Source organism: Juglans microcarpa x Juglans regia, chromosome 2D (genome assembly GCF_004785595.1).
Source record: "Juglans microcarpa x Juglans regia isolate MS1-56 chromosome 2D, Jm3101_v1.0, whole genome shotgun sequence".
Classification (NCBI taxonomy): domain Eukaryota; kingdom Viridiplantae; phylum Streptophyta; class Magnoliopsida; order Fagales; family Juglandaceae; genus Juglans; species Juglans microcarpa x Juglans regia.
This window is the reverse complement of record NC_054596.1, coordinates 21340361-21412449: the sequence shown is the minus strand read 5'-3', so window position 1 is coordinate 21412449 and position 72089 is coordinate 21340361. Positions and strand designations below refer to the sequence as shown.

Below are 72089 nucleotides of genomic sequence, written 5' to 3'. Positions count from 1 at the left end.
ATTTACGTTTTCGTTCGAACAAATATTCGAACGTTTAATGTAATTAACGTTCGGACGCATTAACATTCGAACGTACATTTTATACGTTCGAACACGATATCCAACGAACGTCAACTTCTCTCATTCGAACGCCAATCGGTCGGGTATAACGTCCGAACGTTTGATTTTACGTCCGAACGTTATTTTCTGTGACAGTTCATAACCGTCACCAAAAAATGAACGTTCGAATGTTGTACCGAACGGAACACTTCTAACCGTCACTAAAAATATTTTTTGTGACGGTTGTACAGTAAACCGTCACCAAATGTTTTCTGTGACGCACTTTAGGTGACGGTCATGGTGACGGTTTCAGACCGTCACCAAAAATTTTTAGTGACGGTTTGCCATTTTTTTGTGACAGTTTTCTCTGTCACAAAATACACATTCTGTTGTAGTGTCTTTTGCCCTGACAACTTCGCTTCTTGTTCCCAGCTGCCTTTTCTTTTTTTAAACGTAACAGAACAAGTATCAGACATCCACCGACACCATCTCTAGTAATCATGTTAGATAAACTCAAATTGGATTCACAACCTAATCAACTTTGTTGGCACGCATGCCGTAAGGCGATCAACACTGTACGTAATTGAGTCAAGCTGAATCGAATAATGAATGTTCGAGGTTGGCTTCATTAATATTTGTAGTGATTTCAGTTCAAGTACTCGAGCTTGATTTGTGTTCAAAGTCCTCTGTTGGAACTTGGCTTCATTGATATTAACTACACGTAACTCATAAATTACACATCAAAATTTAAATATTCAAAACATTTAAGTTTCGATAATAAATACCACCTTGATAAATTTAGATACGAAAACTATAAGAAGAAAATAGTCTAGAGAAGAAGTTCTTCGTTTCTAGAGATTTAGAGATTTAGAGATTTTTTTTTGTTTTTCAATACAAACATGCTTACACATATTGTTATGGGTTATTAGCCTGCACACACTTCAGATCAAATGAAAAATGAAGAGGCATCAGGAATCTTTTGTAATGAACTTCTTAGTATCGATTGCATATAATATCATTCATGAAGCATCATTATTTTTATGTTTTATTGAGCCACAGCGTCATTTATTTTACTTTTCATTTTACTTTATTGACCAATCTCAACCCCTTACATGCTAAAAAATATTTTCTTGTTTTGTTTTTATTATCACAATAAACTCATTGATTTTTTTACATTAAAATTGGGAAAAAACAATTGTTCCATTTTTTACTACTATTTAAATAGAGGGAAAAAAACTTCATCTAAGTGATTTCTCATTACCTGTTTATTCGAATTTCCTATATTTAACTCTTCTATCATTTAAATGAGTAATGCTATATAACTAGTGTATAAGCGCCGTGCAGTCGCTTTGGAAAAGAATGAAGTGTACTATTAAAAAATAATTTTTTTCATGTGAGTCTTATATTTATTCACTTTTTTCAAAGTGATTGAGCGATGTTTACGCACTCACAACTGTAAATATCATTTCTATTAAGAAATTATCTTTAATATCATAATAAACTCATTCATTTTTTACATTAAAAGTGGAAAAAAAATTTTGAAGATGAAAAATTTTCTTCTATTTATGATTACTAATTAAAAAGAGTGGAAAAAAAAATATTTTTGTCGAAGTGATTTCGCATTAATTATTTTTTTGACTTTCCAATTTTTAACTCCTCCATCACTTTAGAAAGTTTTGATGCGACATCTTGTACTTCGACATATTTTGATGTAGCACTGGGGCCTTTGTTTTAACAGTAACTTCCTATATTTTGTGTTTATTAAAATAGGCCCTCCATCCATTTTTCGATCCATCATACTGGTTGAAAAATATCAATCTATGTAACGTCCAAAAGGAGAAGGGAGATACTTGCAAGATGGGCGGAGGGTCTGTTAATTCAACAATACTCTCCTATACAATTTCTCAAAGTAACTTCCCTGTAATCACAGCCACAGGGGTGGCTGATGTTTCAACCAAAAGGGAAACCAAGTTTCAACCATAAAAACCAATGCTAGAATTATCTAATTGAGAGGTAATTTTCCCAAACTTATGATTCAAGTAGCAAATATATGAGAGACAATAATTGGAGAAGGAACAAGAGTTATCATGCATGCATTCATTAAGACATTGGTAAAAATTAATCAATAGAAACATAAACTTGATTATGTGTATATTTTTGGTATGGGCTTAGACATGAAATAACTTGGGGGTTAATGTCATAATAAGACTTGAGAGATATATCCAAGTTGTTCCATGTGACTTCCTTTATTCAGATTTCTATTTTTCTTTTCTAAGTAGGCAAAATTTTATTGAAGGCGCAAAGGGCACAACCCAAGTACATAGGAAGTATAAAGAAGGAAAAACACGTTTCTTCCTTTGTTCCATGTGACTGGGTTGCTGTGAGATTGTGCTTCAGTAGTGTCTTGAGTTGTTCTCTGGTGCGTAGATGGGTATCCACAAAAACATTTGAGGTAGTGCCTAGAATGTAAGTAGCCAACTGAGGGGGAGGGTAGCCGTAGAGGGCTTCGAATGTTGTGACTTTAGTTGCTGTGTGGTAAGATGTATTATACCAGTATTGGGCCATAGAGAGCCATTGAGCCCACGTCTTAGGCTTAGCCCTTGCATAACATTGTAGGTACCCTTCTAGGGTTTTGTTCAGGGCTTTAGTTTGGCCATCTGTCTCAGGGTGATAGGTTGAATTGTAATTTAGTGTAGAACCATGCATCTGGAAGAGAGATTTCTAAAATGTGCTGAGAAATATAGGATCTCTGTCTGAGATTACAGTCTTGGGCATGCCATGATGTTTGAAAATTTTCTAAAAAAAATTTCTTAGCCACCACTACTGCAGTATAAGGGTAAGAGAGAGCAATGAAATGACCATACTTGGTTAAGCGATCTACCACCACTAGAATAACAGAAGCCCTTTGGGATTTAGGAAATCCCTCCACAAAGTCCAGTGATATAGCTTCCCACGCTTGCTCAGGTACAAGAATTGGTTGGAGAAGGCCAGGATAGGGAATAGTCTCATGTTTGTTGGCCTGACAAGTATCACACTCACAGACTGCCCGTTTAATATAATTCTTCATCCTTGTCCAAAAGAAATCCCTTTTGGCACGGTGATATGTCTTAAGAAAACCTAAATGACCTGCATGTGGGTCATCATGTATGAATTTCAGCACCTTAACCTTAAAAGTTGAGTTGGGGTCCACAACTATTCTCCCCTTCTTTAATATTAAACCTTGCTGAACAGAATACCCTTTAGGAAGTTCTTGGCCTGAATTCGACTTGACCAATAACTCCTCCAACTCTTGAGAAAATGCAAAAGTACCCTTAAATTCTTCAATCCACAGTGGAGTAGGGAAAGTGATAACTGCTAGGGAGCCCTCCATGCTGTTTTCATTTTCATGCCTTCTAGACAAGGCATCGGCAACCTTGTTTTCCTTCTCTTGTTTGTACTCAATGGTGAAGTCATACCCCAAGAGTTCAGTAATCCATTTTTGTTGAGACACGGTCCCCACCTTTTGCTCCAATAAGTACTTGAGGGCTTGTTGGTCCATCTTAACCTTAAAGGCTTGGCCCAATAAGTAGGGGCACCACTTGTGTACTGCTGTGACTAGAGCTAGGAGCTTTTTTTCATAAGTGGATAAGTTTAAAGCCCTGCCCTTTAATGCTTTGCTGAGAAAAGCTATCGGCTGCCCCTGCTGCATCAGTACAGCCCCAATGCCACCTCCACTTGCATCACACTCCAAAGTGAAGGTTTAAGAAAAATCTGGAAGTCTTAAAACAGGTGGCAAAGTAATAGCCTGTTTAAGATCTCCAAAAGCCTTGGCAACCCCTTCTGACCATGAGATTGAATTCTTTTTTAATAAGGCGGTGAGAGGGGCAGTAATCAGTCCATAGCCCTGAATAAATTTCCGACAGTACCCCATCAATCCCAAAAAACCTCTAAGGCCTTAATTTTTTTAGGGGTTGGCCACTCAAGCATAGTGGCTAATTTCTTAGGGTTTGCCTTGACACCCTTACCCGAAACAATGTGGCCCAAATATTCAACTTTAGGTGCTGCAAAGAGATACTTGGATCTCTTAGCAAATAGGCAATGTTCCTGAAGGGTCCTTAAGACCTGTTTTGAGTTAACATATTTTATTAAATTTTGAAAAAAAAAATAGAATAAAAATAACATAAAGTTAAAAAATAGTTTAAATATAATTTTTTGTATTTTATTTGGGAGTTTAGAAATTATTTTGGAAATAATTTCCATCTCATCTCATATTATCACATTCCATCTCATTTCCTTTCTAAACATCATTTAAATATAAATAATTTCAAACTAATCATTACAATATTTTCAAAATAATTATTAAAATTTTCTCAAACTTTCAAAAAAAAAAAAAACTCAACTTTTTCAAATTTTAAAATAAAAATTATATTAAAAAATTATATTCTAACAATATTTTCATTTATAATATTTTTTTTCAATTTTTTTCTCTTCTTTCCCAAAACCTAATAAATACTTAATTTAAATTATATCATTACTATTCACAAACCATTTTATTATTTTTCACAAAATTTTCATTTCATCTTATTTCCCAAGCATTCCCTTAACGTAGGAAGAGTAGATGCTATGAAACTGTTAAGGACATGTCTCACACCACCAATCGCATAGATGACACTTGCAGCAATGATGGGATGGCGCTGGTTGCCCTGCGTAAACTCTAATGCTTAAGTCAGTAACAATATGAGAATATGTATATAAAAATAAAGATAAAGATAATGTTATCTTTACCGAGTTATTTATAGAAAGGTGTGGCGTGATGGCGATTTACTCTAATCACCAATCTTGTGTACTTATCCTTTGTGATCCCTTTTTTAAATGGAGAGGATATCTCATGTTTTGTAGGATTTATCTCACGCAAGATATTCGTACCCAGTCTTGGGCCTCATCCCTAGTTCTTTAGGGTTGTCTCACTCGTAATTATGGTTACGAGTCTTTTACCTGTAGGGCTCTTAGCCTTAAGCCATTCACAAGTCTTCCTAGACTTGTAGATGGGCTTGGCCTTATATGGGCTCTTAGCCCAAGGGTCTAACTGTCCCCTCCAGTTACCTCACTAATTTCTTTTATGCTGACACATGGGAAATTAAACAACCATGCTTTGGTCTTTCTTTCTTTTGTTGGTTACTCACCTCGCTAGTCTGTTTGTATCAATTCACTCATTTTCTTCTTTTGACAATAACCTGTGGTAAATGGCATGCACCTGCTTCCATCCTTTCTTTTTTAGTAAAGACGTGACTTATGTCAGCCATAATTGTTCCCACTCATTTAATGGGTTTTCAAAAAGAACTGTAACTACCGGCGCATCAAAACCTTTTGGATTCCCAAGGATTCTCATGATTACCTTTCTTGGGTGTGCTTTACGTGCTGTTTCACCTCCCGTCACCCATTTCCTTACTCTCCTTTGCTCTCTCATCTTCTTTTGTATTCTCCTTTGCTCTTTTCTTCGGACCCCTTCGCACTGCTCTCTGTTTTCCCTACATCTCCTTTCTTCAAGACATTTGTAATGGCTAGTCGCAGTCCTGCCAAGAAGATGACCAAACAAAAGCCCAAATCTTCTCTCGCTCGACAACCCACTTCCTTTGATGGGTATACTTGGCGCTTGGTTCTGGGTGTGGAAGACCTCGTCGAACTGAAGGAATCCTTCTGCATTCTTGAGTCGGTGGATATGAATGTCCCAGAAAGGGGGTGTGTCGACGAAGAGGTTTTGCTTCCTTACTAACGGGCTTCGCCTTCCTTTCATCTGCCCACTGCGCGGTGTTCTCTTCTTTTTGAAGCTTGCTCTTGCCTAGCTTCATAGTAAAGCATGGAGCGTGTTGATATGCGTTTGCGTCGTCTTCTGCCATGTTCTGGAGCCTTTTGGGGATAGGTACCCTGATCTTAAGGTAAAGGAGTTCTTGTCTTTCTACGGGGTCATGTCCCTGCCAGGGAATGTTTACAGTTTCTGTATGTGCAGACAACACCTGGTGGCCTTTGAAGTGCGTTACTCCAACACCAAACAGTGTGAACCGGTAAGTTTTTCTTGATCTTTGGTGATGGTTGGGAGTATCCCGATGATGAAATGCTCGTTAGGGATTACGCTGTTGCTGCCAACTGAGGGCGCATCCCAGATGACAAACTTTTGTTGTTGGAGTTGACTAACAATCAACAAAATTGTGTGAACCTTATTCGCGAATGGACAAAGGACCACGACCACGACCGCGATGGTTTGTGGTTGGACGACCTTCTTTCTGACTCCAGCATTGACAGATTCTTGTTGGTGCCCAGTCGCGACCATGTCATGGGGAAAAAGCTCAAACCAGTTCCCCTTCCAACGAAACAGAGCATTCCCTAGACTGGGGGACCAAAAATGAAATGTCCTCGCACTGTGGGTGCGACGCCTAGCAGCATCGCTGCCCCCTGAAAAAATGATGTAGGGGCAGGCGTGGGTGTTGCTATTCCTGGTCAGGCCACATCGATGGTGTCCCTGTCAAAGCCTCCTTGTTAGTGAGCCCAAGTCTTGATGACTTGGGTGCTTTGATGAAACAGGCTCTTAAGGATCTATTGTTAGCCTACGATCTTGAGCTTCCTTTGGGGAATGATTCTGTGGCCGGGGCCTTTTGAATTTCCCTAAGTTCCTATAGCGTATTCCGCATCTGGTGGCTGGAGTGATTTGAACGACATATACTTCACCTTGGGTGTGTTTAGGGGGGGGGGCGCTCGATATTCCCGTCCCTACGGTTTGTGGCACTACAACCGGCATTGAAGGTGGTGGCAAGGATTCATGTGTGGGGTTAGGCTCCTCTCCGCATTCTCTACCCTATACTAATTCAGGCGGCGAGACTTCGCCCACGGGTCAAGATAGGAGATAGGGTGTCCATCCTTTCGTTGACGTCATCGTCATTGGGCGGGGATGGGGACATTACTCCTCAAGAACGCAGGTGGGTCCCTAAAGATCAGGTGGGCATGGCGGCAGGGGCCCAGGGCGGAGTAGACCTTTGCCAAGATGAGTTTGCTAGTGAGTTGTTTGGCTCCCAAGCTGAAGGTAGGTGGGTCCACCTTCACCCACCCTTGAGGTCACGACATCCTTGATCCTCACGTTGGGGTGTGCAACACATACTGAAGCTGGTTCGATGGGTGACGCCTCCTGGGAGGATGATGCCGGTTCTCGTACCTTTTTGCCTCTGAAGGAGGTGGTTACAGAGATGACAAGGTGCCTAAGAAGAATGCTGGCTCCAGTAAGGCTTCTTTTCCTTTTTGTCTGTTTTCGTTTGCAGGCGCTTTCTTTGGCGTGTATTGGATCCTAACTTTAATATGCTTGTGTAGAATGTTGAAGCCCTAGCGTCTTAGATCATGGAGGAAAGGATCAATTTGGAGGAGAAGGTCTGCGTGAGATGAAAGTTCTCCTTCTTTGCAAAGCAAGAGAACAACCTCATTAAGGATGAGGTAAATTACATACGATGTTTTCTGGAGCAGGCTAATGATCATGTCCAGTCCTTGGAGGCTGATCTTGATTCTCCGTCCAACCTTCAGTCTCAAGTCTTTCGTGCTAAGAGCCTCCACGCCTGTGATAGTTTTGGCCTGCATGCGGTTGAGATGGAGAGGGCCACCACTCGGGCAGAGATTTTGCACCTTAAGGGGGCGTTGGACTCCTTTGAGTGCTCTTGGGCTGATGCTAAGAGAAAGCTTAAGGAGGCGGTTGCCACTTTGGCCTCCTCTGAAAAGTAGCATGAGAAGGTGGCACAAGAGTTGGGTAACTAGGGTGTACGATTAGGTGCATCTTCTAGCGAACTGTTGGGCGTCCCTAAGGGCGTTGACCCAATAGTACCCTGTCTTTAGGGCTTTCCATTCTAACGCTTTTCAACCTGAATGGTTGCTGCAGATAACTTCGTGTATCTGTATGAGTATATATTGTGCTTCTTCTGGTGTGATGTTCCTGAGCAAGGGTGTTGCAAAGCCCTTTTTGTACAAGACACCATTGATTTTGACAAACCGTGCCGTTTCTTCTTAATATTCTTTGCCACCTCCTTCCACTCAGGGAGCTTTCCTGTATCCATATATTCTTCTATTTCACTAGCCCATTCTGGCATTCCGGGCCCTATCTGTGCAACCGAGATTCCGACAGCTGGCACTTCCATTAATCTCCTTTGTACTTTCCATGGCAACTCCGCTTCGTCCTTAGTTGAAGTCGCCTTTGCGAACTTGTCTGCCATAGAGTTATCCACGGAATTTGCATTATAGAGAAGTGTTCGAATTGGTCACTTAGTCATAGTACATGCTCGAGATATTTTTTTAAGCTTTTCTCCATTAGTGATGTAGGTCCCTGTGACTTGGTTAACCACTATTTGGGAGTCCACCTTAACTTCTACTTGCTTGGCGCCTAGCGCCTTGGCAGTGGATAATCCTTCTATCAAGGTTTTGTACTGCCTCATTACTGGTGATTTTGAATGCGAGCGTTGCCATGAAATGAAGGTCCTGTCTTGCTTCCGTGATGATATGTACCCTTATGTCGCCCCTTGCTCGGCATGCTGAGCCATCGACATAGATTGTCCAGGGTTTCCCCAGCAGTGGGGCTGTGGTTTCAACGGAGAACCCACTGAACTCCTCCACAAAGTATGTGAGTGCTTGGCCCTTGACAGCGTTTCTGGGTGAGTTGTTGATTTGGAACTCATTGAGCTCAATGGACCATGAGACTAAAAGCCCAAAGGAGTCCCATTTTTGTAACACTCTTTCGAGAGGATTTTCTGTTAAGACTTTTATTGGGTGGGCCTGAAAGTATGGTCGCTAGTGAGAATGCTAGCATTTCCATCTGCGGGTATCTGACTTTGGTGCCTCGTAGGGCCTCGCTTGTATAGTGTATTGGCGCCTGTGTCTCTTATTCTTGTTTTACTAAGACAACTGACACGACTTGCGGGGATACTGCCAGGTATATGTACAAAACTCCCCTTGATTAGGCTGCTTCAATAGGAGCGGGCTGACTAAATATTTCTTTAACTCTTGAAAAACTTTGTCACACTTGTCGTTCCAAGGGTGTACCTTTTTCAGTATACGAAAAAAGGGAAGACATTTATCCGTGGACTGGGACACAAACCTGTTTAGTGCCACTACTCTTCCTGCTAGGCGTTGAGTATCATTGATGGTTTGAGGCGGCGCCATTCTCAAGATTGGCTCTATCTTCTCATTATTGGCCTCTATTCCTCTTTATGAGACTATGAAACCAGGAATTTGCCCGAATTTATCCCAAACGCACATTTGGCTGGGTTCAACTTCATTTTGAACTTTCTCAATATCGTGAAGGACTCCCTAAGATCCATTCGGTGCTGTGCGGCATCCATACTTTTCACCAATAAATCGTCTACATATACCTCCATAGTCTTTCTGATTTGGTGCTTGAACATCCGGTTGACCAGCTTTTGATATGTTGCTCCAACATTCTTCTATCCAAAAGGCATTATCCAGTAGCAGTAGAGTCCTCTGTTGATTATGAATGTCGTCTTCTCCTCATCTACCTTGTTCATACTAATCTGATTGTACCTAGAGTAGGGATCCATAAAGCTCAAAAATTGGTGTCTGACTGTGGCATCCACGATGACGTCAATTCGAGGCAGTGGAATGCTATCCTTGGGGCGACCTTTGTTAAGGTCGGTGAAGTCTACTCACATCCTCCATTTGCCATTGGCCTTTTTTTTACTAGTACTATGTTGGAGAGCTATTCTAGATAGTGTGCCTCTCGTATGAAGCCCGCCGCCAGGAGCCTCGCGATTTCCTCTTCTGCCATACTTTCTTGACTTCTGTATCAATGCAAAAGTTGTGCTCTGTGATTGAATTATCTATCCTGAGCATTTTTTCGTGGCTCTAGGCAAATACTCTCTATGCTCGATCAACAGTTGTTCCAAGGCTTCTTGATACTCTGGCGGGAGCTTAGAGCCAACTCTTGTGGTGGTGGTTGGATGTTCTGGATGTAACTTCACTACATGCAAGGGCTCGTTGGCTTCGGGTTGTAACAAACTAGCTTCATTCCTGGTTTCCATGTCTTGCCCTTTCTCTAGCTGAGGTGCAGGCGGCAGCTGTTCTTTTAAATTGTCTACTAACCATATTGACAGTGCTCTTGTCTTCAGTTTCTAAACATAACACTATCGGACCAATATTTGCTCCCCTCGGACTTCGCTTACTCCCGCTTTTGTTGGGAATTTCATTTTAAGGTGGTATGTGGAGGTGACCACCTTTACGTTATTGAGGGTTGGGTGCCCCAATATGGCATTGTAAGATGATGGGGCCTTGACCACTAAAAAGTCAGCCATGCTGGTGACTGTGTGGGTGCCTTGTCCTGCTTTTACAAGAAGAGTAATGGCACCGACAGGTTGAACAACTTCTCTTGAGAAACCTTTCAGTGGGGAGGGAGATGGTCGCAACTTGTCCGTTGGGATCCCTATTCGAACAAATGCATCCCAAAAGAGAATGTCAGCAGAGCTTCCATTGTCGACCAAGACTCATCTGGTCGTGTAGTTCACTATTAGCAGTGTAACAACTAAGGCGTCGTCATAGGGGTACATAACCCCTTCGCAATCCTCATCCCCAAATGAGATGGTTGAGGTTGTTTATGCTCTAGGGTACTTACGCGGCCGATCTGCCATGTATACCTTGTGATATCTTACTCTTCGTGCGTGGGCTTTTCTACCAGATGCAGTGGCGTTGCCAACAAATTCGCCTGCTATAGTGCGGATTTCTCCCAAGGGGTCCTATGCATGGTCTCTCATGGGTCGTGGAAAATTATTTCTTCTTTGCTCCTCATGTTTCTGGCAGTTAAGGTTTCTGCCTCGTCTTTCTCGGTTTTCCTCCCTCTGTGGCTTCATGTAATCAGCCTGTATTCTTTCCAACTCCCCACTTCCAGTCATCTCTTCAACCCACCTCTTTAGGGTGATGCAATCTTTGGTCCAATGGGTGTAGCTTTTGGTGGTAGGTGCAATGGCGTTGTCCTTTGTCAAGTGTGAATTCTTCTCTTCTTGGGTTTCTTCCATTTTCCTTTACATTGTGGTTGTTATACACAAGTTGGCGCCTGTGATCTTTGTGGTTGGTATATCAATGTCGTCAATCATCAAGGACCCACCCGTTTGGTTTCTTGTCTATGTCTTTAGAATTGTTCTGGTTTTGTGGTTCTAGTAAAGCTTGTAGAGTATCTTTTGCATTGACAAAATCATCTGTTGGATCCATGAACTCCATTAGGGTGGATGGAGTTTGCCTAGCCAATTCAGCCATGAAGGGGCTTCGAGGCCATATTCCTCCCAGTAGTGTGGCTATGGTGATTTTTTCATCCTGATCATTAGTGGTGAGTCTCTCCTTATTGAAGCGTGTTAGGTAGTTATTTAGATTCTCCCTTTCCTTCTGTTTTATGGTTAATAGATAGGCCGCTCGCTTGCGATGTCTTCTGCTAGCCATAAATTGTGTAAGAAATTGCTTAGCCTCAAAGCTGCCAATTGATCCGGGGCAAAGAGTCCCGAACCACCCCTGTGCTATTCCTTTCAGAGTTAATGGGAAGGTGTGAGAAGCCACCTCTCCTGGGAAGTCATGGAGAATCATGTGTGCTTTAAAATTCTCGAGGTGATCAATGGGATCTTTAGACCCATCATATAGGTCGATCTGCGACACTTTGAATTTAGCTGGTAGGGGGACCTCCATGACCCCCTTGCTGTAAGGGAGGTCCGTGTGTGTGAGGAGTTGCTCCACAGAAGAGGAGCCACCGATCCTCTTTGCCATCTCCTCGTATTTCTCTACTAAACTGCATAGTTCGTCATGCAACTTCTTCTTCTCCACTTCTTCGCTATTAACCCCCCCCCCCCCCCCCGGGGCACTGTGTGCATCTCCTTCAGGTTGTCCATTCTGGGCAGGGGTATTATCCCTCTGCAGCTTTAATTTCTCATTCTCCTTCTGCAGTTGTTCAATAACCACCATTACTTGTTTAAGTCTTTTCTCTGCTTCTGCTAACCTTCCTTCTGCCTTCTTCATGCTCAGCCACGGATCTCGGTCGACTTGTGATCTTGTGATGGTTGGCATGTGAAAATCATGCTGAAGTCAATAAAAATTCCATAGACGGTGCCATTGTTAAGGACGTGTTTCACACCACCAATTGCACGGATGACACTTGCAACAATGATGGGATAGCGTTGGTCGCCCTGTGTAAACTTTGATGCTTAAGTCAGTAACAATATGAGAATAAGTATATAAAAATAAAGATAAAGATGATGTTACCTCTACCGAGTTATTTATAGAAGGATGTTGGTGTGATGGCGATTAACTCTAATCACCAGTCCTGTGTACTCATCCCTTGTGATCCCTTATTTAAATAGAGAGGATATCTCTTATTTTGTAGGAGTTATCTCATGCAAGATATCCGTACCTAGTCCTGGGCCTCATCCCCAGTTCTTCGGAGTTATCTCACCCGTAATTATGGTTACACGTCCTTTACCTGTAGGGCTCTTAACCTTAAGCCATTCACAAGTCTTCCTGTACTTGCGGATGGGCTTGGACTCAAAGATGGGCTTGGCATTAGATGGGCTCTTAGCCCAGGAGTCTAAATGTCCCCACTAGAAACTAAAGTGAAATTTAAGGGGACGAATGAAACTTGTTCTTGAATTTTCATATGGATAATGTGTTATTCATGTAATATCAAATAATGAAAGGATAACGAATAATATTGTTATTCTAAGATTCTAATCATACCACAACAAAATAATTTATTTTTGAAATTTTATGAGATTGGGCTCATCGAGTTAGGTGATGCTTGGATAATCAAATGAGATGAGATGATAAATATATGAATAATAATCAAATAGTTTATGAATAATAGTGAAATAGTTTGAATTAAGATTTATATTGAATTTTGGGAAAGAAGAGAGAAAAATTGAATAAAAATATTATAAAATTAAAATATTGTTAAAATATAATTTTTTTAATATAATTTTTGTTTTAAGATGCGAAACCCACCTCCCCCAAATGTATCAAAAAGGAAAAAAAAAAAGAAAGACTGTTGAGATAAAATGGAATAAACTAAGTTGAGATGAGACTAATTGCCTATCGAAACAAGGTTTTAATTTGGTTTTCTCGATAAACCTGTGCCGTCAATTATTTCTCCCAAGCAAAATATATCCCACGATATCATTATTTGTCCAAATTTTAGTTAGTCATTTTGGTAGATGAGATGAGATGAGATGATTTAGGATTAAAGTTAAAAGTTGAATAAAATATTGTTAGAATATATTTTTTATATTAATTTTGTTTTGAAACTTGAAAAAGTTGAATTTTTGATTTTATTTTGTGTGAAAATTTGAGAAAGTTGAAATGATTAGATGAGGTGAGATAAATTAAGAGGAGTTATAAATACAAACGAGACCTACCATACATCGAGAGAGCTAGTGGGCCAAAAACTTATATTTGGAAAACTATTTTCTTTATCGTCTAGGTCATGTCATATGCCCATGAAAATAATGTCGTCGTTAGACAAACTTGAATAATGATACATTGAGTCATTGAGAAGTTACGCATTTATGCTTAAAATTAGTAAAACCTATGACAAGATCGTCCTTAAGACGAACTGGCATTTGGAAGGAAAATTATTTACTAAGTGATTATTTATTTATTATGGCTGTCTATTTCTAAAGATACGTTAATAAGTTTATTTTTATAAAATCTTTTTGTAGAAAAAAAAAATCTCCTTTAATATATATGTTAACAAGGTGGTCATATGTACACTTATTTCTTGATAGATGGGTTCCAGTTAATGGGGAGGCCTTCAAATCCACCATGCAGACCCTGTGAAAGGCAAATGGAAGAATACAATTTAAGTAGATGGGTTCCAGCCTATATGTCATCGAGTTTCAATATGCAGCAGACCTTCAGAAAGTGATGAAAGGTAGGCCTTGGAAATTTGATCGTAACTTATTATGCTTGACTCCTTTTGATGATCATGTAGCTCCTAAAAACATCAACTTCTCTACTGAACCAATGTGGATCCAACTCCACAATATCCCTTTGGGAGGGATGACACGCGATATTGGTAGACTTACTGGTAGCGCTATAGGATTGGTAGAGGATGTGGATACTGACGAGGATGGGATTGGCTCTTACCTCAGAGTTAAAGTTGTAGTTGATATCACCAAACCACTCATGCGTGGTATACTGATCAATGTATTAGGGAGTACATGTTGGATTCCTTTTCAGTATGAAAGACTCTCTAACTTCTGTTTTACTTGTGGCACCATTAAACATGGCACCATTCTCAACAACTTGCAATCATGGTCAGCTTCCCATGTCAAGAGGGAAGGAAACCAAACTGCCCAACTTCTCTATCCCTTGAGGAAAATTTATATGTATTGGTTGATTATCCACCTTCTATTCATTCCACTATTATTAGTGAAATGGTGTAAGTCTATCATGAGCAATAAACCAGATGGTTTTTTTTTTTAAAAAAAAAAAAACGATTAACGTTGAATATCCTTTAGCTTATGCATACATTTAGAATGCTTTAACTGGATCATTTGTTAAAAGATGTCAATTTATTGCTTGATCTTTCCTTGTAGAAATAAAGAGTAGTGCTAGGTTGCCGCCTAGCAATGATCGCTAGGGGGTGTCGCCTAGCACAAATTTGTGTTTCTATTTTTTATTATTTTTCTTTTCATATTTTTTAACATTTTTAAATATATTTTTTGAAAAATATACTAATACACTAAAAATCAATTTCTTAATTATTAAGTAAAAAAAAATTTTAAATTAAATACATGAGCGGTTAAAGTGGGGGGACAAACTTAGGCGGCATACTAGCATTTTTCAGAAATAAAACAACATGTTAGATCATTAGCATCGGCTTGCCCATCCCATTAGTTAAAATTTGCATAATATCACAATACTTGGTCTTTTGCCTACTCCACTTAAAACCTAATGCCCACATTTGATTATCAATCTAGACTCTGTATAAAAATAAAATATTATTAATTTTAAATTTTAAATTATTTTTGTCTAATTTATTATTATCATACTTTGTAGTTCTACTGGTCATATGTTAATTTTTAGTCAAATAAAATATATGTTGTGTTATATTTCATAATTTATAACGTGCACTTTTTTGAATAATTTTATATTTAATAACATAACAATTATTTCGTTCATTCTAATTAAATTATAGTTTTTACTTCTATTTTCAATGGTCGGTAATATCCAAAATTCGTTGATTACACTCATCTAAAATTTCATATATGTATGTATGTATGTATGTATGTATGTATGTGTATGTATATAAGTACATATGTAAGTGTATATATATATATATATATATATATGTATGTATGTATGTCTTAACTTACCAACCGAATATCTACATTTTCCATTCAGCTATCTTCTTTGGTCAATATTTCTTCTATCCAACAATCATATTTACAATTCCATTTTCACTTCTTCTTATGCCAAACTTTCTTTTATCCTGCTACTCATATTTTTTGTGTTGTAACTAATAGTCTCATTGAAATTTTATAAATAGATTAGGTACCATAACTACTTCCCACTCATATGAAACCAAGTCTCTTGTGATTTCCAATCTATTTTTTTTTTTCAATTCTTGAATTTATACCATTCTCAGTTCTCTATGGATACATATTGAATTATTGATCATATTAATGTATGTGAAGATTATTTTATGCATCCATATGCAGTAGAAGCTTATGATGGGGTAATGGCAGGTCTTATGGGCAAATATTTGAGGATCAGAGATAGTACCACACGATTGAGTATGAGAAATTTTGTTATAGTGATCGTGTCAATTTTTATTGATGAGTACTTGAGGTCTTTGAATAGAAACAATATAGCAAAATTACCAGATGTTGGATAATGATGTGGATTTCTAGAAATGTTGGAAAGTGGAGGTGTAAGAAAAAATCAAAAAACTGGTTGAATCAGACCGAACTGGTGGGTATGGTCTAGTTTATAACTGATCCGATGCGGTATTGGTTCTTAAAAACGAAAACAGATCCTAAACATGTGTGGTACCGATTTTCATATTTTGAAAACCGGTTTAAACCAAACCGGACCGATACTTATATGTTTTTAACTTTTTATATTATATATAATTTTTATATTATTATTATATATATTATCCTACATTTCTAATTAATATAACATGAAATTCTACTCTTATTATTCAAATCTATTAATCTTATAACATTAAATTAATATATTAGTATAATTAGACACAAATAATACTATTTTAATCTTATTATTCAAGTTTATTAATCTCATTAATAAGTTAGACACTACTTATATTATATTGCTATAATTGAACATTAAAGAATTAGTAGTTGTTAATAATAAATACTATATTCTCACCATTAAGTTTAGTTTTAAAAAAATTATAATATTAAACATATATAGTGTCACATGTGTAAATGGTAAACCAGAAAACCAAACCGGACCAGATTGAAACTGGAAAAGTCAAGAGTTCTGGTTTTGTTGATGAATCGGTCTGTATCGGTTCTTAAATTTTTAAAACCGTTATATACCTATTTGGTTCTATAATTTCTCCAAAACTGGACCGTTACACCCCTATTGGATAACATTGATTGCATGAATTGGAAATGAAAATCTGCCCTAGTGCTTGGAAAGGTATGTACATGATTTTTTTTTTCAATCTCCTGAATATTATCCATGCTAATGTTGAGTAAAGCCAATATGAGGAGATTGTCCTCCTTTACAGTGAAAAATACACCCCGTTGAAATTTCTTCGTAGATGTCATTTCTTCACCTTCGAGTTGTGTTGCTTGAAATACAACATTATCATATATGCAAGCCATTGAGGTGTTGTTAGTACTATATTTACCACTTTATGCGATAGTGGTGAAGAAGGGATCTTCACCAAATGGTATGTCCATCCTTGAAGAGAAGATAATTTTACAAAACCCAAAAAAAAAAAAATACTATTAAATGTATAAAATTAATAGAGCATTTTCAGCAAACTATATTAGAGTGCACAATCTTAGAATATGATAAAAGCATTTCTAGAAAATTGATTTTAATTTTAGCTTTACAACAAAAAATTCTATACAAAGCTACTAAAATTCTAGCAGTAATTTTATAAAGTCTGCTTCCCCTTGTAAGTATATTTTCCTAGCACTTTAAAGTTTCATTCTTGCTAGCACTCTTTTAAAGTCTTCATTCATGTAAGCGCAAGTTTATAATACTAGTGTTATATACAATAGAAAAAAAAAAAAATTAAGAGTAACTAAAAAAAAGACCTAGTATAGTTGAAGTTGCTCTGACTTAGCTTCATAAAGGACCAAAGATTTTCAAGGCCATTAAAATGAGTCATATACATTGCTAGAACTGGAAATGAGTACTAATTTCCATATCTTGGAAAGCACAAGGCTTACCTTTTGGACAATAGGAGATTTTGGACAACTTATAGTGCATTACTTGACAACCATATCCCCCTCTGTTGCTCTCTCCCTTGCCTATCCCCCTCTCTGTGATTGCCACCACTGCGATCACCGGCATGAGCCTAGATGGCACGCCCACCGCAAGTATCGGCTTCACGAGCCCAGACGACATGAGCACCCAGCTCTTGCACGGACACCAGCCTCCACTACGAAAGCGGCCCTTCCTACGCATGAGTACTGGCCGCACGACTATTAGCCATAGCCATCGTACCGTCCCTCTCAACCAGCTCTTGCCCTAGATTGCGTCCTTTCCAAGTGGCTCCTCACCTCACTCAAGTCAAAGAGAAAGGATGAAAAAATAGGGTTTTTCGGAAGGTGTAGAAGAGGCTATACTAAGACATAGATCTTAGAAATGAAGAAGATGAACAAAGCTATGCTAAGAATGGGATCACTCGAAAGTACTCACCTTTATTAGAGTTGAAAATAAAGCACACAAAAACAAATGACACAGACTGAAAAAATGGATAGAGGGAAGTGAGGGGGAAGGAACCAAAGCTGGAGTTTCTCTCTCTAGTTACTTAGTCTTTGATGATAATATAACTTTTAGCTTAGGACTTATAGCCTAGAGGTTAAAGTAATAAGCTCTACTATTAAAAAGCTATTTACTGTTCGGTAACCATATGTCTAAAGCACTTTTAAATATACTACATTTGTTTGGAAATAAATTAAAAAAATATTTTTTTGAGGTGGAAATGACATAAAACATCATTTAATTTTTCACAAATTATGACAATATCCTTGATAGAAATAAAATCTTATAATCAAATACCAATGAAAATAGTATAATACAATTTTCCATAAGTATAATGAAAAAAAGGAGCAATACAATTACGCTCAATATTCATAGCATTTTCACTCGATATCTCTTATTGTTTCAAGCGTGAGTATTCTTCTGCTTCTTTGTCCTCTATACTTTCAAGACGTATATAATCCTCGCCATCATTGTATGACTTGAACTTAAGATCCTTCAATGCATGGTTTAATATAAACTATGAATAGCCATATCGGCCCCGACAATTTTAACTTGTTTATCAAAAGAAAAATTTGGCATACAATCCAATATCTTCTATCTATTTTTCCAAACTCCGAATCTTCTCTCAATAGTACATCTAAACGACGAATGTGCATGATTAAATATTTCATGCACTCACATTGATCAATTACACAACAAAAGTCCTATAGATGATATCGTTCCCTTTTTTATGGCACCATGTATCCATTCATATGAGAATATCCAGAATCTACCAAGTAATATTTACCGATATACAATAAATGATAATTAATCAAAAGTAATGAAAAAATAATTTATTATCTTATTTAGTTCATTAATGTCATTCTTATTAAATTCAAATCTTTATGTGGACATGGAATGCACAATTCCTCGTTTCGCATAGCTTCCTTAAAAATACGTTTATCGTGTGCTGCACTTTTCCATCTACCCAAAACAAAGGCTAAGATGTGCATATGAAAATCCCAAACTGCCATGATATTCTAACTAGATATCCCTTTTCTATCAATAAATGAAATTTTTTTTGTTATAGATGTCGTAACTTGCACATGGGTTTCATTAATAGCTCCAATACAATCTTTGAAGTATGGCTAATATTGTTCATCTCGATGGATTTTGTTTTTGGGCATTCTTAAATTTCAAAAAAAGGAAATTTTCCAAATAAAAGGAAAATTTGGAAAAAAAAAAAGAAAAATAATTTTTTTCCCTTAATTAACCACAATAAAAGGAAAAAACACATGGATTGTGTTTGGTAAGAGGTTGCCTCGACCGTGCTTAAGGGGCGATGAGAGAAACACTTTGTTGAGTTGTTTCCTCATTTGGTTGCCAGGTGCAAGTGGAGACACTCGGCTTGTGTTCGGTAGGAGATTGCCTCTTTCGCCCTTAAGGGGCAAGGAGAGAAACACCTTGTTGAGTTGTTTCCTCCTTTAGTCGTCAGGTGCGAGTGCAGATACTTGACTTGTGTTTGGCAGGAGGTTACCATGATCGCGCTTAAGGGGCGAGGAGGGAAACGCGCTGTTGAGTTGTTTCCTCCTTCGGTCGCTAAGTACGAGTGAAGACACTCGACTTGTGTTTGGCAGGATGTTGCCTCGACCGCCCTTAAGGGGTGAGGATAGAAACACTCCGTTGAGTTGTTTTGTCCTTTGGTCGCCAAGTGCGAGTGGAGACACTCAACTTGTGTTTGGCAAGAAGCTGCCTCGACTGTGCTTAAGGGGCGATGAGAGAAATACTCCGTTGAGATGTTTCCTTCGTTGATTGCCAGGTGTGTGTAAAGACACTCGACTTGTGTTTGGAGGGAGGTTGCCTTGACCATGATTAAGGGGCAAGGAGAGACACACTCGATTGAGTTGTTTTCTTCTTTTGTCACAAGGTGCTAGTGGAGACAATGGAAGCGAACAACCCTTTTATTACAATGACATGATTACATGGAAATTTATACAATGTAATTTCTTTGGTGTTCGACATTCCATGGGTGGGGTAGGTCCTTCCTTTGGGTATCTTTGAGGCGGTATGAACCTGATCTGTGGCTAGCTATGACAATGTAGGGACCTTCCCATCATGGTCTGAGTTTCCCTCTTCCGCGGTGGTGACTCCAACTTTCTTCAAGACCATGTCTCGTATCTTAAAGGACCTTGCATTGACCCTCTTATTGAAATACAACCACGTCTTCCTTTTGTTAGCAATTGCTTTATTCTCTGCATCAATTCTTTTTTCTTTCAGCAAGTCGAGGCCTTCTTCCAGTTCTTTGATATTTTTTCCTTATTTTCTCCTAGCATCTTCTTCATTATGCCCATTATCGTTTTATTTGTCGCCTTAACTTCCCCGTTGGCCTGAGGATGTCTGGGGAAGGAATACTTGACCTTGATTTCGAGTTCAGCATAATAGTTCTAGTAGTGCTCAGAGTCAAATTGCATGCCGTTGTCTGGGATGATGCTCTGTGGTACCCTAAATCAGCATATGATGGTTTTCCAGATAAACTTGGTAACATTTTATGAGGTTATTGTCGCCATTGCCCCTGCCTCTACTTTTTTTGTGAAGTAATCATTGATGACAATGATAAACTTTATTCCTCCTTTACCTGGAGGCATGGGACCTACCAAATCCACTCCCCACTCGGCAAATGGCTAGGGGGATGTGACCGATGTCGGCTTCGTAGGCGGGTCGCTCAAGATTAGCGCATGCAGCTGGCATTGGACACACTTCCTGGTTAATTCCTTGATTTCTTTAAGGGCATGTGGACAATAGTACCCAGCCCTCATGACCTTGCTTGAAAATGTTTTGTATTTGATTAATGTTTAAGAAGAAAATATCTAAGAATACTATAGGACAATTGTGTTATCAAACGGACCCTTAGGGGATGTATGGAAACAATTTTCATCTCATCTCATATCATCCTATTCCATCTCATTTCCTTTCCAAATATCATTTAAACATAAATTTTTTCAAACTAATCATTACAACATTTTCAAACTAACCATTAAAATTTTCTCAAACTTTCAAACAAAAAACAAAAAATAAAAAACAACTCAACTTTTTTAAATTCTAAAATAAAAATTATATTCTAACAATATTTTAACTTTATAATATTTTTATTCAATTTTTTTTCTCTTCTTTCCCAAAACCTAATAAATACTCAACTTAAATTATATCATTATTATTCACAAACCATTTTATTATTATTCACAAAATTTTCATCTCATCTTATTTCTCAAACATTCCCTTAATGTAGGAAGAGTAGATGTTATGAAACTAAAGTGAAATTTAAGGGGACAAATGAAACTTGTTCTTGATTTTTCATATGAATAACATGTTATTCATGTAACATCAAATAATGAAAGGATAACGAATAATATTGTTATTCTAAGATTCTAATCATACCACAACAAAATAATTTATTTTTAAAATTTTATGAGATTGGGCTCATCGAGTTAGGTTAGGTTTGGATAGTCAGATAAGATGAGATAATAAATATATGAATAATAATGCGATAGGTTATGAATATGAGTGAAATAGTTTGAGTTAAGATTTTTATTGAATTTTGGGAAAGAAAAGAGAAAAATTGAACCAAAATATTATAAAATTAAAATATCTTTTGAATATAATTTTGTAATATAATTTTTGTTTTAAGATGCGAAACCCCCGTCCACCAAATGTATAAAAAAAATGTTGAGATAAAATGGAATAAAATAAGTTGAGATGAGACTAATTGCATATTGAAACAAGGTCTTAATTTGGTTTTTTCGATAAACCTGCGCCGCTAATTACATTTCCCAAGCAAAATATATCCCATCATATCATTATTTGTCCAAATTTTAGTTAGTCATTTTCGCAAATGAGATGAGATGATTAGATGAGATGAGATGAGATGAAATGAATTGACATTATTTTGTGTAGGAATTTGAGAAAGTTGTAATGATTAGATGAGATGAGATGATATGAATTGAAAGGAGTTGTGAAAACAAACGAAACCTACCTTACATTGAGAGAGCTAGTGGGCCAAAAACTTATATTTGGAAAACTATTTTCTTTATCGTCTAGGTCATGTCATACGCCCATGAAAATAATGTCATCTTTAGACAAATATGAATAATGATAGACTGAGTCATTGAGAAGTTACGCATTTATGTTTAAAATTAGTAAAAACCTATGACTAGATCGTCTTGAAGACGAACTGGCATTTGGAAGGAAAATATTTTGCTAAGTGATTATTTATTTAGTGTGGCTGTCTATTTCTAAAGATACGTCAATTTGTAAGTTTATTTTTATAAAATTTCTTTGTAGACAAAAAAAAGATCTCTTTTAATATATATGTTAACAACGTGGTCATATGTACACTCATTTCTGTTAAGAATGTTGCATATTTTTAACCTTCGCATGTAATTTGAATATGTGCACATTCTTGATTGTCATATTATAAGATGCATTTATCATATTAAAAAATGCATTTGGATGATACAGGTGATTTGGTGACTATTGTATGTCTATCAAGATTAACGTTAAACATCTTTTTGCCTATGCATACATTTAGAATGGTTTAACTCGATTGCTTGTTAAAATATGTCAATTTATTGCTTGATCTTTCCTTGTAGAAATAAAGAGTAGTGCTAGGTTGCCGCCTAGCAATGATTATTGGGCGTCCCGCCTAGCAGAAATTAGTCGTTTTATTTTTTCCTTCTTTTTCTTTTCATATTTTTTAACATATTTAAATATTTTTAAAAAATAAAAAATACACCACTACACTAAAAGTCACTTTCTTAATCATTAAATAAACAAAAATTAAAAACAAAACTAAATAAATGAGTGGTTAAAATGAGGGGGCAAACTCAGGTGGCATACTAGCGCTATTTCTCAGAAATAAAACATGTTAGATTGTTAGCACAGGCTTGCGCATCCCATTAGTTAAAATTTGCATAATATCACAATATTTGGTCTTTTGCCTACACTTAAAACCTAATGCCCACATTTGATTATCAATCTAGACTTTGTATAATAAAAAAATATTATTAATTTTAAATTTTAAATTATTTTTGTCTAATTTATTGTCATCATATTTTGTAGTTCTACTAGTCATATGTTAATTTTTAGTCAAATAATATATATGTTGTGTTATATTTCATAATTTATACCGTGCACTTTTTCGATGATTTTATATTTAATAACATAAGAATTATTTCATTCATTCTAATTAAATTATAGTTTTTACTTCTATTTTCAATGGTCGGTAATATCATAAATTCATTGATTACACTCATATAAAATTATATATATATCTATGTGTATATATATATGTATGTATGTATATATGTGTGTGTATATATATATATATATATATATATATATATATATATGTCTTAACTTACCAACCCAATATCTACATTTTCCATTCAACTATCTTCTTTTGTCATATTTCTTCTATCCAACAATCATATTTACAATTCCATTTTCACTTCTTCTTATGCCAAACTTTTATGTATGTATGTATATATGTGTGTGTATATATATATATATATATATATATATATATATATATATATATATGTCTTAACTTACCAACCCAATATCTACATTTTCCATTCAACTATCTTCTTTTGTCATATTTCTTCTATCCAACAATCATATTTACAATTCCATTTTCACTTCTTCTTATGCCAAACTTTCTTTTATCCTGCTACTCATATTTTTGTTGTAACTAATAGTCTCATTGATATTTTATAAATAGATCAGGTACCATAAATACTTCCCACTCATATGAAACCAAGTCTCTTGAGATTCCCAATCTGTTTTTTTTTTTTTTTTTTTGGGAATACCTTCAAGCCGGTCGATCTGTTTTCCCCAACATAACAGCCCCCAATAATAACTCTCCACGTAAGGCATCCAATTTACCTATCTTGCACCCACCCAACAGAAGATCAAGAGCTCCAAAAGACTCTGGAACGAACGAAATTGATCAGTCATTTCCTTCACAGTAGACCCATTCGTCTTCTTCCCCTCATTCTCGTCTCCCAGCGATTTCGTTCACAGTAGAAAAGCTCGTCTTCCTTCGGTTTCCTTCGTCTTCCACCACACTTCGTTCCATCCCCCTTCATCTTCCACCCTGAGCTTACCCAGCAAATGCCGAGCCTCGACGGACTGATTTGCGGAGCCCCATCGACAGCCTGATTTCGCGATCCCCATCGACGGATTGATTTCACGACCCCATCGTCGGACTGATTTCGCTACCCCCATTGACCAACTGATTTCGCGACCCTCATCGACAGACTGATTTTGCTACCCCCATTGACCAACTGATTTTGCGACCCCCATATTTTGCAGGTATGATTTTCTGATCTATGATTTTTGAGATTTTTTTACCATTAACTTCCTCTCGATCAGTTCCTTGATTATTTTGAGCTTGTTTTGATTATGGAAGTGCTTGGGTGATGAATTTTATGCTTACAGTGCTTGTTTTGATTATGGCACCATGTGTTTGATGGAATATTTCACAGAAAACTTGCAAAATTCTAGGTTTTTTTCCTCACTTGTATTTTTGGCATGTATTTCACAGAAAACCTATCTGCAATATTTCTCACTTGTAAATAAAGTAGATTTCAGTTGCTGTTATAAGGATTCCATGTCTGAATGTGTGTAAGGAATGTAATTAACTTCTTGCTTATCTTAATACTGCTGGACATAATCAAGTTTTTTCTGCTTTCAGAAATGGTTTTTGGCCCTTGAAGAAAAAAGGTTCTCTTGGGCGATGGTGGCCAGATAGTTTCTTACCTTGTGTTGATTGTAAATACCTTGTTTCCCACCAAATATCTCCTTGACTAGTTTCAATTCCACCAAATGATTCTATGGATGTGTTAGATTGAAATGTTGCAAAACATGGTTTTTCCACAGCTTTAGTCCATTTCTGGTGATTGGTCTAAAAGAGATAATGGTTATGAAAGAACCTTTGTGAATTTTTTAGAACAGGATAAGTTGAGGAGGTACGTTGCCCATTTGTAGTGATGCTTTTCATATTGATTGTATAGATACATGGTTACAGTCTAATTCAACTTGCCCTTTTTGTAGAGGGAGCCTTCACACACCTGGTCTTGCAATTGAAATTATTGTGCATGACATCAATTTAAGAGGGAACATTTATCAACGAAACATTTTCATTATTTTATTTTTTGGCCTTTCTTAAGTGTCTTTGAGATAACTCATTTTCACTTACTTTCTTCTTGATGTTCCAGCAAATGGCAAGTTTTGGTTCTCATGGCGATTCAAGTTCGTGGACTTTAAGAGGGAAAGACAAAGCGAGTTTGGATAGACCACTTTTCTACTATGGCATTCCATCGAAGCTTCGAATCTCTGGAAATGGTAATAGTTTTGGCAAAAGATTTTACAACTGCCGAAACTATAAGATCAATAAACAATGTGATTTTTTTTAAATGGATTGATCTTGAAAGTGAACAAAACTCATGCTACAAGATGACGTTGGAGTTAGCTCAAAGAAGAAATGAGAGGTTACTTCATGAACATCAGTTGATCAAACAAGCTAAATATAAAACAATGGAGAAGAAGTATAAGGGAACCTTGAAAGCGTTGTTGATATCGTGGTTGTTTTTTTATTGTAATATTTTTGTAATTCTTATGTATTCCAAAAATATTAGTGTATATCAGGTAGTGATTCTACTCATGTAAGCTATTTTATGTTGAACATGATGTTTGGCTTGTATCATAAAATGAAACAATACTTGAGAATCAGGTTCAAGCTAGCCAGCTCTACAATTGCATGATTTTTAATTTATCTTTTTTAAAACATAAAGTAGTATGCTTCTAAGTTTACAATATTTTTTTTCCATAAATCATACCCAACCTAAAAATATATCAAGGACGAAAATGACTCATTTCACTTTTCACGCACACTCACAACCTCAATGGCTCAAAAATTTGGTTGCCAAATCCTAGGGAACATTTATAAACAATACAATTTCCCATTGAACATATCCTGCATTAAGACTAATCGTCCGGGTCGGGTTTTTTCCCGGCCCGGTCTGGAACCTGAATAACCACTTTCGGTTATGGGTTCCGGCCCGGAATACACCCAGGTCATTACCCGCTTTTTAAAACCCGGGCCCATCCAACCCGGATGTGGGTTTTGACACCCGGATACCGGTTTTAAACCCGGTACCCGGGTTTAGATATAAAACTAGTAAACAGATGCCCTAGCGCCCCCTCCCACCCCCCCGCTCCCCTGCGAATCACTCTCAACTCCCATCTACTCTCTCTCTCCCTCTCCCTCCTCTGCGAAGTGTGATGCCCTACGCCTCCCTCCCCCCAATTCTTTTCTCTCATTTGCTCTCTCTCTCTCTCTCTCTCTCTCTCTCTCTCTCTCTCTCTCTCTCTCGCTCTGCTTTGTGCCTGCATCTGCGTTTGCGATGCCCTAGCCCCTCCCGAAATCACTCTCACATCTGCTCTATCTCTCTCTCTGCTATCTACAATGCCGGACGGTGGAAGCGCTTGAGCTTGGATCCAAGAGGATAGAACATATTTCGTTTGGGTATGTTTTCTTTCTTCCCTTTGTTTTGTTCTCCCTTTGTTGATTTTGGATTTTTTTTTTTTGAGAATGTTTGAATGTTTGAGGAGTATTTTTATGGGTTAGATCTGTTTGAATGTTTGAGGAGTATCTGTTTAGATCTATTTAGCTGCAAAATGTTAGAGCCGTGGGTTATTATTATTTGGAAGATTTGTTTAGATCTGTTATATCCGAAAACATATATATATATATATAATGAAGATTTGTTATTATTTGGAAGAAATGGTTTTTAGGATGTTGTATCTTTGATTTTTCTAGATTTTTTTTTTTAAAAAATTAGTTGTGTTTCTGGGTGGAGTTTGGAAAAAAAATTTAGGGCCTTTGGGTTCCAAAATATTTTTGGGTTTTATTTCATCGCCCATATCTATAACCTATTATGTTGTGGTATTGCGTGAGTAGTGTTTTGGTTGGCTAGATCTACCAGTTACTCGAAACCCTCTCTCTCTCTCTCTCTCTCTCTCTCTCTCTCTCTCTCTCTCTCTCTCTCTCTCTCTCTCTCTCTCTCTCTCTCTCTCTCTCTCTCTCTCTCTCTCTCTCTCTCTCTCTCTCTCTCTCTCTCTCTCTCTCTCTCTGTGTGTGTGTGTGTTGAGCTTTTATAACTCATGTATTGTTTGGGACATTGGTGTGTGGTGATATTTGTTAGATTTTTGTTTAGCTTAGATTCTTTGTTGTTATTATTTTGTTAGTTGTGATGGGTGGTGAATAGGATTTATAGACTTGTTTTGCTTGACTATTTCAGAGAAAAGCAAATGCTTTTTATAGATGATTGGTGGCCTAATAATGATGTTTAGCTCATGCTTCTTTTTCTAATCTCAATATTACTTGGCCTAAAATGCATTTTAATTTTGCTTACCCAAACAAGCTTATCTGAAAGTTCACTTCTGTGTATTGCACCAAGTCACTAATTCCATTGTAGTTGTAGATCCTTTTAGATTTACCCATATACCTGATTTTTATCATTTAGTACTTACTGTATAGTTTTGCTTGATATATAAAAGAACTGGTGCAACCTATTAGTCAAAGGGTGGGTTTCCGATCATTTTTGTGGAAAATATTCTTTGTGAAGCATGATGACTACAAGCTGGTAGATGGAACACGTTTCTTTCTGGTGAAATGGTATGGTTTTCATGTAGTAACATTGGGAAGGGAACATGATTATTCGATTCATTTGCTTTACTTATAAAAGAAAAATGACTACAAGGTTCATGGGATGAAATATTTCTTTTGTTATTGAACCCTTATTGCTTGAAAAACTAGCATGAACCAAGTGATGAAGAAAGTAACCAAATTGAAGCTGGCAATGGTGGATAATCATAATTAATTGCCTTCTAAATTGAAAAATTAAATAAATATAAGAAGAAAAACTAGAGTCTTGGGAAGTTATATCTTGAAATAAAGAATAAATTTTATTATTATATGCATTTGCTTGAATTATGCATTTGTTAGTTGACGTTTTTTATTTTTTAAATTTGGTTACATACTTTTATTCATTGAAAACTATTGAGTTCAACTCAAAATGTTTGATTCTTGCCAAACATTATTGCTGCTCCCAATCAATTGTACTTATGAAACATTATTGCCGCACCCAATCAATTGTACTTATGAAACATTATTGCCAAACACAAGCACATGCATTTGCAAGCATACAATGGACTATTTTGGGTGATATTGAATCTGATATGTATCTTTTCTATGACTACCCTTTAACTAGCTAGGACTGTTTGGGTGCATTTCTTGACATTATTTTGATATATCGTCATTAATTTCAAAACCATTTTGAGGTGCTGCAATCTTTATACATAAAACCATAAATTTTTATACACATTTTCTTTACTCTTTTTTAATATTCTATCTGAATATATTATGCAAAACTAATTAATGAGCTTTTTGATTTCTTGGCTACAGGAATTGACAATGGACTATTATTTGGTGTGAGATGAAATCACTGATGGGAATACCAAGCTGCTGATTTTGTAACTCATTTCTTGTATTTTTGTGTTTGGTAATGTAATTTATAAATACCATTAGTGTAATATGTAGTGGAGCATTGTGAGGCATGCATAGATGAATATTGGATTTTTTTTTTTTTGTTTCACATGCATTGAGTATTTTTAGAACACAAATATTATGCAATTCATGAACTTGACTTCTTAGGAAAATAATAATAATAATACTAATAAAATAAAGGCTTTTACAAAAAAAAAAAAAAAAAATTCGGGTATTATCCGGAATCTGGATTTCCGGGTTTCAAAAACCTGGATCCACCTGGGTTTCGGCCCAGGCCTGACCCAGATCAACCCGGTCCAGGTTCCGGCTCGGGGTTTGAAACTCGGGTTCCGGTCTGGTTTTACCCGGGTTCCCGGGTCGGAGTTCGGATGAACACCCCTATCCTGCATAAAATTGGGTTGCCCCATCCCACGAGCAAACTCATTTGGAACATATTGAAAATTTGCAATATAATTTTCATTATTTCAAGTGGCCATAAAAAATAAGTTTGTACCATCGAAACATAAAAAAATAATATAGTGCCATAGAAAATAACATAGTCTTGCCATCTCAATTTCAAATAGCGCCATAAAAAATAACATAGTCCTGCCATCATAATTTCTACTATTTCAAGTGGCCATAAAAAATAAGTCTATACCATGAAAACATTGCAAATAACATAGTGTCATAAAAAATAGCATAGGCCTTGCTTCCTAGCTAAATATTAACAGCTTCAAGTGGATGTAGTCCATCACAAGCTTAGATCTTTGTCATCCCAAGAATCACAAGCTTCAAAATCTTCACAACCCTCCTGTCACATTAATATCAAAATAAAAAATTATATACAACTTAAATTTCTAAAACATAATATTACATTTGGAGAATATAAAAAAACAAAGAATATTAATCACACAGTCTCAAATTTCGAATAAGAATCCAAGTTAGTGCAATCAACCTCAATTGTATGCCCAATATCCCTACATAAACAACAACAAATACAACAAAATAAGGGTAGAACTTTGATTAAAAACCAAAGAATAAAAAATATTCAAAAGCTACAATACCTCACTAAAGGACAGTTGTTCCGAGCATGTCCCTCATTTTTGCAAATGCTACAACGTTTTTTCTTGGTTGGTTGCATCTCTTTTGGGTTCTTTGCCCTCAAAGACTTTGGACGCCCTTTCGTGGGCACCTGTGGAGGATCCTGTAGTGTTTGTGAAAAATTTGAGACAACCTGAGATCTTTGAGAAAGGGAATCATAGGTTGACTCCCCTCCAACTGGGCCTTTTGATTTTTCAATATCGTCATCATCTTCCATTAGAAGTAGCTTGTTATGGACCTTATCTAAGGCAAGGGAGAAGTGATTAAGTTTTTTTCTTGGCTTTGTCCCAAGTTTCGCAATGACATAAAATTGCATCATCAATTTGTTTTTTCTCATTGCTAGATCGTCCTGTGGTGTTACATGCCTTTTGAGAATGAGTGTTTCAATAATAGGTTGACTTTTAGCATTAATAGTCCATCTTTCTAGAATATGGTGTTGTGACAAACAATCCAATTTTGATTTCTTGGCAAGTACACAGGATATGCCTACAGAGAATTCCCATAAACTCAAACATATGGCGAGTACAAGTCACCTTATCTCCTCCACTCACCAAGGTCACATGATAGAGAGGGGTTTCTTTGCCATGAGGTACCACTCTATAAGTCTTGCTTTCGCCCTCGCTGAAAAATTTGGTTGAGTTGTAGCGTTGACTATTGAAAAGCTCATCTTGAAAAATCATAAAAGACTTTCTTGTGTAGACTATGGCAGCTTCTTCTTCAATTTTGTAACATATTTTCAAATTGGCCCGGGTTGATTTTTTTCACATGTTCTTTTCTTTCTCTTTAAAATAACGTGCATCTAATGCTTTCTCATATCGATGCAAAAAATCACTGACCATAGTACTAGAACGAACATAAATTTGAAAAACTTATTCAGGCTTTCACTTCTTTGAGTCGTTGATGTGCCGGCACAAAATGTTGAACACAAGTAAGTCGGAACCCACTTCTCCCGTCGGTTATAAAGATTTTACGTGTCATGAATACAATGATGAAAATCTTTTTGAAAATCTAAAAATCTGTTATATACATAAGCCAAATGTTCAGGAAATTTTTGCAGAATGTGCCACAAGCACAACCTATGAGTTGTATTTGGGAGTACCTCTCCAATGGCCTTTGCCATAGCCTTGTCATCATCAGTAATTATGGTTGAAGGGGAGCGTCCAAGCATTGCTTCTTGCCATGTTCTCAATAACCATATATATGACTAAGTTGTTTCATTAACCAACAAGGCACAACCAAACATTATGGTTTGGCGATGATGGTTAACTCCAGAAAATGGCACAAAGGGCATCTTATAAATATTTGTCAAATATGTGGTATCGAATGTGACCACATCCCCAAAATAATAGTACGACTCCGTTGATCTTGTATTTGCCCAAAAACAACTTCCCATGCACCCATTCTCATCAACTTGTATGGAGTACACAAATCCAGGCTCTTTGCATTGTGGATCATAAAAATAGGCATATAATCGTTGTGCATCTCCTTCTTCAAATAATTTTCTTCTTTTGTTCCCCAAGTAATTCTCCACATCCTTGCCAATACAACCAACATTAAACTCGCCCCTTGCTTCTTTACTCAACACCGACATTATCTTCCTTGTCCGTACACCGGACTCATTCAAAGTCATAATAAGGTTTTTTTGGACACGTGTCACTACCCTATGTCCACGAAGCAAACTAGTACTTCTTGGTGTAAGTAGCACGTGATTATGTTTAAGCACAAACTTACATACTATCCACTTCTCACCCTTTTTTTTTTCCCCATCAATGCTTTACAACCAATCTTTGTCTCAGCAGGTTCCAGAATTATTCGTTCTTTTTGTTTGCTCCTTTCCTATCGAAATCCTTCCCTTAAGCAAATGTAGTCTACAACAATTAGTTTTTTCTCCTCTTTCGACAATCGTGTATGATTGGTTTGAATGACAAAACCTTTTTTTCTTGCATACACCTTGTAAAATGCTTGAGCATCTTCTACGTCATCAAATACCATACCGATGAATGGCTCATTCAGACCACTACTCGAACAAGGTCTCAAATTCACTCCATCATCCACATTGACTCCAACTTCCACATTTACTCCTTCATCCACACGGACTCCATCTTCCACATTCACTCCATCATCCACACAAACTCCATCTTCTATATTCAAATCTTCATCACTATCAGAACTCCATTCATGATCCTATGTTATAAAATAAGAAACAAAAAAATAGTGCACAAATCACTTCAAATCAGTACACAAAAAACTTCAAATCAGTGCACAAATCAGTACACATTACATGTAATAGCCAGCACCAAACTAAAACTTAATCATTTAATGAAGATAAACAGCCAGCACCAAACTTAATGATTTAATTGAAATTCCATTATTTTTTTTAGAGCATTGGAAGCATTTTGGTCGAACTTCAGAGATGCCCTATTCATTAGTTTCTATATATCTGAGAAAATTGGAATAAAAGAGTTGACATCTCAAGCCTTCTAGAGCTATAGGTTATCTGAAGAAGTGAACCTGAAGCATCACAGGTTCGTTCCAACGAGAAAAACATGTTAAAAAGTCTCCAACAGTCAAAATACAGAATATATGCAATGCTCATTGGGTAAAGATCTAGATGTTCATAATTACACATACAAGTGAGTTTCCAACACATGCTTACAAGGAAATCATGTGTCTTCTAGTTAGGGATATAACTGACTAAGCCTAACTTACTCAAATCCGAATGTGGTGAATGGAAAAGATCTAATGAACCCTAACTACAAGTAAACCAATTCATTCAATGGTAAAGGTTAGTAAAATTACATGATGCCAATTACAGCAGCCCTTAGACAACTTACCATCGAGGAGCGGCTTGGTGGGTGACGACTTGGTGGGGTGACAGAGGAGCAACTATAGAGAGGGACGACGATGATGGAGCAAGTCTCGGGGGGGGGGGGGGGGGGGGCGGGGGCGACGATGATGGAGTAAATTATCGGGGGGGACGACAGAGTAAAATATGGGGTGACAGAGCAAGTTGGGGGGGGGTGATGGAGGAAAGTGATGTCTGAGCATGGCAGTGGCTGAGCTTGGCGGAGGCGACGGCTCTGGAACAAACGGCGATGGAGGAAGGTGATGGCTCACGGCGATGGAGGAGAAGTTCACTGCACGGGTCTTAGAGGCAAATGTGCACGACGAGTGAAATCTGAAGAAATTAGAGGGAAAGTGAAAAGGGAAGGAGTGTAATCAGGTGGAAAAGGGTGTATTTTACTTTTTATGAAATAGTCTATGTGTTTTGCTATGATTGGAGGCTATTTATCCTCCAAGACCAGCCCGTCTGTTTCGAAGAGGAACTGTTTTTTTTTTTTCAATTCTTGAATTTACACCATTCTCAATTCTCTATGGATACATATTGAAGTATTGATCATATTAATGTATATGAAGATTATTTTACGCATCCATATGCAGTAGAAGCTTATGATGGGGTAATGGCAAGTCTTATGGGCAAATATTTGAGGATCAGAGAAAGTACCGCACGATTAAGTTTGAGAAATTTTGTTATAGTGATCGTGTCAATTTTTACTGATGAGTACTTGAGGTCTCTGAACAGCAATAATATCGCAAGATTACAAGATGTTGGATAACGACGTGGATTTCCAAAAATGTTGGAAAGTAGGGGTGTAAGAAAAAATCGAAAAACTGGTTGAATCGGACCGGTGGGTACGGTCCAGTGCGGTACCGGTTCTTAAAAACAAAAACCGGTCCTAAATAGGTGCGGTATCGGTTTTCATATTTTGAAAACCAGTTTAAACCGAACCAGACCAGTACATATATATTTTAATTTTTTACATTATATATAATTTTTATATTATTATTATATATATTATCCTACATTTCTATCTAATATAACATTAAATTTTAATCTTATTATTCAAATCTATTAATCTTATAACATAAAATTAATATACTAGTATAATTAGACGCTAATTATACTATTTTAATCTTATTATTCAAGTTTATTAATCTCACTAAAATGTTAGACACTACTTATATTATATTACTATAATTGAACATTAAAGAATTAGTAATTGTTAATAATAAATACTAAATTCTCACCATTAAGTTTAGTTTTAAAAAAATTATAATATTAAACATATATAGTGTCACACGTGTAAATGGTAAATCGGAAAATCAAACTAGACTGGATCGAAACTGGAAAAATTGAAGGGGACTCCATGACTGTGGTAAAAGCTATCAATGAAAGGGAGGATTGCTGGAATTCATCTAGCCTAATCTGTCAAGACATCAAGCTGTTGCTAGAACAAGTTAGTCCTTGGTCCGTTAAGCATGTACCTAGGCAGGCTAATGTAGTGGCTGATACTCTGGCAAAGAGTTCTTTAGACCTTTCTGAAGAATCCATCCATGTATAGGATTATCCTCATTGTATTCAAAACCTTCTTGGATGATTTTAATATGAAGTATCCGATTTCCTCAAAAAAAAAAAAAAAAATGTAACGCCCCATTCTCGGAGGTCCGGAGAGTTAGCTCTTAATACCTAATATCAACTTAAATAACATAACTATAAAATCCAGAAAACTGCATAAAATATTAATTCATCTACTCAACCTAAAAATCTATGTTCCTTCATAGGGAGAACAAAGAAGTTCTCAATAACATAAATTAAAAATTCTCTAAAGACTAAAAAATATCGTTAATTCATCAATAAAAAATACCGAAAGTAAATCAATTTACTAACTACGACTCTCGAATATGCACTTGTACCCTCAAGCACTTATTCCACTACGATCATAACACCTTACTAAAATTTCTTACTCTTGTTCTCCAGCTGAACCATCAAAATTATCTGAAAAAATATGGAGATAAGGGGTGAGTTATCAACAACTTATTACGCAGAGAATATATACCAGTGTGTAAGCATGAACATTTACAGAGATCAGAATGCAGAACAAAACATTTTCATTTTCAGAGTGCGGAAGCAGAACATGTTATCAAAATATCAGAGCGAAGATTTAGAAATAATTTCATTCAAAAATATCCTTTGGCATAGCATAAATGATCATGATCATCATCAGAACAGAAGCCATGTATAACCCCCGTGGTAGGGTTGTGCATCTGTTGATAGCCAAGCAGAACATAAATCACTCTGTCACCAAGGTGTGCACTCAAAACAGAGACCACTACTATAACCTGTGGCAGGGCCGTATCCACTATTGTAACCCGTGGTTGGGCCGTATCCACTATTATTATCCGTGGTTGGGACGTATCCACTATTGTAACCCGTGGTTGGGCCTATCCACTATTATTACCCGTGGTTGGGCCGTATCCACTATTATAACTCTTGGCCGGGCAGTAACTGAACAGAGCGGAAACATAATCAAATTCAGAATCAAAGAGTCATGCCAAAGGTTTTTAGAAATCACATCTTATCCAAACAGAGTATTGAACAAAATCATATCATCTTCGTGATCAAAGCAGATCCAAAGCATATTTATATAATTATGCACAAATTTTCATATTCGCTCTTTTTGCATAGGTCAGAAATAGAATGTAAAAAATAAGCTCATGTCTACATCTATAATGACAAAAATGTTTTCTCTTTCATCAAAGTTCAATGTGTAATGAAGAATAAATAAATGAGGTTATTTTCTCTTTTTTTTTTCAAAACAAATGATGCACATTTTCGTAAATCAGCCTCAGTTCATTTTTATTTTATGCAAAGTCTAGCATAGAAACTCCACTTACCTGGACGTCTTAGCTTTTTCAAAACTTTCCTTAAAAAATGTCGAACAATACTTAATTGTCACCTATAAAATAATCACATAATGCTCATAAATTTCCAATTAATCACGTATTTCGATATTTAAGCCTAAGATTCTAAAATAACCTATTTAATTCCTCAAAACTTAAAATTATAAATCATCACTTTCTAAAATCATCAATGTTGATTTAATAACTTTGACTAAAACATTTAAAAGTCTAACCTATTTATTATTGAAAAGAAACTATAAAGTTTAATACTAGATAATATAATTATCCAAAAATATTTTAAAATAAACCATAACTATTTTTTAAATAGACTAAATCATATCTAAAGTGTAACAATAACATTACACCAATATTGTTTACTCTTAAAATAAATCTTTACTTAATAATATGTTAAAATACTTAAGTGATTTTCTGTAATCATAATTAAATAAGAGTGTACTAATACATAATAAAAATTTAAAAGCACATTAATACAACATGTAGTAAAGGGTGCTAATGTAATTTCATTTAATTCTTTGAAAACAAAAATAACCTGCATAAAACAAATAAACTTTGCATGGTAGGGGCTTACTCATGGAGTAATCACGCGGCAGCGTGCGACGGCTGGACTGGGTAGGTAGTGGCAACACGGCTGGAGAGCAGGTGGGCGGCAGAGATGCTGTCAAACTAGGCTAAGCACGAGAGAAAGAGAAAATGGAGAGTGAGAGAACGAGGGCCATGACATGCGAAAGGAAACGGAAACTTACCGTGAGACGAGTAGGAGGTGTACAATGGAGGCTCACCGTGAGGGAAGGTGTGCGGCGAAGAAGGACGCTGTCCTGGCGGCGTTGTACTGAGAGAAAAAGTGACAAGTGAGAGAGAGATATATGAGAGCACCAAGCAGGAGACGAAGAGCTCCTTACCGAGAGAATTATGTGCATCGACGGCTTGGGTGACTATCGATGGGGGCACGACTAGACGTGGCTGAGATGCTGGACTATGGGTTCCCTTTGCGCCGCGGAGGAGATGTCCGAAAGGGTTGGTAGTGCAAAACTGCCGTGCTTGGAGGATCAACCAATTGCTTTATTTTTCATACCCAAAACAGAGGAGTTTCATTCATTATGCAGGTGGTTATTCTTGGCACTTTGGTGGTGGTGCAGTGGTGTATGGCGGAGGAGCTGAAACTCCAGTGATGGTCAAGTGAAGGTGGCGCACGGCAAGGTGGAGTTGTGATCTGTGGAGATGCAGTGCATGCACGGGTTGTGTTGATTCTGTATGGGGAAGAGGCTTGAGTTCTGGATGGTGTAGCGGCACTCTAATCCAGGTTAGAGATCACTTCCGTCTTCCATGTACGAGTTCTATCTATATATGAGGAAGTTGCCGTGAAAATAAAATGGAAACGTGCGTGAACTGATGTTAACGTGTGAATACGTGGGTGATTGGAAACACAAAAAAAAAAAAAAAAAAAAAAAAAAAAAAAAAAAAAAAAAAGAAAGAAAAGAAAAGAAAAAGAAAATACAAAACCCTAAAGCTGAGGAGATGAGAAGCGTACGTGCATGGGAGTCCTAGAGTCGTCCGTGGTGGGGGTTTAAAAAAAATTTAACCAATAATATCATAATCCTTCAAAACAAAGATTTTAAACCATACTTGAACACTCAATTGGATTTTTCATACACATAAGTCCAGAAAAAAAAATGAGGCTTGGCTGGGTCCGGGTGTTACAATAAGATATCAAATAAATCCAAAATCAAACAAAACATCAATCATCTTGGAAAATATCAATAATATCAAAACCTTTAGTTCGACTATTGAAGCAATTAGAAATTTTTAGGATGAAGGGAGGGATTACCTAGGCTATGATAGTTATTGCAATCAGGATTGAATTTGGCACTATGGAAGCCGAATATGTGAGAGATGTGAGAAAGAAAAGCGAGAAAATGTTAGAGCACAAAAAATTGAGAAAGAGAGGGAGAGAACATGCAGAAGGCTAAATATTTATCATTAGAGAAGAGAAAATACTAGTTGGTTGCTGTCATCGAAGGGGCTTAATTTTGGAGTTTAATTTGCAACCAATGGAGGATATGCTATTGAGAAAGGATTGTTGACGGAAAAGGTGATGGTGGTGGAGGAACTAGAACCTTTCTTGTTTGCGGTCATGAAGGCAAAGAGGGATGGAGAGAAAAAAGAAGAAGAAGTTGGTGATAGTTTTTTCCTCTGTGATTGAACGATATGGGTTTCAAGAGGTAGATAATCCTCCCCCATCATCGTATAACTTGAACTTAAGATCCTTCAGTGCATAATTTGATATAAAATTATGAATAGCCATATATGCCATGACAATCTTAACTTGTTAATCAAAAGAAAAATTTGGCATATAATCCAATATCTTCTATCTATTTTTGTAAACTCCAAATCTTCTCTCAATAGTGCATCTAAGCGATGAATGTGCATGATTAAATATTTCATGCATTCCCATTGATCAATTACCACAAGAAAAGTGCAATAGATGATATATTTCCCTTCTGTTTGGCCCCATGTATCCATTCATATTAGAATATCCAGAATCTATCAAGTAATATTTACCTATATATAATTAATGATAATTAATGAAAAGTAATGAAAAATTATTTATTATCTTATTTAGATCATTAATGTCATTCTTATTAAATTCAAACCTCTAAGTGGATGTGGAAAGCACAATTCCTCCTTTCGAATAGTTTTCATAAAAATATGTTTATCGTGTGTTGTACCCATCCACGCCAAACAAAAGTGAAGAAGATCATATGAAAATCAGAAACTGCCATGATATTCTAAGTAAATAACCATTTTCTATCAATAAATGAAATTTGTTTTGTTGGAGAAATTAAAACTAGCACATGGGTTCCATCAATAGCTCTAATATACAATCTTTGAAGTATGGCCAATATCATTCATCTTGACAGATTTTTTTTTAGCATTTTTAAATTTCAAAAAAAGGAAATTTTCCAAATAAAAGGAAAATTTGGAAAAAAAATGAAAAATAATATTTTCTTTTCTCTTAATTAACCATAATAAAAGGAAAAAACATGTGTATTGTGTTTGGCGGGAGGTTGCCTCGATCATGCTTAAGGGTCGAGGAGAGAAAAACTTTGTTGAGTTGTTTCCTCCTTTGGTCGCCAGGTGCAAGTGTAGACACTTGACTTATGTTTGGCGGGAGGTTGCCATGACTGCGCTTAAGGGGCGTGGAGAGAAACGCTTCGTTGAGTTGTTTCCTCCTTCTGTTGCCAGGTGCGAGTGGAGACACTTGGCTTATGTTTGGAGGGAGGTTGCCTTGACTACACTTAAGGAGCGAGGAGTGAAAAACTCTGTTGAGTTGTTTCTTCCTTTGTTTGCAAGGTGCAAGTGAAGACACTCGACTTGTGTTTGGCAAGAGGTTGCCTCGACCACCCTTAAGGGGCAAGGATATAGAAACACCACGTCGAGTTCTTCCCTTCTTTGGCTGTCAAGTGCGAGTGGAGACACTCGGATTGAATTTGGTGGGAGGTTGCCACGATCATGCTTAAGGGGCAAGGAGAGAAACACTCCGTTGAGTCTTTTCCTCCTTGGTCACCAGGTTTAAGTGGAGACACTCGGGTTGTATTTGGCGGGAGGTTGCCTCGACCATGCTTAAGGGCAAGGAGAAAAACACTCCATCGAGTTGTTTCCTCCTTGGTCACCAACTACAAGTGGAGACACTCGGCTTGTGTTTGCCGCGAGGTTGCCTCGACCTCGCTTAAAAGGAGGGGAGAGAAACGCTCCATTAAGTAGTTTCCTCCTTTGGTTGCCAGGTGAGGGTGGAGACACTCGGCTTGTGTTTGGCGGGATGTTGCCTTAACTGTGCTTATGGGGAGAGGAGAGAAACACTTCATTGAGTTGTTTCCTCCTTTAGTCGTGAGGTGTGAGTGAAGACATTCGACTTGTGTTTAGCAGGTTGGCTCGACCACGCTTAAAGGGCAAGGAGAAAAACACACCATTGAATTGTTTCCTCATTTGGTTGCTAGGTATGACTAGAGAACTCGACTTATGTTTGGAAGGAGGTTGCCTCGACCTCGCTCAAGGGGCTAGGAGAGAAACACTCTATTGAGTTGTTTCCTCCTTTAGTCGCTAGGTGCGAGTGGAGACACTCAACTTGTGTTTGGCGGGAGGTTGCCTCAACCATGCTTAAGGGGCGAGGAGAGAAACACTCCGTTGAGTTGTTTCCTCCTTTGATCACCAGGTGTGTGTGAAGACACTCGGCTTGTGTTTGACGGGAGGTTTCCTCAACCGCGATTAAGGGGCGATGAGAGAAACACTTCATTGAGTTGTTTTCTTCTTTGGTCGCGAGGTGTTAGTAGAGACAATGGAAGCGATCAACCCTTTATTAGAATGACATGATTACATGGAAATTTATACAAAGTAATTGCTTAGGTGTTCAGCGTTCCATGGGTTGGGTAGGTCCTTCCTTTGGGCAACTTTGAGGTGCGAACCAATTTGTGGCTAAGTACGACAACGTAAGGGCCTTCCCATCATGGTATGAGTTTTCCCTCTTCCATGGTGGTGACTCCAGCTTCCTTCAAGATCAAGTCTCCTATCTTGAAGGACCTTACATTGACCCTCTTATTGAAATATAGCTTTGTCTTCCTTTTGTTAGCTATTGCTTTATTCTCTGCATTGGTTCTTTTTTCTTCCAGCAAATCGTGGCCTTCTTCCAGTGCTTCGATATTTTGTCCTTCTTTTATCCTAGCCTACTCTTCATTATGCCCATTATCGTGTCGGCCTGAGGATGTCCAGGGGAGGAATATTTGATTTTGATTCCGAGTTCGGCACAACAGTTCTAGTAGTGCTCAGAGTCAAACTACTTGCCGTTGTCTGAGATAATGCTCTTTGGTATCCTAAATCGGCATATGATGGTTTGCTACAAAAACTTGGTAACATTTTGCGAGGTTACCGTTGCCATTGCCTCGGCCTCTACCCATTTTATGAAGTAATTGATGATGACGATGATAAACTTCGTTCCTCCTTTGCCTGGTAGCATGGGACCTACCAGATCGACTACCTACTAGGAAAATGGCTAGGGGGATGCGACCGATGTCAGTTCCATAGGCGAGTTGCTCAAGATTGGGACCTCTACGGTTCAAGTGATCACCCTCCATGGTAAGACAGTTTTATTTTTCTCGGATGCTGCTCATGCTAGTTTGTCAGCTTTCCAACTATCCTCCCTTGGGATGCGGCTGATTCGAAAGTAATGGAGGCGATCACGCCCTTCATAGACTCACTATAGGTTTTTTTTTAGCTTTTCGCTTTTTGCTAGATATTCTCCTATTATTTGGCCGACTACAACTTGAGAGTCTGTTTTCATGTCGACCTTGCTTTCTCCCAAGGCTCTTACTATGGCGAGTCCTACCAATACTGCTTCATACTCGACCTCGTTGTTGGTGACTTTGAATTCCAGCCTTATTGCATAGTATGCTTCCATATTATCTCCCACAACTACATACACCCCTACTCCCCCTCCTATTCTACAGGACAAGCCATTGAAGCACACTTGCCATGGTTTCCCCATAGGAAGCTCTAGCATTTCTTTAGGGAAATTGGAGAATTTAACTACAAAATCAACGAGGACTTGCCCTTTCACCGTTGTCCGAGGAATATAGTCAATATCGAACTCGCTTAGTTCAATTGAAGACTTTACTAGTCGGCTCGAAGTGTTTAGCCGTTGCAGTATCTTCTGCAGGGGTTCTGCTGTTACTACCTTTACAAAGTGTGCTTGGAAGTAAGGTCGTAGTCGGCGGGTGGCTATTACTAATGTGAATGCCATCATTTCCACTTTGGGTACCTCATCTTGGCTCCCCTCAAGGCTCAGCTTATAGAGTATATAGGCCTTTGTAAGCCTTACTCCTCATGTATACGACATCCAGTGTGACCGTCAAATATATGAGCAGGGGCTCTCCCTACTTGATTTGTCTTAATAGTGGGGGATGTGCCAAGTATTCCTTAAGTTGTGCAAACGCTTTTTTCGCATTTGGCATCCTAACTATGTACCTTTTTTAAGACTCAAAAGGACGACATGCATCTGTCAGTCGACCTAGGCACAAATCTGTTCAGCACCACTATTTTCTTGGTTAGCTTATGCACTTCAATCAGGTTCCTTGGTGGCTCCATCTCAATAATCTCTTGTAGTTTTTCCGGATTGGCTTCAGTTCCTCGTTATACCATGAACTCCAGGAACTCCTCCGATTATACTCGGAATGCACATTTCGTCAGGTTGAGTTTCACTATGTCTTGGCACAACACTCTAAAAGCTTCCAACGGATCCTCTATGTGTTGTTCTGGCTCTTTACTCTTGACCAAACAATCATCAACATATACTTCCATATTTCGCTCTATCTGTGTGACGCTCCTAGCCTCTGCTTGGGATGAAACGGAGACATAGAGCATTGGGACATGCAACACAAGGTTATATATTCCTGTACATGACCATTAATATACAATGTATCCTAGTATGCAACTAGCAGTATGCAATAATCGCAGTAGAGATAAATGTGAAAGTATAACTTATGTCGGAATAACTAAAAACATCCCAATTTCATTAGTAATCATCAAGTTTAAAAACATCCCTATTGCAACTAGCAATATGCAAACCATCCGCTTCATGTGTTCTAAAGCATGAAGGACATGCAACTAGCAGTATGCAAACCTCTGTGATTTTCTTTAATCACAGAGGATCATTGACATATTTAATGACATAATGAAGGCTAATTTTTGAATAATCAAGTTTATCCCAATACTTAATCATAGCTAAGATATCCTAAATCTCCAACTTATTCAAAACCGATTCATACTTAATGATCAAAATAAGATAGATTTAAAACCTATCATAGCATGCTTTTAATCACAAATAAAATCTTCCATAATCATTATAAGACATTAATAAATCATATCAAATCATGTTTACGAAATACCATATCTAAATTTCCACTTAAAAAATTTAAACACTTAAACCATCCTTAATGAACCCGGTTTTGAATCAAGCATGGTAAGCTTTTCTAAGTTCATCTAAAAATTACTCCAACACTTAAAACCTCAACTTGAAATGCTAAATAAGATCAAGAGCAAGAAAACTTACAAATTCCGTGGCCTTCCAAGCACTCAAGACAACTTTGCTCAAGAACACTCAAGAACTTACCAAAACTCACTCGGTTTCACTCTTTTGATTTCAAAGGCAGAGAAGTGCTCTCAAGACTTGAGAGGAAGCTTGGATCTGAGGTGTGAAGGAAATGAGGAAGTGAGGGAGGTATTTATAGGGTTCAAGAGGGGAAGGGGACATTGGTTTTGGATCTAAGGAAGTGAATGTGAGTGGTGGAGGTGGGAGGTGGAGTGTTGATTGCATTTTCCAGATTTCAGTCCATCATCTTATGTCATCTTGTGCAGACCAAAACAATACCCTAAACCACCATGATTTTAATTCTACAGTTTCTACATTATTTCTATGAGGGCTGGTCAAGTCGTGGTGCAGAAGAAAAGAAAGAAAAACAAAAAATCATCATACACAAGCAAATGGGTTCAATGGTGGTTTCCTTGGGCAGATTTTGGTTTCGTGCTTTATTTGGGTGGGAAAACTGAGTTAAATGGTCATGATGACCATGAGAACCTCTTGGGGATTAAGTGGTGTTAGAGGTGGTGTGGGGTGGTGGCTTGACCATGGCAGATGGGTTATTGAAACTCAACCAAATCAGTTTGCTACCAACTAGCTTCCTAGGTGCAATTGGTTTGATGTTTTGGTTTGGTTCTTGAAAACAAACTCATCCAAGGCTTGGTCTGGGTTCAAAGGAGTCTCATAAGGTTTTTAAGGACCATAGTGCCCTTGAGAAAAAGGAACAAAAAGATTGGACTTAAGGGCAAAACAGTCCATGCACTCAAAGGGCACACATGTGTGCCAATTGGTGCAATTTTGGGATTTGATATGTCATTTCCTCTAATGACATGTGTGGAGGTTTATCTTGGATTTTAGTATGATGAAATGAAATAATCAATTAAGAAAAATTCGAATTAGAAGGTTAAGAAATGATTAAACGAAATTAATCTTCAAAGCATGACTTAAAGTTCATTATCCTCAAGTATGATGGTTAATGGTCTTAGCCGACTTTCAAAACTTAATTTGGGTACTTAGGTTACGATTTGGGCTTAAGGAAACCAATGGTATAGTATATTGGGCTTTCAAGTTGAATAATGAAATAAACCCAAACATAGGTTTGGGCCTTGTGGGCTTAAAAATACCAAGTGTATGGGTTCATGGCTTATGGGCTCTTGGGCTTGAAAGAGAGGGGCCTCATTTGTAGATTCATAGGGTTGAAAAGAAACCTCAAGGTTCACTGCGATGGGCTTGAAAATGTTTGACTTGGCCTAATTCGACCATGGGTCCATTCTACACCAAGTTTGGCCCAAAGGCCTTAAGCCTTCTATACCTTGGGCTTAACTTCTAAGGTTCTACAAGAAAGGCCTTTATCCTTATAACTCTCAAATTGGTCTAGTGCTTATGATACTTATTCTTAGCCCACCACATCCTTAGAGAAATAGAGGCCTAAAGTCTTACGTCCATCAAATAGGGCTTAGTGTCCATCAAGTTAGGCCTAATGCCTTTACTCTTACTAAGTTAGGCCCAATGGCCGTACGTCCTTTTTATTAGGCCTATTTTCTAGTGTCTTCCAAGAAAGACTTAAAACTTTATATCTCACAAGTTGGGCTTAAGGTTTTTTAACATCTTAACTTTAGCACATCATATCCTTAATCCATTAGGGCCTTAAAGTCTTACTGCCTCTCCTAAGCCTTCATACCTAAAAAGCTTGAGCCCTTAATAAACCAATCCCTTGGGCCTTTTTAAATCCATAGAAAATTTAACCCAAATTGCTTAGCCTATTAACGTGGCAAAATTTCTAATATGCCACTTGTCATTCTAACATTGGCCTCTTGGCACCTTTCCTCAAAATTAATTAAGCACTAAAAATTCTCCAAAATAATACTACTAAACCAATCAAGATCCAAAAATCTTCATTTTTCTAAAAAATCAATATTACATTAGAATCTTCTAATAATTCTACCAAACCCAAAGTATACGGTCCTCTTGCCAACTCAAATATCCAAAATTGTTCTTATTCTAGAAAAACTCAACTCCTAATTAATTAGGATTAAGGCTACTAAAGTTAAGGCCTAAGGAGTTTTTTAGGCAGGGTATTATAATCTGCTTCTTAAACATTTTGTTTGCTAGCCTCTGGTGTGTGACTCAAGTTTTTTTTATGCCAATAGGCATAACCTTGTAAGGGTATAACCCCCAGTCGATTATGAATGTTTTTTTCTCTTGATTGAATTGGCTCATCCAGATTTGATTATATCTTTAATAGGTGTCCATGAAACTCAACATTTTGTGCCCTACGGTGGAGTCATGGCAGGTTTGGGGGTTGGAATGAGACACAAAATTCTCATCTCATCTCATCATTACACCTTTTTCAAAACCTCATACAAAATATAATAAACAATTCAACTTTTTCAAATCCTAATTCACATTTTTCAAATCCCAAAACAATAATAATATTAAAACACAATATTTTAAGCTCTCAAACAAAACACAAAATTCTCATCTCACCCCCCAAACCTGCCTGATAAAATTCTCATCTATTCGGGTAGGGGAAAGTGATCCTTTGGACAAACTTTATTGAGATCAGTAAAATCCACACGTATTCGCCACTTCCCGTTTGGCTTCTTCACGAGTACTAAGTTCGAGAGGCATCCAGGGTAGTGGGTTTCTCTGATGAATCTAGATGCTAAGAGTCGGTCGACCTCTTCTGCAATGGTTGTGTATTTCTCGGTACTAAAGCTCCATTTTCTTTGCTTAATTGGCCATACATTAGGGTTGACACTCAGCCGGTGTCTTATAAATTTTTTGTCGATTCTTAGTATGTCCTTGTGGCTACAGGCAAAGCTATCCCGATGTTCGGAGAGGAGCTCCCTCAATTGTTGCCTTTCTTTGTCTTTCATTTTGGTTTCAATCCTTATTGTGGCTTCGGGGTGAGTTGAGTCCACGCAGACCAACTCGAGAGGCTCATTGGCCTTGCCCTGCTGCAGGGCTTCCTCATCTCTTGTTTCTACTTTGTGCACCATTATCTCGAGTGGAGGAGGTGGTAAAGGGCTGCTTACTACCGGAGACTTGACCATTCTAACCTCCTTCTATCTGTTTCTGAGTTCCTATATGTAACATTCTTGGGCGAGCACTTGCTCGCCGCGAACTTCCCTTATCGCTGCTTCTGTGGAAAATTTCATTTTTAGGTTGTACGTAGAGGTAACCGCTTGAAAGCGTTCAATGTTGGTCACACAATGATGGCATTGTATGATGATCGGGTTCTAACCATTAAAAAATCCGTCATTGTGGTGGTTGTGTAGGGATCGGACCCAACTGACACCGGTAGGACGATCGAGCCTATAGGTTGCACTGGCTCTCCTGAAAACCCTTTCAACGGGGTGGACGCTGATTTGGCTGATCCCCCTCTTCATGAACAAATACCAAAAGGGGACGTCAACTGAACTACCACTGTCGATAAGTATCATTCGCGTGGTGCAATTAGCCACCAGCATGGTTACTATCAACGCTTCATCGTGCTAGTAGACTACCCCTTTACAATCATCGTCACTAAAGGATATTGTCATCGTTGGTTGTGACTTTGGCTACTTTGCCAGTCTCCTGATGTTGAAAATTCTCACATACCTGGCTTGGCATGCATATGCCTTTTGCCCAGAGCAGGTGGGCCACCCCTGGCAAATCCTTTAGCGATTGTGCAGATTTCTCTGAAAGTAGGGTCAGTCTAGTCCACGATTCATCTAGGAACTCGATTGTGGTGCTCTCTAGGGGTTTTTCTACTTCTAGTGGTCTTTGCTCCCGATCCTGTCTCTTTTCGTTTGGTCGCTTGGGGGTGGTATTCTGGGCGACTAAGCGCTCGAGCTCGTTGATGCCTTGCATTTCCTTGATTCTTTGTTTCATGGTGTGGCAATCTTCTGTCCAATGTCCCCCTACACTGTGGTAGGTGCAGAAATTTTGGTACCGCGGTACACAGTCGTCATCTTGGGGAGGTTCCCTGGCCTTCTCCTGGACATTCATGTTAGAATCTTGAAACTTGGAGCTCGTCATCCTTGTTGTGAGACCTGTTTCTTAATGGCTCTCATGTTGGTTTTGCTTTATTCTTGGGTCCTTTTCTCAGTCTTTCCGTTGATCCCCTTTCCTAGATTGGTCTTCTAGCTGCCCTATCTTTGAATTTTTTGATGCGGTTAGAGCCCACAGTGTGCCTTCCTTATTGACCAAATTGTTGGCTCGGTCTATGAATTCTCGTAGAGTGGTGGTAGTTTTTCTTGCCAACTCAGTCATAATGGGATTTCTGAGCCAGAATCCTCTTAATAAGGCTGCCAATGTGATATTTTCATCTTGATCGTCAGTCATCAAGCCTTTTTTTTTGTTAAAATGGGTGTGGCAAGCTCTTAAGCTTTCATGTTCCCGTTGATTCACAATGATCAGGTATGCAAATGATCTTCTCCTTCTTCTACTTGCCATGAATTGGGTCCAGAATTGTCTCCAACACCTCGAAACTTTTAACCAATGGGACTTGAATTTTGGCAGGAGTGGTACAGCCATTATTTTCGCGTTGTATGGTAAGTCCATGCTGGTAAGTAGTTGATCCATTGATGAAGAGGAACCTATCTTCCGAGCCATTTCCTCATATTTATCCATGAGTATCCGTAGATCGTAATGCATCTTCTTCTTCTCATCCTCATTGTTGAGGGCTTTGCCCGTGCATTGTGATTCGGCCTTGGCCTCCACCCTATCAACTTGACTCGACACAATGTCTTCCCCTGACGTCACGTTCCTCCGCTTCAGGGCCTCATTATCACGTTGGAGTGCTTCCAACTTTGTTGTCGCTCTATTTAGTTTGTTCTCCATCTTGTCTAATCTGCCCTCCATGTTCACAGAAATGGCTTCCTATCTCTGGTTACTTGGGAGCATGTGGTTGCAAGCAAGCGAAAAGCATGTTGAGATACGAAATATCCCACACGAGAATCGAGAACCGAGAAAGGCTTGAAGGGTATTGGAACACCTCAGATGTTTAAGTCGAATGTATTGTTTGACTTATATAAAGTATAAAAGATAGATTCACTTACTTAACTGGTGCGCATCTTCCCATATATATATATAGAGGTTGGGGGGCTTGTTCTAGTCTCTGTACCAACCTAATTTCTTATTTGAATTAGGCTGGGGCTAGTGATATGAATCTCCCACTTTATGTTATCTTATTCGATCACCAATGATGTGTTTGAATTTATCTCACTGATACGGGGATCTGTTGAGTCCCTTACACGCAAATAATGTGTGGATTCGGAGTGGGTGGCCCATAAACGTTCGGGGCTTATCGTGGGTTCGCTCTCTTGGGCTTGTGGGCTTTTAAGTCATGGAGGTGGGCCTGCAGCTCAACTAGAGATGTTGGCCTCTCTAGTATAAACGTAAAAAATTATGAGCATGCAGAATGCTCGATATTCTTAATCTGCCAGATGTACTCGATCATGGTAGGGATAACAATGCACTTGCAGAGCTGCAATTATATGTAATTGAGTCTTTTTTAGCTTCATAATGTATATCTTCAGTGTGTGTCCAAGTCCTTGAATCCTAACTGGGTGTGTTTATTTCTGCACAAGTTCATGACTCGTGGTAGTTGAAATTTAATAATATGCATCATGTGAAATGTCCCTCTGTTGAAATTTCTCCATCCCAACTGATTCTCTATGTGAAAGTTCACATTCATCATATTGCTCTTGTTCACACTGCCCCCTTCTTTGTTCCCTTTTAACTCATTGTTGCGTCCAAGACACCTTTTTTGTACTTTTTATGAAAACTTTGTTTTGTTCCCTACCTTTTCTTTTAAGCTTGTGTTGGGATATTTAAACATGGTTAAACTGAACTAAGTAAGTATCAAACATCCTCAAACATCATCACTAGTAACCATGTTAGATAAACTCAAATTAGATTGACAACTTAATCAACTTTGTCGGCATGAGTGCCCTTATAAGATGATTAACAGTGTAATTGAGTCGAGCCTATTAAAGTAATGAATGTTTGAGCTTAGCTTGATTAACATTTATAGTGATTTCAGTTCAGCTTGAGCTTGATTTGAGTTCAAAGTCCTCTAGTTGAACTTGGCTTGATTGAGATTTAACTAAGCTTGAGTTTGGCCTGGTTCGTGCTTGAGTCAATTTATTTCTTTGGAAAAATTAATTACTTATATGGACTAAAATTAGAAATTGAAACAACTTTACCCAAAAAGAAATTAATATTCATTATGGAACTAGAACTTGAGTATTTTAGAAGCTCGGACCATTATTATTAGGTATTGCGAGTTATAAATTACACATCAAAATTTAGATATTCAAAACATAAAAGTTTTTATAATAAATACTGCCTTATCAATTTAGACAAGAAAACTATAAAAAGAAAATAGCCTAGAGAAGAAGTTTTTGGTTTCTAGAGATTTAATTTAAATACCAAGAAAACCATTTTCCTCAATTAAAATATTGTTATGGGTTATTAGCCATACAAACTTTACTTCAAATCAAATGAAAAATAAAGTGGCATCAGGTCAAATATGAATCTTTTGTAACGAATTTCGTCGTTTCTATTATGTATATCCTTCACGAAGCATCATTATCTGTATGTTTTATTGAGCCACGTCGTCATTTTAGTTTATTTTTCATTGTACTTTATTGACCGGTCTCAACACTTCACGTGCTAAACTCATTGATTTTTTTATATTGGTTGCAACTTCTTTCAACCACTCAGAAATTATTAATAATCATAAAGCAAGCCGGGAATACATTTTGGTTAAGAAATAGTCCAACAACATTATCCACAATCAGAGATAGTCCAATAACATTATATAAAGGGAGATGCTTGGGATTGGTCGGGTGTCATACCCATTTTTACATTGGCGAATGAGGTGTTGCCACGTATGGGTTTCAACAAAGTAGAGAATAGGTCTGCATGCACCTACTCACATTTTTTGTTTTCTCATTTCTGTGTGCCTGACACTTGCCCTCTGTGTGTGTGTGTGTGTAAAATAAAGCATTGTCTTCTCCTCCCCCACCCTCGTCGACCTGCTCCTCCCGTCGGTTTGCGTGTTACAACTTCCGTCCCATCGAAAACCCCCTTTCTCCCTCTCTCTCCTCCTATTGTTGGCCCCTCAACCAGATATGAGATTTATTTTTCCCTTTCTTCTTTGTTGGACAATGTATTTTTCTAGCATAAATAATCTCAATCATTTTTTGAGTTAATGTCCCTATTATTTATATTGTAATTTGAAATTCAAACATTTTGAGCAGACCCACCTATGTTTCGTATTGGCAGATGGAAATGGTGAAACTTAAACATGGGCCATTATTTATAGCATCTCAATTGGTATATCCAAGGGATTGGAACATCTTCAACCAGGATTTCAGAAGCCCGTAATCCATGGAAACCTCAAGTCAAAAATACTTTTGGATCGCAATTACCAGCCTTACATCTCTATCTTCGGCCTTCATCTTCTTTTGAATGCTACTGCTAGCCAAGAAATGCTTGAAGTTTCAGTAGCTGAGGGTTACAAGGCTCCAGAGCTGATCATAATGAAAGATGAGAGCAAAGAGAACCCAACTCCTGATGAGGATTTTTATCTGCCCATCTTCATAAGAAATATTGTCCTTGGACATTGTGAAATACTTCTCAATGAACAGTGATGGAACCAATGAATAACATGATTTTGTATGTGGATCTTTTCGAGAGGGGTGCTAGGAAAATAAGAGAAAGGGGAAAAGGGAGAGGAAAAGAAGAGGGGAGATGGCGCAGAGGGGAGAGTAGAGGGAAGGGAATAGAACTGATTCTATAAAGTAGGACCCACTATAAGAAAAATAAATCTCATATTGGTTGAGATTTTATTGGCCAATATAAATATGTGTATGACACCTGATTCGTTCTAAGCTTTTCCCTTATATAAAGATAATGTTGCTTGGATCACTAAAATTAGGGTTAGCTATATCAAATGTGATAGAACCAATCATATTTCGCCAAAGGTCTTTTATACATTTCAGTTCCAGGAGAACAATGATATTGATATTAAGCAAATACGATATTGTGATAATTTGGCAGATCTATTCACTAAGTATTACCAACTGTAACATTTGAGAAGTTGGTACACAGCATTGGAATGCGTCAACTCAAGAATATGATGTCATCATAAATGATTGAAACTCTGCATACTTTTTTTTGGGCGGGGGCGGGATAATCATATGGATTTTATTTTTTTCCCTTCAGTAAAGTTTTTTCCCATTAGGTATTCTTTTGCGAGACGAGTCAATCCTTAACATTCCAAAATACACAAGAATATTGTACTCTTTTTTCTTCACCATTGCTTTTTTTTTTTTTTTTTTTTTTCTTGGCATTGTTTTAATGAGGCATGTTCTTTGTGTATGGTCATCCAATGGAAAGTATTCTAAATGTATACATGAACTTGGTAGACAACTATTTAGATTCCACATCTTAGAATCTTGGCTCATTCATGTATTAACTCTTGGAATTTCTAAATTCATGAATATATATAGCTTATTAATTCATATATCACTCATTCATATTTTTTATCCTCTTATGTCTATAAAATACTAGTGTCTTGATGATCATTTGTACAATACAAGAAATTATGAGTGAATACCATTGACCTCTAAAGAACTAAATTTATATTGCAATATTTCTATTCTTTTTCTACATCAACATCGTCATAATAAGAAGTTGTTTTTGATTTCTAGAGATTTATAGATTTTTTTTATTTTTTCAATACGAACATGCCTTAAACACCACGATACCGTTTTCCTCAATTTAAATATTGTTATAAGTTATTAGCCGTACAAACTTTACTTCGGATCAAATGAAAAATAAAGAGGCATTAGATCAAATATGAACCTTTTGTAATTAATTTCTTATTATCTACTAGGTATATCATTCATGAAGCATCATTATTTTTATATTTTATAGAAGAACCACATCGTCATTTGATTTTATTTTTTCATTTGATTTTATTGATCAATCTTAACCTTTTACATGCTAAAAAAACCTTTTCTTGTATTGTCTTTATTATCGAAATAAAATCATTGATTTTTTGACATTTAAAATTGAAAAAAAAAGTTTGACTTTCAAAAATGTCTTCCATTTATGATTACTAACTACATAGAGAGGGAGAATAGATTTCATCTTAATAATAAGTGATTTCTTAATACTTGTTTTTTCTACTTCCCTGCACTTAACTCTTCTATCATTATAAGAAACTTTGATGTACTTTTAACATTTTTTTTTTCTAAGCAAGCTAGAGAATACAATAACACATTGACATATTGTAATTTGACATATTTTTATACAGTACTTGTGCAATCTTATATTTCGCGTTTATGAAAGGAAAATGCTAATTTATCTCGCAAGTTTGCTCCTTATTTTGACTGTTCGTATATTTTTATTTTTATGTTTTATTTTTGTTGTTCGTATATCCAGAATCTTCTCAGCACCATCCAAGTCATCCAGATTTCCTAACGAGCTCACCATACTTGATAGCCTGAGTTCCAGACTCTCCCAATCCCTCCATACAAAATCCAAATACGAAGTGAGGAATATTTCATAAGCAGAATTCCTTGTTTTACCGCTAACGAGTTGCTCTGCTTTCTTCAGCATTTCTAACGTCTTTTCATGTAATCCAGTTTTTGAGTATCCATTTGCTGCAACAGCATAAGTATTCCAGTATATGGTGATTTCAGGATCAGCTTCCATCTTCATTAAAAGCTTCTTCATTCCCTTAATATCAGAGGTGGCTGCATAAGCATTCAACCTAATGTTAACTGTGAACATATCCCAGTCAATGCCCTTCGTTTCCATCTCTTGCATTAGACTGTCTAGTTTCTCAGTTTTACCTATCCGAGAATGGAGAGTTAACATATCATTATAAGGCAAAGGTGATTTCAGAAAAACTAGCTCCCTCATCTTCTGCATGGCGGCCTCTGCTTTATCCAAAGATTTATGTTCTACATAGCACTTTAACAGAGCACCATATACGTGGATGGTGATTCTTGAAGTGTCAGGGATGCTATCAAAATACTTCTCTGCTTCTTCTAGGCCATGAACTTTTGAAGATCAAATCTAGCCGAACAGCAATGTGTCCAGGGGATGGGTCAGGGTTCCTCACTCGACCATTCAGATATCTGAAACAAAACAAGATCCAGGAGCATTAATATGAAGATTATGGTCACATTACCATTGCGCCAAACAAGGATGGCCGATGTTTCAACCAAAAGGGAAACCAATTTCTCAAAGCAAAAATATGAGAGACAATAATTGGAGAACAAAATCTAAGTGCAACTGACAGAATCTAGAAGAACAAGGATATCAACCAGAAGTTCAACTAAATATCAGCTAAATGTACAAACCAAGCTGAAAAGCATAGCAGTACAGTAGCAAGGCTGAGCGTTCCCATGGTACAAGTTTAAGCGTTACTCTTTCCAAATGAAGCAGTTTGATTCTGTTGGGCTACTTTGTGTGGAGTCTGATTCTGTTTTTGGCTCTTGGACCGACCTGGTCCGCTGATTTGGGTTTGCTATAAATTGCATTATTCCTTTGAACGGCCGCCGCACTATACCTTTTGATTATCATCTGAAATCAAATCTATTGTAGCTCCATGGATGTAGGAACATTGTAGAATCACGTAAATTTTGTGTCGTGTATCATTGATTCCACTTTTTGTTTTGTTTTTTTGTTTCTTTCTCTTATCAGTCTTAACAAACTCAAGTATGGCATGTCACTTGATATCTCTTCTTTACCCCTAGGGGTTGGCTTAAGTGGTAAAGGCCTTGAGCTTGGGAGTATGCTCCTCCTAGGTCTAAAGTTTAAATCCTTTGGGTGCAAACAATCTTTAGGAATTAACGGACTGGAGATTTTCTCTTTAAATTTTCCAACGTGCACTTGTGGGAAACTCCTTGCCAAGAACCTGTACACTCCTGAGATTAGTCAGGACATTATTCCAGACATCCGGTCCAAATAAAAAAAAAAAATTGATATCTCTACTTTCTCATATCAAACAATTAGTACATCGTGATTCTTGATTTTGCCACAACTTGGGAAACTGTTTAAAAACTCAACACACGGAAACATATCTCCAAAAGAGGATTCTACCTCATGCAACCATCCTCTAAAGTTGAAAACAATAGGTGACAAGAACTCTAAGAGGCCATTAGTTACCTTGTAAGCCTAATGAGCAATATTACATCCCCGATGGTTGGGGAGAAGCACAATTCTTTTTTTAGGGTACTCCCAGGAACATATATAGAAGAGATGGGCAATGACTGTAGCTCAAAGGATTAAAGAGTGTGTATTGGGGGTGGTGGGGGGAGGGGGGGGGGGGGGTTTGCATAACTTCACCTACAACTGGCAAAAAATGGAAGGGCTTTTTCCCCTGGGGATAGTAGACAGGCGGAATCAAATCTCTTAGAACCAAAACGGTCTTATATTCGTGGAGCAGGCTCGTACACATTTAGTGCAACGTATAAAACATCCAATAAATTTATGCACGCTTTTAGGTTCAAATTTACTTCTGCCACAAATATACGATACAATTCAGATGGACTCATTCGTCATCTATCAAACAATCATTAGACCCTTCATAGCCTAAAAACTTTTAACCAAAGTGTACACCCATATCAAAAGTACATAATACACGGGCACTCACAAATGTATATAAGTTTTAAGGGAATTGATACTTGTAAAGCATGTTTGAAGCGATGATATTTGCGAAGCTGCTTGATAAATCTATTAAGCTTGAAATTCTAGATGTCTTGCCCTCCTTCCAGCCACTGGTCGATCACTTGGACGATCAGAACCATAGGATCACCAACCTGCGAAATGTGAAGGTAGAGAGAGTCAATTTGGGGCATAGACCTGGGTATGGTTTTGATATGATAGAAGCAAGCACCGAAAACCCTCGAAATGGCATAGCCTCGCCATGGACTTGAGCAAAACAGCTTCATGCATTAGCTTGAGAGGGAGAGATGAAATTGAACCCTAACGATAAATGTTGTATTCTGAAGGCGTTTGGGTTTAAGGGTTTGTTGGTAGTTGAGCACCATTCGCTACCCAAAACCAATGGCCCAGTATCAGCAGAGCCCCTGCCGGGGACATTGGGTTGAAGTTCCCAACTCCCTAGGGAGTGGGGGAAGTCCGAGGAGAATAGGTATCAGTGAGGGAATGCTACGTCTAGGAGCTAAAGCAGAAAGATGAAGGGCCTGCCTCTGTCTACAATTGAACAGAATAGGCTAGACAACACTGAAGACACTGCGGCATGCCTCCGTCTATAACTTGCCTTGCTAGTTTTGAGAGGGGAAAGGATGGTGCATGGCTTTGAAGAGAAAGATGGACGAAGACGTCACCAAAGCGGGATTTCGTGTCCTTTAATTTTGTAACACCTCTTCATCTAGTTTGTACTTTCCTTTTTATTTAATAAAAATGCGGCTTTTCAGGACAATGCAAAACATCTGCTCCACGCTTTCATATTACCAGTAAGGCGCTAACAATAAAAAATGTGGCTAACGAAGTCATCGGCAACAACATCATCAATAGATCATCTCCCTGCAGTGCACCATAGGGAAAGGTAGGCCTTAGGGTTGCCTTACCCCTCCTGCGGCGGAGTGCTGGTCAATGTTTGGTTGCTTGAAGATGAAAATTTACCTACCTCATGGAATTTAATAGGCGGGTGCGGGTCGAATCACAAACTGCTCGAAATCACCTCCTATGGGACACTATAGGGAAAGGTTGGACTAAGGGTGGCCTTATCCCTCCCGTAGAGGAGAGCGGGATCGCTCTCACGACCCTCCCTAATAAATTACCTCGACCTTCGCCGTAATGAAGAGTGGGATCAACACCAGCCTGACCTAACATTTACCTTTCCTGTGATATCAAAGAGTGGGAATGAGTCCAGTAACAGACTGTCCAAACAACTTACCTCCCTATGGGACTCAATAGAGAAAGGACAGCCTAAATGCCTCCTTATCCCTCCCACAGAGGAGAGCAGGTCTTGCCTTCAAAGTGGCCCGAAGAACTTACCCCAGCTCCTATCATAGAGAAGAGTGGTCAGCCAGTTGCTATCCGAACTTACCTCCCCACGAGATACCACAGGGAAATGTTCGTCTTAATGTTGCCTTTTCACTCCTGTGACAGAGTGCGGGTTAGTCCTTAGCTACCCAAAATCAGAAACTATACATTCCTTGTAAGTGTCAACAAGTGTGAATGAGTACAGTAACAAACTGCCTGAATAACTTACCTCCTCGCAAGATATAAGAGGAAAGGTAGGCCTAAAAGGTTATCTTGTCCCCCCCCCTCCCCCCCCCCCCCCCCCCCCCCCCCCCCCCCCCCCCCCCCACAAAGGAGTGCAGGATTAGCCTTTGCGGCAACTTGAAAACTTACCCCGACATCCACTACGAGTGAAGAGTTGGTCTAGTACCAGCCTGGCCCAAAATGTTACATTTCCCTATGATGTCAACAAGTGGGAGCGGATCCAGTAACAGACTGCTTGAAAGACTTACCTCCATGTGGGACTCAATAAGGAAAGGCTGGCCAAAAGGCGGCCTCCTCCCGCTGAGGAGAGCGGGTCCTGCCTTCAAGGTGGCCTGAAGAACTTACCCCGACTCCTATCACAGCGTGAGAGCAGATTGCCCCAATGGCAGCCCGAAGAATTACCTTACCTCCTTGGGGAACCAAAAGGGGTGGGCTAATTTGAGGTAGCATGACCGCTCCCCAATGTAGTGTGGGTTTTAGTCTTATGACTACTCGAAGTAAGAAGAATCTCTAGAAGTGAAGCAAAGTCCCGCAAGAAGGCTGCACAAGCATCAACAACCAAGAAACTGATCAAGGTTATAAACTCTCCAAATACCAAGACAAAAGATACAAGCAAGAGCAACAACGGCACACAGCGGAAGGCAATAAGCGCGAAACAATGCAAAAAAGAAACAAGCAAAAAGATGAAGAAGAAATACAACGAAAAAAATGCAGAAACCATATAGCCGGATACACAAAATCATTTTATTAATTATGTAGGATTACAAGGAACAAGTTACATCATAAAGTCGTAAAGTTATAAGGAACAAGTTACATTATAAGGCCACATAAAGCCGCAGGACTACAAGGAGCAAGTTACACCTTAAAGCTTATATATTCAACAAAACAAGTTCCACTGCCTGACCCTAGACCTAGACCGTAAACCGGCCAGTGATAATCTAAAAGATCCAAACGACCTCATTGTTCTCGGACCGAAGGAAACCAAAATGAGTTCGGGATCTACAGTTGTGTGTTTTAGACAGCGATGGTTGCCATGGCACCACAACAACCAAGTCATTCACCACTGTAACCAAGCAGGCAACAAGTTTCATGCAAGCAACGAGTTGCGAAGAATGGCTTCGAAGTCGAGCCCCGTAAGCAAAAACTCCCACCCCCTCAAACTAGTTTCAGAACGAAAGTGTTTTTAGAGAGAAGTTGGAGTTTCTCTCTCTAGTTACTTAGTCTTTGATGATAATATAACTTTTAGCTTTAGACTTATAGCTTAGAGGTTAAAGTAATAAACTCTACTATTAAAAAGCTATTTACTGTTCGGTAACCAAATGTCTAAAGCACTTTTAAATATATTACATTTGTTTGGAAATAAATTAAAAATATATTTTTTCGAGGTAGAAATGATGTAAAATGTCATTTAGTTTTTTACAAATTATGAAAATATCCTTGATGGAAATAAAATCTTATAATCAAATTCCAATGAAAACAGTATAATACAATTTTTCATATGTATAATGAAAAAAAAAAAGAGCAATACAATTACGTGCAATATTGATAGCATTTTCACTCGATATCTCTGATTGTTTCAGGCGTGAGTATTCTTTTGCTTCTTTGTCCTCTATACTTTTAAGACGTAGATAATCCTCGCCATCATTGTATAACTTGAACTTAAGATCCTTTAACTTGTTTATCAAAAGAAGAATTTGGCATACAATCCAATATCTTCTATCTATTTTTCCAACCTCCAAATCTTCTCTCAATAGTGCATCTAAGCATCAAATGTGCTTGATTAAATATTTCACTCACTCACATTGATCAATTACCACAACAAAAGTCCAATAGATGATATCGTTCCCATCTGTATGGCCCCATGTATCCATTCATATGAGAATATCCAGAATCTACCAAGTAATATTTACCTATATACAATAAATGATAATTAATCAAAAGTAATGAAAAAACCGTTTATTATCTTATTTAGTCATTCTTATTAAATTCAAATCTCTAGGTGGACGTGGAAAGCACAATTCCTCCTTTCGAATAGCTTCCATAAAAATACGTTTATCGTATGCTGCACTTTTCCATCTAACCAAAACAAAGGTGAAGAAGTGCATATAAAAATCACAAACTGCCATGCTATTCTAAGCAGATATCCCTTTTTTATCAGTAAATGAAACTTGTTTTGTTGGAGAAATCGTAACTTGCACATTGGTTCCATCAATAGCTCCAATACAATTTGTGAAGTATGGCTAATATTGTTCATCTTGATGGATTTTCTTTTTGAGCATTCTTAAATTTCAAAGAAAGGAAAATTTCCAAATAAAAGGAAAATTTGAAAAAGAAAGAAAAACAATTTTTTCCCTTAATTAACCACAATAAAAGGAAAAAACCCATGGATTGTGTTTGGTGGGAGGTTGTCTCAACCATGTTTAAGCAATGAGTGAACCACTTTGTTGAGTTATTTCCTCATTTAGTCGCCGGGTGCAAGTGGGAGACACTCGGCTTGTGTTCGGTAGAAAGTTGACTCTTTCACCCTTAAGGGGTGAGGAGAGAAACACCTTCTTGAGTTGTTTCCTCATTTGGTTGCCAGGTGCGAGTGTAGATACTTGTCTTGTGTTTGGTAGGAGGTTGCCATGACCACGCTTAAGGGGACAGGAGAGAAACGCATTGTTAAGTTGTTTTCTCCTTTGGTCGTCAAGTACTAGTGAAGACACTTGACTTGTATTTGGCAAGAGGTTGCCTCGACTGCCCTTGAGAGGCGAGGATAGAAATACTCCGTTGAGTTGTTTGGATATAAACCCATGGGAATAGAATCCCTAGAACCCATAATCAATTTGAAAATTCACCCAAAAAAACCACAATCAAGCCAATGGTAAATTTAGACCTGTTGAGAGACTTGTTTCAAGAACCTGTCTCAAGAACCTAAATTATAAGGAAGAACGCTACAAATGTTTTGATTTGCCTTTGATAAGTTTAAAAGTTCATTAAAAAACAATAGGAGATAAACACAACTCACAATGAATAAATTCATCAAATTTCATAAATTAATTAAAATGAGGCTAAAAGATATTTAAACCAAAACTTAATTAAAATCCTAGTAAAAATAAATCTCCATCTTCCAAAAATACGCCTGAATGAATAGTATCACTGCTACAGTACTCGACTACAGTAACATACATATCTCAATCCCCCAAAAGCCCTAAGTTAACATAAAATCCATTCCCAAAATACCATTGGGCGAAATACAAGGTCTTCCCAAAAGAAACCCTAGCTGCAAATTAAAACAATCCCTAAACTACCTTTAAAAACTTATCTTGAAACCCTAATTCATAAAATATAAAACATAAAACATAAGTGGGCAAAACATCCTTAAGCCTTATTATTCTAAACTAATTCCTATAACTAATAAAATAAGCCCTTTTAATAAATTAGACAAGGTCCAAACAATAACTCTAGCTCATGTCTTCTATAACTTGTATCAAGTGGATCAAAACTGGATCTCCTTCTCTGAAGCTCATCTTGAGTGTAGGTGTCTTGCTAGATTCATCCCAAGTGGATTGCACAAATTCTTGCATTGCCTCCTTGATCATTAATTGGTCCATCTAGAATTTGTAAATAATCTTTAAGACTAGGTCTATCCTGGTGTCCATCATTCCCTTTCTCCTAAAAAAGATTCAACCTCGAATCTCCGCCTACATCAAATGGAGAACGGTTAGAAACATTGAAAGTAGTAAAAACATGATACTCACCGGGAAGATCCACTTTATATGCATTATCATTAATTTTCTCCAGAATTTGAAAAGGTTCATCCAAGCTACTCCTATCATCAACAAGCAAAAGCATCAAAGCTAAAGGAGAAAGTAGATTATAATCATAAACAATTTCAAAAGGATAATAAGACATAATAGTATGCAAGGTTTTATTATATGCACACTCTAATAAGGGCAAATGATACTCCCACAAACGTCCATTTAACAATTTAATGAATGGCAAATGATACTCCCATAAACGTTCATAAAACACATCTAAAGTTTTCCTTACACCAAAATAATCACTCCAATTATATGCAAATTTGATGAATGACAAGCAATACTCCTACAAACGTTCATGCAACATGTTAATGAATGGAAAACGATGCTCCCACAAACGTTCATACAATATGTCAATGAATGGCAAATGATTCTCACATAAACATTCATGCAACACGTCTAAAGTCTTCCTTACACCAAAGTTACCCAACAAATCACCATGTTTACCACACACAAGCAACTTATGCATAAAACTAATACCAATCTAAACTAGGCACTCAAAGTTTATTATCTCTAAACAAGTACCAATCTAGTTTATAGAACTTACCAAACGATGCTTTCTCACATGTTCTATACACACTAGCAAAGTCATCATCATTAGCATGTAATTTCTTATTATATTCAAATTTCAATAACATTGCATTTAAAATAAAGATAAGGACATACTTTTTTGCTTATGCATTAACCATAAAACTTTCCTCACCATGTGTGTATTTGATTACATGAGGAAAAGTCTCAATACAGTCCTCCCACTTAGCATGCATTCTAGTCAATAACTTAGCTTGTCCTTTCAAGTGTGTCAAGAACTCATGTTCTTCAAAAAAATGCCGGGTAGGAATTGTCGCACTTGGGACAAAATCAATGTAGTGCTCTATCTCCTTAATAGGTGGCAATCCACTGAACACACTGCTAGGAAACACGACCTCATATCCCTGCAACAAAGAGACAATAACACTAGACAAAGATACGTCAAGTTCATTAGTATTAAGACTTGCCTTAGCATAAAAAATCATTTTTCCCTTTATTTTGCTCTCACTTTCTTCGCTCTCTTTTCTTTCCACTCTCTTTTTCCCTTTCATTCTCTTTTTTCTTTTTGCTCTTTTTTTTGTCACTCTCTTTTTCTTCATCTTTTTTTGAACTCTCGACCTCACAAATATTTTTCAACTCATTCTTTCTTTTTCTTGAGGTTTCAGTTTTACCCTCATCTTTTTTCTCTCTCATTTTTCTTTCTTTCTCCTTTTCGGCCTCATTATTTTTTTTTTCTCAATCTCACATTCAGTCTTACTTTTTAGGTCAATCTCACTTTCACCCTTACTTTTTAGTTCAGTCTCTTTTTCTATTTTGATCACTCTCACTCTCACTATTTCTTTTTTTTATCACTCTCATTTTCTCTTTCTTTTTTTGAACAACCCCACTTTTCAGTTTTAGTTAGTCTTCATTGACCTGTGTTGGAGTTAAAGGAGCAAATTTGATTTTTTTCCATCATTTTCAAAACTGTACATGTTCCTTAACCCATCATGGATCACCTTCCTATCATACTGCCACTGCTTCCCGACAAGATATGGCCAGCATGCATAGGTACTACATCACAAAGCACTACATCTTGGTATTTTCCAATTGAAAAAAAAACTAGCACTTGCTTATTTACCCTAACCTCCCCACAATCACTCAACCACTACAACTTATATGGTCTAGGGTGTTTCAAGGTAGGTAATTCAATTTCTCAATTAAATTAGTGCTAGCCAAATTAATACAACTTCTCCCATCAATGATCATACTACATACCTTGTTGTTGATGTGGCATCTAGTATGAAAATTGTTCTTGTTCTACTACTCTGTATCATCTATCTTAATTTGTGTATTGAGAGCATGCCTGACAACAAAAGACTCACCATACTCTTCATTCTTTCACTTATGTTCAATACTTGGCTCACGCCTCCTCCTATCTCTCTCACCTTGTAGTTTTCTACACACTACATCTCGTTGATCCATCATATCCCTCATTTCACCCAACACTAAGTTCAACCGCTGAAATTATTGTTGCAAGGCATGCAATACAAAGGATAAGTTATTTGCCATCCCATTTGATGATAAGTCACTCCTATTAGACATCGTAATGTGCTGCACAAAAAGAATGTTAGTGGAAAACCTCACACACTTCCTTACGTGTTTCCACTTGAATAATAGCACTCCACTCGTGTTTTCCTCTTAATTGGCTTTTTACTGATAATAATTTCACTCTCATGTATTTTACTTCAATAGTTTTCCCGATCAAGTTCCTTAAGAACTAGTTGACCTAAATAAAGACAATACAATCTTGTATTATTCCAACCAACAATAGGTTCAAGAAACAAGAATAAGAAACAATGAATGAATAAAATGACACAAGACTCAAATAATTTATACTAAGGAAAGAGTAATTATAAAACAAGATATTAACTAGAAAGATGTATTCAGCCCTTTTGATGATAAACCTCAATCAACAAATACCTTTAAATATGCTACCTTTTTTTTCTTTTCCTTTCTTTTTTTCCTTTTCATTTCTTTTCTTTTCTCTAAATCAATCGCAAACAGTAATATTCAATTGTGAAAATCAAGCAATTGAATTTAAACACACAATAATTGACATTGAAGTAAAAGAGAATCATTGGAACGGCACTCCAAGTAATTGACAAACTTAGAGATGCAAGAAACCATAGAATTTTGAAATCTTAGGTGACGCAAATTTCAGCCAAACCAAAAACCTTAAAAATTTCGGCAACCTACATTTTGTTCCTATTTTTTTTTTTTTTGCAACTGTAAAACAATGAAGTCCTAGAATTAAATTTAAAGATGCAGGAATTAAAAGATAGAATCAGACGTGATTGGAAAATTTACTTTAAATATCAAATGATATGAACCCGTGAGAATGGAATCCCTAAAACCCACAATCAATTTGAAAACTCATCCAAGAAAGCCAAAATAAGCCAATGATAAATTTAGACCCATTGAGGAACTCGTTTTAAGAACCTAGATTATATGAAAATCTAGACTCGTTGAAGAACCTATCTCAAGAACCTAGATTATAAGGAAGAATGTCACAAAAGTTGTGATTTGCCTTTGATAAGTTCAATAGTTCATTCAAGAACAAGAGGAGATAAACTCAACTCACGATGAATAAATTCATCAAATTTCATAAACTAATTAAAATGAGACTACAAAGAGTATTTAAACCAAAACCTAATTAAAACCCTAGCCAAAATAAATCCCTATCTTTCAAAAATACCCCTGAGCAAATAGTGTCACGGCTATAGTACTCGGCTACAATAACTTACATATCTCAATCCCCCAAAAACCCTACGTTAACATAAAATCCTTTCGCAAAATACCTTTTGGCTAAATACAAGGCTTTCCCAAAAGAAACCCTAGCTGCAAATTAAAACAATCCCTAAACTACCCTTAAAAATTTATCTTGAAACCCTAGTTCATAAAATATAAAACATATGTGGGCTAAACATCCTCAAGCCCCATTATTCTAGACTAATTCCTATAAATAATAAAATAAGCATTTTTAATAAATTAGACAAGGTCTAAACAATAACTCTGACTCTTGTCTTCCGTAACTTGTATCAAGTGGATAAAAACTGGATCTCCTTCTCTGAAGCGTATCTTGAGTGTTGGTGTCTTGCTAGCTTCATTCCAAGTGGATTGCACCAATTCTTGCATTGCCTCCTTGATCTTCTTGACTCTTGATCTTGTAATTTGCCCATCTGGAACTTGTAATGGATCTTTAAGAATAGGTCCATCTTGGTGCCCATCATGTTTTCTCCTTTGGTCCTTAGGTGCAAGTGGAGACACTCAGGTTGTGTTTGGAGAGAGGTTGCCTCGACTGTAATTAAGGGGTGAGGAGAGATACATTCTGTCGAGTGGAGACACTAGGCTTGGGCTTGGCATGAGGTTGCCTGGATCTCGCTTAAAAGGCGGGGAGAGAAACACTCCGTTGAGTTTTTCCCTCCTTTGATCACCAGGTTCTAGTGGAGACACTCGGCTTGTGTTTGGTGAGAGGTTGTGTAACAATCCAATCCTAAGTTTAGGCTATAATATAAATTTTATGTAATTTTTTATATATAGCAATAAATATTTTATTATTAATATTATGTTTATTTTATTTTATCAGATTTTATATTATTAATAAATTGTTAATTTTAATAGAATTGTTATCGTACCATTATTATTATTAGTATTCATATTTTATTGTTATTAGGATAATTCATACTTTTAACCCCGCATGTCTCCACTCCCATGCTCATGCACGTCTCTTTTCCTCTAGGTTTCCTCTTGATTCATCACCTATATATATGTATATTACGCTTATCACTTCGGGATGGAAAGAAAACTACAAGCTGCAAACCTCAAGCTTTCCCCTCCATGTACGCTTAGCCCCTCTGCCCAGAGTATGCCGACGCCACCATTGACCACATCAAGGGACGACCAACCGACTCCTCGGACAACACGGTAAGCCACTCCCTGCGCCTCAGTCATGCACGAAACGCACCCCTGTTTTGCACACATGGAACAGAGCACACCCATGCCATGAAAAGCCGCCCGGACACTACTCAGTGAGACGCATTAACCAGAAAGGCCACGACTCGACGACGGAACCACACATTGCACAAACTATGCATGACCGTGAAGGACCTCCAAGCACTGTCACATGTACGCCACATGGTGGCTTCTTGCCGAGCACCTCAACGCTGCCAGTTCAGGTTGTTCCGCCGACCACCCTAGGACGTCGGAGCACCACCCACGGTGCCAGAAACCGCCGACCAGCTCTTCCCCGTGGCACCTACTCCATCCCAGTTGGCCTACGACCCTCCGCCACCCAGCTCAGCACATGCTCCTCCCTCCCTCTTGGTTGCACTGCCGCATGGATCACTTCCTTCGACGTCGCACCACCACAGACGAGCCCCCAGTCGCACCGTCTTGACCCCCGCTAGCAACCTAGAATCGCGACACGTTAGCCTCTCTCTCGGTGAGCCCTTGCTTCGTGCGCCTCTCTCTCCCGAGCCCTCTGTTTTTCTGCAGAATATATATGTATTTGCTTTAGGTTTCAGTTTACTAAGTGCAGTTGTGGATAAATTACAAGTATGCCCTTTTAAATCTAGTATCTTGAAGCAGTGTTTTAAGTATAATTATATTTATAACCTTACGTTTAAGTATATGTTAATTATGAATATTATTATGTCATTTTAATTAAAGTTGAGTTTAATGTTTCAAGTTGAGTTTAATTTTATTAAATAAATATATTAGTCAAATGCTCAATTTATTAAAAAAGTGTTTAAAGAATTGAAAATATATATTAAAGTATACTATTGAGCCTAATAATTTAGTTAATATTTCCTTTGTCAATTTAGTAGGATTTTAATAAAATTATTATGTTATACTTTAAATAGAAAAAATAAAGAAATTTGTTAATAATATTTAAATGATATTAATATTTATTAGATTTCTTATAAGATTTAATAATTATGTTAAGAAATGAAACTTAGTTTAAGAATTTAAGTTTTAAGAATTTTTTTAAAATAGCTCGAGTATTCTACTAAATTATAAATTAGTATTTTAAGTAATTTAAATATTAGGATTTATTGATTATAGTGTTAAACAAAAGATTTGTTTGACTATCTTTTAGATTATGAATTTAATTAAGTAGGATATTAGTACTTATTTGTTTTCAAACAAATTTAGTGATGGTTATTATTGCATATAGGTGTCAAATTACGAAGTGTTATTCAAGAAGAAACGCAGCGAGGTAAGTAATTTTGATCACAATTTAGGATCATCACAATTTAGCTTATAAATAAGTATTATTCAAGCCAGTTCATTGCCAGCCAATTATTTATGCACCTTTCATGTCATATAAAAACATGTCATTCAGCATAGCATACGATTTTGTCATTCCGCATCATGTTTAAACTCAGAAATTATGATTATGTATGTAATATGTCATGCATCTCATGTGTATAAGACACGTAAGCCATCTTAAATTCAAGTGAAAGATAAGATCAGATCAGTTAACAAGATGGCTATTCAGATGCATGGTACCAATGCAGTTCAGTTTTAGGGTGGATGTGCAAGCCACTAACTCAGTCGTGGTCCACCATAGTATGCCAGAATACTATCAGCAGCTCCCCTTGTTGTAGTAGGACGTGGGGCCGGTGCACAACCTCGCACACAGGGTTAAGTGTGTTGGCAAGTCAGTTAAGTCAGATAAATCAGTTAAATCAGATAAATCAGTCAGTTAAATCAATCATACATAGCATAAGCATCAGTATGATCAGTCATGAATTTAAACTCTCGGTATGAATTTTTTTATGAAAACTTTTATGTTTATTATGTTTACATTGTGATAGATTTCTTACTGAGTCTTCAACTCATGTTAGTTTATTTCCATGTTTTTAACCACACAGGTAAGGATGATGAATACGAGCAGCCAGTCCAAGAATAAAAGGAGCAATTAATTTTAGTTTCAGACTTTTTAAAATAAAACATGCTTTTATGACATGAATTTATCTAGTTTATTAATTTAATGTTTCTGGAAAACATTTTTATTAGACAGTTTTTCTACAAAATAAATTCTAATTTCATTTATGAAATACGAGGTCTCTTGGCGGGTTTATTTTATGAAAAACACGTGACACTCTTAGCCTATGAGAATGGGGTGTTACAGGTTGCCTCGATCGCGCTTAAGGGGTAAGGAGAGAAATGCTCCGTTGAGTTGTTTCCTCCTTTGGTCACCAGGTGCCAGTGAAGCCACTCGACTTGTATTTGGTGGGAGGTTGCCTTGACCATGCTTAAGGGGCAAGGAGAGAAACACTTTGTTCCATAGGTATGAGTGGAGACACTCAACTTCTGTTTCGCGAAAGGTTGCCTTGACCTTGCTCAAGGGGCGAGGAGAGAAACACTCCATTGAGTTGTTTCCTCCTTTGGTCGCTAGGTGCGAGTGGAGATACTCAACTTGTGTTTGGCGGGAAGTTGCCTCGACTGTGCTTAAGGGGTGAGGAGAGAAATACTCCGTTGAGTTGTTTCCTCCTTTGGTTGCTAGGTGTGTGTAAAGACACTCGACTTGTATTTAGCGGGAGGTTGCCTCGACCGTGATTAAGGGACGAGGAGAGACACTCCATTGAGTTGTTTTCTTCTTTGGTCGCGAGGTGCTAGTGGAGACAATGGAAGTGAACAACCCTTTTATTATAATGACATGATTACATGGAAATTTATACAAAGTAATATCTTAGGTGTTCAACATTCCATGGGTTGGGTAGGTCCCTCCTACCCCTTTTTAAAAATATTTTTTTTAAAAATAAAATAATATAAAAAAAATAAAAAATACTGTAAAAAAATAAATTAAAAAGCTAAAATTTAACTACAGTGACTAAATCAAACTAAAAATTGGAAATGATAAATTTAAATTTAAAACTACAAGTCGCAATAAATTTAAATTTACAACACCAAAATATTAATAATTCATAGATTTCATTCAAATATAAAATAACAACAATCCTCCGCATCAGTCTTCACAGTCCATGCATTTGAGTCGATGACTCAATAGTAATTTCAAATTTTCCTGCATGAAGTTTTAGATTAGATGCACTATATTTTCTTTAGTCATTTTAACTATAGATTTCTAAACCATCAACCAAGTGATATATGACATAAAATATGGCACATTATGAACTCACCTCCACCTTTAACTCTGACGAGTTTTACATGATGGTAATTTCTAAAATTGAGTTTCTCACCAATAAAGGGGTCACATGGTGCGTCCATCTCAATCATCTATAGTTAGTCTAGGTTGATAGTTAGGTCTACAAAATCATATAAATTATAAATTAAATAATAAAAATATTAAAATTATGTAAAAAATTATTTAAAATCATAAAGTTACCCGATTCAAGCCTATAGCTATCGGCATCAACGGTATCTACTTCAATGGATGTTGAACTTAACCAGTTCTCTGTGCAGACAAGGGTCTCGACAGTGGTCAGAGACAATGAACTCTCCAATAAGCATCCAAGACACACCTCCGGTGCTAAACGCCGACTTAGAGGGAACCGTAGTGATAGGAACAACTAGTACATCCCTGGTTATTCAGGAAAGTATTGGAAATTTGCCAAAATTCACCTTTGACCAAGTTAATATCTAGAATGTATCGCTATGTGCCTTGACATCTTCCATAAAGTAATGCTCAACCTCTGACTTACATTGCATAATATTTCTCGATGCACGATTTTGATGATACCATCGCAGCCACAATAAAATTGAACTTTGTGCATATGTGTCATCCCAGGAAGATGACGAACCAGTCGGGCGTGAGGAGCTTCCACATTCGATTGAAGACTAACCACTACTATTGTAATGACTATATAAATCATCAATATCACATTTAATCAATCTAATAAACAACATCCTCATCATCGAGGATGTCCCTAATCCAATATTCTACAATTGCCAACTTATATCGAGGGTCAATGATCGCAGCCTCAAATAATAATCTATTTATATTCTACACATCCTTCTGATATTTATTATATTTATATCTCATCCTCATAGCCATTGCATTCAACAATCTCACACTGTCAACACAACTTTGTTGCAAATGATCATAAAGCCCCAAGAGCTCCTCGAAGTACATGTTCATAGTAGGATATTTTGTTCCAGATATCCGCATAGTTATGTCATAAAATAATTTTAAAAATTGAACAAAATACATGATATTGGCCCAATTAATTGTGTCTGGCGCACCGAGCCCTCTTCTCCCCCAACTGACTCCAGCAAAGCATACCTCATGCCCCCATCCTTGACCTCCATCTGCTTGAACATTGTTTGGTAATTCTGCACTACATCCAACATTATATATGTAGAATTCCATCGAGTCGGGACGTCCAGTTGCAACATACTAGAAAATGGGATCTCAAGTTGTTCAGTTATTGCCTTAAACTGACGGAGCCGTTGGGAGAAGCCCTCATATATCTCACAAGGTTCTGAACTTTAATAATGGAATCATCAACCTCATTGAACCCTTTAGAGACTATGGAGTTGATGATATGGGCACAATATCGAATAAGGATAAACTGGTTGTCACAAATGATATCCTTCTTTACCATCGTATTTTGCCTAATTAATGACAATATCATTCGCAGTGGCATTGTCAACCGTGATACAAAACACTTTTCTAATCCCTCAATCCTCTATACACTCATTCATCTCCTTGCCAATGGATAACCACTTGTGATCAACAATTTCTTTGAAACCGATAATCCCTTTTTGCAATGTTCACTCACTGTCAATAAAGTGGGTTGTGATACACATGTAGCCCACATTCTGTATGGAGGTCCATGTATCAGTTGTAAATGACACTTTCTGGCTAGTTGTGACAAACATTTCCTTCATTGCTGCCTTCTCCTTGGCATACCACTTTAAACAATCGTGCATCACAGTATACTGTGAAGGTATGAGAAATCATAGCTCTAAAGTATGCACAAATTTGCAAAAGCCTGCCTTTTCAACCGTGGAAGAAGGCATCTCATCAATGATGATTACCTCCACAAAAACATCCCTCAACATCTTCTCATTGCATGAGGGATTGATAGTTTCTTAATCTGTATGTCATCAGTGGTCATAGAAGTCTCGTAACTCAGCTACGTCTGATCAGTTGCTACTAGTCATTTGTGTATTTTATACCACTAGGAACTCGTAAAATGTGCTATTAATACTGGGGTATCTTGCTTCTTCGAATGACAACCTCATAGTTGCCCACAGTAGTGGCATCGAGTCTGTAGGTTCTCACGATCAACAGGAAATTTTGTGAAAGGTTCATATGTCCATGACCTTTTTTTACTAGGTTGTGCTGGTAGATCGGCCTCAACATTCATCAACTTCTCCTCCTCATTAAGCATATCAACGTCTTCTAGATCTATTGGGACTTGACTACTTACACATGAGGTAGCTACTCTAGATGGGGGTCTACAGCCCGAAGTACCTACCGATGATGTCAATGGCTGTTTGTCATCCTCTTGTGGAGAATCGCGACAATTGGTGTAGCATCCATAATTTGAGCAAATAATATGAAATAATTAACAAATAACCGTCATTTAAAATGTTATAAAAATTACCTACAAATTGGAAACACATTGAAAAGGAAAAACATATGTGCCTATTCGTGCTTGTGATTTTAAAAAAAATAAAACAAAAAATTGAATATCTACTCGAGCCATACTCGAGTGAATAATCTATGTGATGGCTCAAGCGAAAGCTCGATCGAGCAATCTGTGTGATGTTCGCTCGAGCCACATTCAAGCGACGGCTCGATCGAACAATTTGTGTGATGTTCACTCGAGCCACACTCAAGCAAAGGCTTGATCGAACAATGTATGTAATGTTTGCTTGAGTGACACTCCAGCGAATGTCACCTAGAATAAAAACACCCAATTTTTCCAAAATCTAAATCCCTCAATTTCTAAATTTAACAATCTAAAAAGCGAAATCATTAAAATGCAAACACAAAATCATTGAGGTGAACAACAAATCAAACACATTTCAAAAATTTGAAACCACAATGTTTAAATATAGGGATTTTGGAACCCTAAAAGTCTACAAAAAAACTGAGTGGTCGAGTGGCTTACAATTTATGATGAACTCCAGAAGGAGGCTCGCAGGGACCTCAGGTGACGACAGTCAGTGGGGAACTGGGGGAGGTGAAGCACAGTGTGAAGACAAAGGGAACTGTGGAACTATTGTGCGAAAGTGAGGGGAGAAGAAAGGGGTCCTGCATTTTGGACCCCCTTCTCCACGAAACGATGTTATATGGGAACGACTTCGTTTAGTTTCCCCTGCATTTTTTTGACCTGCTTCAACGAAACAACGTTGTTCCTCTTAAAGTGGAACGATGTCGTTTTGATGTATTGTTTTTTAAAAAATAAATATCGGAGTTTGGAGTTTGGAGCCCATGTGTGCTCCGACTCTAACTCCGAATCTGAACTCCGACCAGTGGAGTCGGAGTCTTGTCGAAATTTGGCCAGAGTTGGAAAAAGTAAAAACATAAATTTTGCCCACCTTTAGTTCCGTTTTAACTCATTGAAGCGTCCAAGACACATTTTTTGTACTTTTTATGACAACTTTGATTTTGTTCCCTACCTTTTCTTTTAAGCTTGAGTTGGGATATTTAAACATGGTTCAACTAAATAAAAGAAGCATTAGACATCCTCTGACATCATCACTAGTAACTATGTTAGATAAACTCAAATTAGATTCACAACTTAATCAACTTTGTCGGCATGAGTGCCCTAAGATGATTAACACTGTAATTGAGTCGAGTTGAATCGAGTAATGCATGTTTGAGCTTAGCCTGATTAACATTTATAGTGATTTCAGTTCAGCTTGAGCTTGATTTGAGTTCAAAGTCTTTTGTTGGAATTTGGTTTGATTGATATTTAACTAAGCTTGAGTTTGGCCTAGTTCGTGCTTGAGTCAATTTATTTCTTAGGAAAAATTAATATACTTATATGGACTAAAATTAGTAATTGAAACATCTTTACCCAAAAAGGAATTAAATATTCATTATGGAACTAGAACTTGAGTATTTTAGAAGCTCAAACCATTATTATTAGGTATACGTAAGTTATAAATTACACGTCAAAATTTAGATATTCAAAACATTGAAAACATTTAAGTTTTGATAATAAATACTGCCTTAATAAATTTAGACAAGAAAACTATCAAAAGAAAATAGCCTAGAGAAGAAGTTTTTGGTTTCTAGTCTTCTAGAGATTTAGAGATTTATTTAAATACCAAGAAAACCATTTTCCTCAATTAGAATATTGTCATGGGTTATTAGCCGTACAAACATTACTTCAGATCAAATGAAAAATAATATCATATCTAAGTGCAATTAGTGTTTTCATGTACCTTGGAAACTGCACAAGACTAGATATTTCATTTTCAGTTAACTTACTAATAAGATTCAGTTCTGGACCAACTCGAAGGGATTCGAATTGACTCTACGCTACATTCATGCAACAACCAACATGAGATTATTCTATCCCAAATGATCGAATCCTCAATTAATTGATTATGCAGACTCAAGTTATCTTTTTTATATGTATAAAGGACTATCACAAACATTTGTGGTGGTACTGTTATTTCATAGAAATCTGTCAAGCAAACATTAGTTGCAACTTCTTCCAACTACTCAAAGATTATTTATAATAATAAAGCAAGTCGGGAACACATTTGGCTAAGATCAACAATTCAACGCATTCAAGAAAAGTGTGGTTAATCCACAATCAAAGATAGTCCAACAACATTATATAAAGGGAGATGCTTGGGCAGGTCTTGTGTGATACCCCCATTTTTACATCGGCGAATGAGGTGCTATCATGTATGGGTTTCAACAAAGTAGAGAATAGGCTTGCATGCACCT

General features: G+C 37.3%; 1 pseudogene; it reads right to left on the bottom strand.

Annotated features, from left to right (window-relative positions):
* Window positions 1-51932: 51932 nt before the first annotated feature.
* LOC121249366 lies at window positions 51933-68775 on the bottom strand (annotated as a pseudogene).
* Between the last annotated feature and the right edge of the window lie 3314 nt (window positions 68776-72089).